We start from the raw sequence: 70385 nt of genomic DNA on the forward strand, positions 1-70385 counted from the left end.
GGGAAAGACTGCAGGCATTTGTACTGTAGTACTCTTGATTGGAGAGGAGAGAGTCTTGGTAATTCCCACTGCCCCCAAGTGCTGCTTTAGCTATTTATTAAATTTTGATAATTTGGGGAGTTAAATCATGAAATGGCTCTTATTTTGGATTGTAATTTACTGTTGTTCTTTTTCTTCTGTGGGTCTCTCTTCCCTTACCTAGTGGGGTCAGGGGTCCAGACAACTGGGACCGTGTCTTGTATTTTTCTTGAGGGCAGAGATTATGCCTGCCTACCCTCTTCTGCTGTGCTTTCCCAGAATCTTAGTACAGTGGTCTACACACAAGTGTTCAATAAATACCAGTGAATAAATGCCAAGGCTTAGTATGAGGTAAGTGCTCAAGAATAACACTAATAGAATCCTGAAAATGGCTGTTACGATGTGATTGCTGCTTTTAAATCCTGTAGAAACCCTTGATGACAGGTAAGCATATCCTCCTCTTCTCCCTGTTCTAGCAGGAATACCCACCTAATTAACCCCTCCAAGGTCCAGGCAGTAAACTCTCCCCCATCCCTGAATCCATTGTTAAGCCTAGGCATTTCCCGGGTTTAAACACTGCAGGTTGAAATCCGTGTCAGCGAGTATGAAGTAGTTCTAGTTGGCTCAGTGGGATTCTAGGTGATTGGAGCTATGAAACTCTGTTAGGTGGTTCTGGTCCATCTTGGCTGATCCATGCTGATCATACCCCCAGCCCACCTTTCTCCAGCCCCGCAGTCCTGAGAGCCAGCCATTCTTCTGGAGCAATCCTAGTATCCAGCAGTCTTCACCTGTGATAGCCCTTGACCAGTTATGTCTTCCAAGCCATCCTGTCACTTCAAACCTGTCCAACCCCACTTCTCCTGCAGATCCTCACCTTGCTTTGCCCCTGACTCTTTTTTTAAAAGTGGTATTTGTTAAGTTCTTACTATTTTCCTGGCACCGTACTGAGCCCTGGGGTAGATGCATGGCAATCAGGTTGACACTTTCCATGTCCCACATGGGGCTCACAGTCATAGTTCACATTTTACAGACGAGGTAAGTGAGGCATGGAGAAGTTCTATGACTTGCCCAAGGTCACAGAGCAGACAAGTGGCAGAGCTGGGAATAGAAACCAGGTCCTGTTTATTCCCAGGCCCGAGTTCTCTCTACTGGGCCAAGCTGCTTCTCTAGATAAAAATTTGTCATCCATGATCTCATCTGGGACACCAGCCATCTACTTCCCTCAACCCAAGTGGATGGGCCATTTTTATGGTATCTGTTATGCACTTCATATGTGCCAGACGCACTGTACTAAGCAGCGTGGCTCAATGGAAAGAGCACAGGCTTGACTGTCAGAGATCTTGGGTTCTAATCACGGCTCTGCCACTTGCCAGCTGTGTGACTTTGGGCAAGTTCCTTAACTTCTCCGCGCCTCAGTTCCCTCATCTGTAAAATGGTCATCAAGACAGCGAGCTCCACGTGGTACAGCCTCATTACCTTGTATCCCCCCAGAGCTTAGAACAGTGGTTAGCACGTAGTAAGTGCTTAACAAATACCATCATCATCATCGTCACTGCAATAGATCCAAGTTAATCAGGTTGGACGCAGTCCATGTCTCCTATGGCACTCTCAGTCAATCCCCATTTTACAGGGAAGGCACATGGAAGTGAAGTGACTTGGCCAATGTTACACAGCAGAAAAGTGGCAGGAGCTGGGAATAGAACCCAGTCCTTCTGACTCCCAGGTCCATGCTCTGTCCACTAGGCCACACTGCTTCTCAAGATCTTGCCCAGGAATGGTCGGTCTTAGATTCTTGTCTTATTGGATGACTTAAAGGGTAAATTAGGGATATTAGATTAGTTATCCATAACCATTTACATGATATTAAGGAGAGTAACTGTTACCAGTTGGCCAGTGGTCCATTGGGTATAGGGCCCACAAGCTGCAGGATAAGTGATACCAGCAAGATAGTGTATACAGCCTGCATCCGATGGTCTTGAACAGACTGCTTGGTCATCTCGGGAACTAATTGTTCATTCTTGGAAGAGTCCTCCAGAGACCCACTCTTTGCATCACCCGAAGGAGGAACTTCCCTCTGAAGCTTCCCGCAGACTATCAGCAAGGCTAACTAAGGATCTCTCAAAAATGGTTCAAACCTATGATCATCAAAAGGAGGAGGACCTAGGACTGCAGGCATCACCAGAAAATAGAAATTTCCTCTCCAGGATTCATTAAAATGAGGGAGGGGCTTCCTCTTTGTGCAGGGCAGCAACTGGGAAGACTTTTAGAGGGGGTGCTTTAGAATATAAAAGGCACAACTAGTTGCCACAAAAGTATGTATCTGTTTGTATCGGGATGGTGCACCTTGTTATCTGGGATCCAGTGGGATGTTTTAATAAAGAGGACCTGTTACGCATTGAGATCTTGGAGTATAGTGTCTTCAGTAATGGCTATGGAATGAGACAGACCGTCTCCTGTTCCCTGAAAGGGTCAGTGAAAATAGTAATGATTCATTCATTCAATCAGATTTATTAAGCGCTTACTGTATGCAGAGCACTGTACTAAGCATTTGGAAAGTAAATTCGGCAATAGATAGAGAGGTTCCCTACCCAAAAACGGGCTCACAGCCTGAAAGCAGGAGACAGACAACAAAACAAAAAAAGTAGACAGGCATCAATACCATCAATATAGATAAATAGAACTATAGATAATATTTCACATTATTATTATTAATAAAATAAATAAAGTAATAATTATATACAAATATAAACAAGTGCTGTGGGGAGGAGAAGGGGGTAGAGCAGAGGGATGGAGTAGGGGCGGTGGGGAGGGGAGGAGGAGCAGAGGAAAAGGGGTCTCAGTCTGGGAAGGCATCCTGGAGGAGGTGAGCTCACCATAGGTCCTTGAAGAGGGGAAGAGTTCTAGTTTGATTAATGAATTATTAATAATTAATAATGGCATTTGTTAAGTGCTATGTGCAAAGCAATGTTCTAAGTGCTGAGCACTGTTCTAAGTGCTGTTGTAAGTTAGATGTTAGTAGGGAGGTCATATCTCACTTTCAGAATGCCCCGATATTGTGGCTTTTAGACTCCTGCGGGACCCCCTAGGGCAGGGGGCTGGGATATACTTGTAGCCTCAATATTGGATCAGAGTGAAGGCTAAAGTTCTCCCATCGTGACTGGGAAGAGGCATGGGTGCTCCTGTGTGCTGGGACGGGGGAGGGGGGGCGGGGTCGTTCCCTACCTGTGCAGGCCGTCTTTGGAATAGTTGGGCAATGAAGGCTGTCTGCACCCTCCGCCTACTTTGTCCCTTCGGTCATGGGCCTTGTGGTGAAGAACTCGTCCTGGAACAATCAGTGTAGCTGAGGGGGAAGAGGGATGGGGGGCTGTGGAGCTCCAAGCAGAAGCACTGGGTCCTCAACCACAGGTGCAGTGGTGTTGTGAGTGGGGCTTACAGCAGGATTATTTGCAGGAGTCTCTGGTCCCTCAGGCCCCACAGGTTATGGCCCCCCCAGGTCTGTGTGAGAGACACACAAACTCTCAGTGCCTGGTCTCCCTGCTGGGCTTTGCTTAGGGAGATGTCCCGGGAGATTTTCTTTTTTAAGTGGTATTTAAGTGCTTACCATGCGCCAGGCACTGTATTAAGTGTGGGGTAGATACAAGTCTCACAATGGACTCACAATCCTGATCTCCATTTCATAAATGAGGTAAATGAGGCCCAGAAAAGTGAAGTGACTTGCCCATGGCTACACAGCAGAGAAGTGTCAGAAGCAGGATTAGAACCCTGGTCATCCAACTCCCAATCCCACACTAGGTCCACCAGGCCATGCTGCTTCCCTAATAATAATGGCATAGGTTATGTGCCAAGCATTGTACTAAGGGCTGGGGCAGATATAAGATGATTAGGTCTCACGTAGGACTCACAACCTCAGTAGGAGGGGGAACAGGTACTGAATCCCCATTTTACAGATAAGGACCTGAAGCACAGAAACGTTAAGTGGCATGTGCAAAGTCACACAGCAGACAAGTGATGAGCTGGGATAAGAGCCCAGTTTCTCTGACTCCCATGTCCCTGATCTTTCCACTAGGCCACACTGCTTCTCTGGTCAACAGAATATTGTTGACCATAAAGGAGACTGGTAAACTCTCACTAGGAATGTAGTCTGTTCCTCTCCTATGAAAAACAAACAAAACCAAATTGTACATGACAAAAAGTCTGTGATATTTGAGAGCTGGCTAAACTTTCTGAGAAAAATAAGCTTCAGGTGAATCAGCATGTCAGAGTCCTCGAGAGAAGACACTTTTCCTGTTGAATGCGTTTCTCAGGGCCATTTTCATGTTCTTGTTCCTCAGGCTGTAGATGAAGGGATTTATTGTGGGGATGACCACTGTGTACAGCACAGATGCTATCGAGCCCTTACTGAATGTTTGGGTAGATGCTGGACAAAGGTAGGTCCCAAGGGTGGTGCTATAGAATAAAGAGACCACAGACAGGTGAGAAGCACAAGTGCTGAAAGCTTTCCACCTACCCCCTGCAGATGGGATTCTCAATATGGTCGAGATGATGCGAACGTAAGAGAACAGAAGGCCGGTGATTGGACCTACCCCAATCACTACTGCAGAAACAAACACGATTACTTCATTGATGAAAATGCTAGAACAGGAAAGCTTTAGGATCTGGTAAAATTCACAGAAGAAGTGAAGAATTTCCCGATTGGTACAAAAGGATAAGTGAACCACCAAAAGGGTGTGTGTCAGGGCATGGAGGGAACTGAAGATCCAGGATCCAGCAACCACCAGGGTACAGAGCCTTGGGCTCATGATGGTGGTGTAGTGGAGGGGGTGACATATGGCCTCGTAACGATCATATGCCATCCCTGTGAGGAGAAAGTGGTCCAGAGTTCCAAACAGAAGGAAGAAGTACATTTGTGCCAGGCAGCCAGCGTAGGATATGGATTTGTCTTGGGTCTGAATGTTGACCAGCATCTTCGGGACCGTGGTGGACAGGAGGCAGATGTCAGCCAGGGAGAGGTTGGTGAGGAAGAAGTACATGGGGGTGTGCAGGTGTGGGTCAGAGCTGACAGCCAGGACGATGAGTAGGCTCCCCAGAACCCCAAGGAGGTACAACCAGAGGAACAGCACGAAGAGGAGCTGCCGCTGCTCTGCCCGGTCAGACAGTCCCAGGAGGAGGAATTCCGTGATGCTGGTTTGGTTTCCCTTCTCCATAGGGCTGGAGGATCTGCTGGGGGAGATATAGCATGCGATTGGCATGGTGGAGCAATCACATCCTGATTCAGACTCAGTCTAGATTTTATGCAGTTTAATGTGTGTGTGTGTAGGGGCAGGGCAGGGCAATCAGTGGAGAGACCACTGCTGCTCGGTTTCAGACATCTCCCCAGCTTTATTGGAAATGTGTTTGGGAGGGCTGGGGTCTGCCTTGAGTATCTGTTCATCTGAGATTCTCCCGCTCACACTCTCCAGCCTTCCTGGGGTACTGGGTCCACCCTTCCCGGGCCCGTGTGTGTGTCCACACAAGGTGCAGCGGGTTCTATTTCCACCCCACCCCCAGGCACAGCACTGGGCTCTCCCGGTCTGGCTACTCTTCATTCTTCATGGAACACCCTATCAGAGACTCGGAGCCCATCATCAGTGGCCCCTCAGGCTCTCTCCTGAGCCTTCTCCAAGGAATCTCATGCCAATTCTCAGGCCAAGCCAACTTAATATTAAGGAGAAAAACTTGGGCCTAGCTCATTTTGGTGCCGAAAAATATTGCTTCCCCCTTCTAGACTGTGAGCCCACTGTTGGGTAGGGACCGTCTCTATATGTTGCCAAGTATATGTTGCACTTCCCAAGCGCTTAGTACAGTGCTCTGCACACAGTAAGCGCTCAATAAATACAATTGAATGAATGAATGAATGAATTGCTGGGTACTGTTGATGGGCTTTACGGTGCTCACAGCTGCCCTGCACCCTACTAGTGGCAAATGCCCCCCACCAACTCCTTCCTTATGAATTCTCAATGTTTACTTTTGCTCTCTTTTTAAGCTCATCACACTTATTTCTGCAACGCTCAGCCCAATCCTCGCTCCCAGCCTTGTTTGTCTTCCTCGTGTGTGGAGTTCCCATAAGAATGAGGGTTCTGGCGTCTGCAGGGGGTGGTCCAATCGCTACAGTAGTTTCCCCTCCACCCACCCAACCATTTCAGGAGTGAAGCTAGATCTCTTTCAAGAGTGGACATGTTGAGTTTTGGGTGGCGGGCGGACATCCAGATAGAGATGTCCTGAAGGCAGGAGGAGATACGAGCCTGGAGGGAGGGAGAGAGAACAGGGGAGGAGATGTAGATTTGGGTGTCGTCTGCGTAGAGATGATAGATGAAGCCGTGTGAGCGAATGAGTTCACCAAGGCAGTGAGTAGAGATGGAGTACAGAAAGGGACCAAGAACTGACCCTTGAGGAACCCCTAAAGATAGGGGATGGGAAGGGGGAGGAGGAGCCCATGAAGGAGACTGAGAATGAATGGCTAGAGAGACGAGCAGAACCAGGAGAGGATGGAGTCCGTGTAGCCAAGGTTGGATAATGTGTTGAGGAGAAAGGGATGGTCCACAGAATCAAAGGCAGCTGGGAGGTCGAGAAGGATTAGGATAGAGTAGGAGCCATTGGATTTGGCAAGAAGGAGGTCATTGGTGACATTTGAGAGCGCAGTTTCAGTGGAGTGGAGGGGACAGAAGCCCGATTGGAGGGGGTCCAGGAGATTGTTCGAGTTGAGAAATTCGAGGCAGCAAGTGTAGACAACTTGCTCTAGGAGTTTATAAAGGAAGGGTAGGAGAGAAAGGGCGATAACTGGAAGGGGAAGTGGGGTCAAGAGAGGGTTTTTTAGGATGGTGGAGACGTGGGCAGAGGGAGGGGAGTCGTTGGAGAGTGAGCAATTGAAGATGGAAATTAAGGAGGGGAGGAATGAAAGGCTGAGAGTTTTTATAAAATGAGAGGGAATGGGGTCCGAAGCACAGATGTAGGGGGTGGCACTTAAGAGGAGGGAGGAGATCTCCTCTGAAGATCCTGCTGGAAAGGATGGAAGAGGAGAGGAGAGGGTTGAGAGCCAGGGGGGATGGCGAAGGTGGAGATGTGACTTTGGGGAGCTCAGACCTGAGGTATTAATTTTTGTAATGACGTAGGTGGACAGATTGTTGGGGGAGAGGGATGGAGGAGGGGGAGGAACAGCAGGCTTGAGGAGGGAGTTAAATGTCCAGAACAGCTGACAGGGGTGAAGGGCATGGGTGTCCATAATTGAAGAAAAATAGCTTTGCCTGGCAGAGGAGAGGCAGGAAACAATAAAGTTTAAGTGAACAAAGTTGCCGTGGTGACCTCCACTTTTGGTGGTGAAACATCGTGGTTCGGGCAGGTTGTTATTAGGCCTGGTAGGGATCAGGGGAGACTTGTTGGATTTTAGCCAAGAAACTCCCAGGGCAATACCCCAAACTCGCAGAGGGCACCACCAGCATAACCCCCTTCAGATGGCATCCAGTCTGATAGACAAAAGTGCCATGGAAACCCAGCCCAGGCATCATTTGTCACACTGTAGCCAGCAGATACCGCTAGAACAGAGCTCCCCTGTGTATCCAATCTCTGGCGCACTGGTCCCTGACTCCTGCTGCATGGCTCAAGCTGCTGACCTCCAACGACCTCTGGCCCTCCCTGAACTTTCTCCATCCTTTGCAGCAGGGGCCGCAGGAGAAGATACACTGCACACTATTGGCTTGTTCTGCTAACTCCGTTATATTGTATTCTCCCAAGTGTTCAGTACAGTACTCTGCACCTAGTAAACCCTCAATAAATACAGTTGATGATGATGATGATGATGATGATGATGATGATGATTATAATGCAGAAACACAATCAGGTGAGCCAGTTGGCTTTTGTAGAAAAAAGGTCATTGTGACAGACACAATCCCACACTTGGAAGCCTTATCTTCTCTTTCAGTGATCTGAAAGCAAGGGTGGCTGGAATGTGTATCTTAGAACAGTGCTTTGTATATAGTGAGCGCTTAACCAATACCATCATCCTTATTATTATTATCTATTTATATTAATGTCTGTCTCCCCCAGTAGACTGTAAGCTCATTGTGGGCAGGGAATATATGTGTTATATTGCTGGGCTGTACTCTCCCAAGTGCTTAGTACAGTGCCCTGCACACAGTAAGCGGTCAATAAATAATAATAATGATAATGATAGAATTTATTAAGCACTTACTATGTGCAAAGTACTGTTCTAAGCGCTGGGGGGGGAGGTTACAAGGTGATCAGGTTGTTGCATGGGGGGCTCACAGTCTTAATCCCCATTTTACAGATGAGGTAACTGAGGCCCAGAGAAGTTAAGTGACTTACCCAAAGTCACACAGCTGGCAATTGGCAGAGCTGGGATTTGAACCAATGACCTCTGACTCCAAAGCCCGGGCTCTTTCCACTGAGCCACGCTGCTTCTCTAATTGGTTGATAGATTGGTGATGGGTTGAAGTTTCCTTCATTTAGAACCCCCAGGCAACAAGTCCCGGGGTGTTCTATGACTTCAGCTGAGCAGGCTGTGAGGGTGTTCCAACCTGAACATGGAAGGCTTGGCATTTCAAGTGAGGAAGAGCAGCTCCTCATACCCAGACTGGAGTGCCCAGCCCAGACATGTGGCTGTTGGCTTCTCTCCTAAATGTGGTCAGTAACATATAACAGAGAGGAAGAGCCTGTGGAGGATCGAGGTGAGGACCCACACTCCAGTGGAAAGTTAATGGGGGTCTTTGCCTCCCCCAGAGACATGCCCTTCTCCCAGCCCCCTCCCCAGGCCCTGGCTGTCAGGGACAGGGGTCCGGGCTCCACTTCCCACCCGGGCGACCTGGCCACTATGGCCGTCACCGGAATGATGAGGCCACATACCCCACTCTCAGGATGCCCAAACCCCGTGTCTTACCAACGAGGAGTGGATTTGAGATATGCTGTAGTCCCGATATCGGAGTAACATGAAGGCTGAAGTTCTCCTGTCAGGGGTGGGTAACAGGCACGGGTTCCTCCCGTGGGTGGCTAGTGGAGAGGTACCTTACCTGTGCAGGTTGTCTTGAGGTCGGTTGGGCAATGTACTTTGCATACGCTGTCCACATCCTCTGTACCCTCGGGGGATAAACTCTGTGGTAGGGAACTCCTAGAACAATTGATGTGGCTGAGTGGGAAGAGGGACACAGGACTGCAGGGTCCCAGGCAGGAGCACTGCTTCCTCACTCACGAGGGCAGTGCGGACAGGAAAGGGGCTCATGGCAGGACTATTTGCAAGAGTCTCTGGGCCCTTGGGACCCACACTCCATGGTTCCCTGAGCTCCTTGTTAGAGACAAACAAACACTCAGCTTATGGTTTCTGTCCTGGCCCCTCTTGGCTCTGCTGAGGGAGATATCTGGAGATGATAATGTAATCTTATTGGGGACAGTTTAGCATGGCTGAGTGGAAAGAGCAATGGCATAGCAGAAAGAGGTCATGGGTTCTAATCCCAGCTCCGCCACTTATTGACTGTGAGACTTTGGGCAAGTCACTTAACTTCTGTGTGCCTCAGTTACTTCATCTGTAAAATGGGGATTAAGACTGTGAGTCCCATGTGGGACAGCCTGATTACCTTATATCTACATCAGGGCTTAGAACAGTGCTTGGCACATAGCAAGGACATAGCAAATACCATTTTTCCTTCTAGACTGTAACCTTGGTGTGGGCAGGGATTGACTCTTTCGCCAAATTGTACTTTCCAAGCTGTTAGTACAGTGCTCTGCACACAGTAAGCACTCAATAAATATGGTTCAATGAATGAAAGAATGAATGAATAAATCTCCTAGGCTCTCCTGGACAGCCGTCCCTGAAGCTCAGTGATTATATCCCTCAGGCCAACTCTTGAGAATCTCTCAGCACAGACCAAGGGACAACAATGACCAGTCTCCTCACCTCTCTGAAAAGAGGTAGAATAAGCCAGGAATCTACCCAGAATCCTCCACTGCACTACCACTGTAACCTCTGCCCAGGAGAGAGTGAGCCTTGGGCAGCATTCTTATCTAACAACCTGAGAAATACCATTATTGTTTCAGGACAATGGTGCCCAGATCCCAAAATTCTGTCTCTGACAGTGCCTCCCTCCCCCTGTGCCAAAAGTACACTCTGCAGAGAAGCAGCATGGCTCAGTGGAAAGAGCCCGGGTTTGGGAGTCAGAGGTCATGGGTTCTAGTTCTGGCGGTGCCACTTGTCAGCTGGGTGACTTTGGGCAAGTCACTTCATTTCTCTGTGCCTCAGTTACCTCATCTGTAAAATGGGGATTAAGATTGTGAGCCCCACGTGGGGCAACCTGATCACCTTGTATCCCTCCAGTGCTTAGAACTGTGCATTGCATATAGTAAGTGCTTAACAAATACCATTATTATTATTATTATTATTATTATTATTTGCTTTCCTGGGATGTACCATCTATCATCACTAGTGTGCTCCCTCCAATGACCTTCCATGAATGGGTGCCTTCTTAATCCTTTCCTGAACCTTCCACTATCCCTCTTATCTTGCCTTATGCCTTTGAGTCGTTTCCGAACCATAGCAGCACCATAGGAACGTGTCTTCCAGAATGGCCCGCTCTGCATCTGCAATCATTCTGGTAGTGTATCCAGAGTTTTCTTGGTAAAAATGCAGAAGTGGTTTACCATTGCCGCCTTCTGCACAGTAAAATCTATTTTCTGCCCTCAACTCTATCCCACGTCGCTGCTGCCCAGCATGGGTGAGTTTTGACTTGTAGCAGATAGTCTTCCACTCGCTAGCCACTGCCCAAGCTAGGAATGGAATGGATAGGTCTTTGCTTGACTCTCCCTCCAACAGCTGAAACTGGTAGAGTACTGGAAACTCTCCAGGTTCGATCCTGAGAGGGGCCACTATCTCTCACCTTTCCATAAATCCATAACATCCATAAATTTAGTAAAAATCCCATTTGAACCTGTTTGATTTCTGCTGGAATTTCTTACATTTCCTTTTGTTTGGCTTGACTCTTCCATCATCGAGTGTCATTAGGTGTCCCCTCCTCAGTGGTGTGGGATTTGGTCAACAATGAGTCTTTATTGTCGCTATCTCTACCCTTCATGAACAATGACACTTCAACCATAACCCAGCTAAGTATTCATCCTTTTTGTCAATTTCCAGCATTTTTCACTGTTTCTCCCTTTGAGAAAAGTTAACTGATGGGTTTTTCAGAGTTTCACTTTCTACAAATTCTGCAATTTGTCATCTCACCTGTAGGCTGCTCCTCCCCAACTCCTATGATGGTTTTTTATTTTTATCACTTATTGTAGCAAATACTTTCAAATCATAACTTTGATGTTTAGTTGTTATGGATAAGAAAACGCCATGACATCATTTTTTTTAAACAATTCTACCCTTTTCCATTTCTTTCACAGTTTGTATCAATGGTAGGGATTTGTTTTATAAGTACCCCATTTTTATTTGTGCAAAATCATTTGCAGAAAGGGAGCTGAGTTACTTTGTTCCAATAAAAGTGAAAATTCTACCTCTTACCAAAACTATTTCACAACAGTTGTAGTGCTTATTAAATGCTTATTATGTTCTAAGCTCCGGGGTAGCTACAAGGTTACCCACACACCTTCAATTATACATTCCTAATCCAATTTTGTTTCACTAAGCAATTGAACCCCATCTAATTCCAGTGCTGGACGTGGGATTCTGACCCTGCCAGACCCCACTGTACCCAGAGCCGTGCTACTGGGAAAGAGCAGAGAAATTCTTCAGGACATAGCTCTTTGTTGGCCATTGTGTCTGACTAGACCCTTGCACCCTGGATTGGGGATTCTTTTTTTAGGACATTGTATGGTGGCAGAGGTTACCACGAAGGCTCGGGAAGCTGGGAAGTAGCCGGTGAAGAGAGAGGACACGTAAGATGGTGCAGAGCTTTGAAGCTAATGGCAAGGAGTTTCCATTTATTGCAGAAGGAGAAGGATGACCACTGGAGATTTTTGAGGTGTGAAGAGGTGTTCATTCATTCATTCAATCATATTTATTGAGCACTTAGTGTGTGCAGAGCACTGTACTAAGCACTTGGGATGTACAAGTTGGCAACATATAGAGATGGTCCCTACCTAACAATGGGCTCACAGTCTAGAAGGGGGAGGCAGACAACAAAACAAAACATGTAGGCAGGTGTCAAAACTGTCAGAATAAATAGAATTGTAGGTATAAGCAAATCATTGATAAGATAAATAGAGCAGTAAATATGTACAAGTAAAATAAATAGATTAACAAATATCTACAAATATATACAAGTGCCTTGGGGAGGGGAAAGAGGTAGGGTGGGGGAGGAGGAGATGAAAAAGGGAGCTCAGTCTGGAAGGCCTCCTGGAGAAGGTTAGCTTTCACTAGGGCTTTGAAGGGAGGAAGAGAGCTAGTTTGGTGGATGTGTGGAGGGAGGGCATTCCAGGCCAGGGGAAGGATGTGGGCCAGGGGTCGATGGTGGGACAAGCAAGAACAAGGCACAGTGAGGCGGTTAGCGGCAGAGGAACGGAGGGTGTGGGCTGGGCTGTAGAAGGAGAGAAGGGAGGTGAGGTAGGAGGGGGCGAGGTGATGGACAGCCTTGAAGCCAAGAGTGAGGAGTTTTTGCTTGATTCGTAGGTCAACAGGCAACCACTGGAGATTTTTGAGGAGGGGAGTGACATGCCCAGATCATTTCTGAAGAAAGATAATCCAGGTAGCAGAGTGAAATATAGACTGAAGTGGGGAGAGACAGGAGGATGGGAGAACAGAGAGGAGGCTGGTGCAGTATTCCAGTCGGAATAGAATGAGAGATTGAACCAACAAGGTAGCGGTTTGGATGGAGAGGAAAGGGCAGATTTTGGTGATGTTGTGGAGGTGAGACTGGCAGGTTTTTGTGACGGAGTGGATGTGTGGGGTGAATGGCTGAGTGGAGTCGAGGATGACACCAAGTTTGCGGGTTTGTGAGACAGGAAGGATGGTAGTGCCATCTACAGTGATGGGAATGTCAGGGAGAGGACAGAGTTTGCAAGGGAAGATAAGGAGCTCAGTCTTGGACATGTTGAGTTTTAGATGACGGGCAGAATCCAGATGGAGATGTCCTGAAGGCAGGAGGAGATATGAGCCTGGAGGGAGGGAGAGAGAGCAGGGGTGGACATGTAGATTTGGGTGTCATCAGCGTAGAGATGATAGTTGAAGCTCTGGGAGCGAATGAGTTCACCAAGGGAGTGAGTGTAGATAAAGAACAGAAGGGGGCCAAGATCTGATCCTTGAGGAATCCCTACAGTAAGGGGATGGGAGAAGGAGGAGGAGCCTGCAAAGGAGATTAAGAATGAATGGCCAGAGAGAGAAGAGGAGAACCAGGAGAGGATGGAATCTGTGAAGCCAAGATTGGATAGCGTGATGAGGAGAAGGGGGTGGTCCACAGTGTCCAAGGCAGCTGAGAGGTCGAGGAGGATTAGGATAGAGTAGGAGCCATTGGATTTGGCAAGAAGGAGGTCATTGGTGACCTTTGAGAGGGAAGTTTTGGTGGAGTGTAGGGGACAGAAGCCAGATGGGAGGGGACCCAGGTAAGAGTTGGAATTGAGGAATTCGAGGCAGTGAATATAGACGACTCATTCTAGGAGTTTGGAAAGGAAGTGTAGGAGGGAGATAGGGCAATAACTAGAAGGGGCAGTAGGGTCAATAGAGGGCTTCTTTAGGATGGGGGAGATGTGGGCATGTTTGAAGGCAGAGGGGAAGGAACCAGTGGAGATTGAGTGGTTGAAGATGGAAGTTAAGGAGGGGAGGAGGGAAGGGGTGAGAGTTTCCATAAGATGAGATGGAATTAGGTCTGAAGCACAGGTAAATGGAGTGGCACTTGAGAGGAGGGAGGAGATCTCATCTGAAGATACTGCTGGGAAGGATGGGAGAGTAGCAGAGAAGGTTGAGAGCAGGGGGTATGGAGAAGGGGTAGGGTGACTTCGGGGAGCTCAGACCTGATGGTTTTAATTTTACTAATGAAGTAGGTGGGCAGATTGTTGGGGGTGAGGGATGGAGGAGCGGGAGGAACAGGGGGCCTGAGGAGGGAGGTAAATGTACGGAAGAGCTGACGGGGGTGATGGGCATGGGTGTCAATAATGGAGGAAAAATAGTTCTGCCTGGCAGAGGAGAGGGCTGAGTTAAGACAGGAACGGATAAATTTAAAGTGAACAAGGTTGGCTTGGTGTGCTGTGTGGTGCTGAAAAAAGATGATCCATGTAGCAGTGTAGAGAATGGGCTGGAGAAGGGGAGAGCTTGAATCAGGAAGAGCAGTGATGAGGCTGATACCTTATGTAGTCTTGCTGGGCTAGGATTAGCAGGCTTGGACCAGCATTGATGGAGAGGATAGGGTGGATTCAGGAAATCTGGAGGAAGAACTGACAGGATTTAGAAAGAGAATGGTGTGAGAATTGAAATGGAATGATGAAGTCAAGGATCATGGCAAAGCAGCCAGCTTCTGGGAACAGGGAGGGGGCGGTGAAGTTACTGGCAGAGAGAGGAACATTTGGAGGAGGAGAATTAGGAGGAGATGGAGAAGGAGGGGCTTTATGAAGGAAGATGAGGCATTCAGTTTTGAACGCGTTGAACTTAAGGTGCAGGTGGGACATTCAAGTGGAGCTGTCTTAGGGGCGAGAGGAATTTTGGGATTAGAACCCAGGAACAGAACCAAGATTAGAATGCTGCTCTGGGGGAGGTATCGTGGCTTAGGGGAAAAACCATGGGCCTGGAAGTCAGAAGTGGGAGGTCAGGATTAGAGAGATAGAACAGGGAATCATCCACATAGGGGCCTCCCTGATTAAGCCTTATTTTCCCTGACTTCCTCTCTCTTCTGTATCGTCTGTGCACTTGGATTTGTTACCTTTGGGAAATTGATATTGACCTCACCCTCAACCCTACATCACTTATATGCATATCCATAATTGACATTCCCTGCAAAGTCCAGCATCACATCCTAATAACGATTAGGAAATGGATTGAAGGAAGTGTAGTTTACACCTTTCAGCACATTTCACCTTGAAATAGGTTTAGGGTGTCAGTAAATTTGTCTCGACAGCTGACTTAAAGAGCAGTGGCCAACCTTGCCCATTCAGCAATAAGGATAAAGATGGCATTTAAGTGCTCACTATGTGCCAAGCACTGTTCTAGGAGCTGGGATAGATACAGGGTAATCAGGTTGTCCCTCATGGGACTCACAGCCTTGATCCCCATTTTGCAGATAAGGTAACTGAGGCACAGAGAGGTCAAGTGACTTGCCTAAAGTCACACAGCTGATCAGTGGCGGAGCCTGGATTAGAACCCACGACCTCTAACTTCCAAGCCCGTGCTCTGACACAGAGATCTCTACTGTGAGGGGTCATTCACTCAATCATATTTACTGAGCTCTTACTGTGTGTAGAGCACTGTAGTAAACGCTTGGAAAGTACAGTTTGGCAATAGATAGAGACAATCCCTACCCAACAACGGGCTCACAGTCTTGACACGGGCTCACAGTGTAGAAACCCTTTTGTCATTAACTTTTTTGTGTAGAAGAGTCAAAAAGGATGACATCTTTAAGTAGTTGGTGCGCAAAAGGGCAATTATACAGTGTAAACACCCTGTAATGTCCCTTCATTGTGAATCTGCTTTAAATAATGACTACTGTGGTATTTCAGTGTACTAGATGTTAGGGTAGATAGAAGATAATCAGGTCAGACACAGTCCTTGTCCCACATGGGACTGCCCATCTGTTATCTGATTCTGATTATCTTATATTTACCCCGAGTTCTTAGTATAATGTTTGGCACATAGTATGCATCTAATGATGCTTAAGTGCTGAGAAGCAGCATGGCCTAGTGGATAGAGCATGAGTTTGGGAGTCAGAGGATCTGGGTTCTAATCCTGACTCAGCCACTTGCTTGCTGCATGACTTTGGGCAAGTCACTTGACTTCTGTGCCTCAGTTTCCTCATCCGGAAGGTGGGGATTAAGCCTGTGAGCCCCACGTGGGCCAACCTGATTGCCTTGTGTCTACCCAAGTGCTTAGAACAGTGCTTGGCTCATAGTAAGCGCTTAACAAATACCACCATCATCAACATCACCTTGGGCAAGTCACTTCACTTCTGTGGTCCTCAGTTTCTTCATCTATAAAATGAGGATTAATTCCTACTCCCTCTTACTTAGACTGTGTCCAACTTGATTATTTTGTATCTGTTGCAGAGTTTAGTACAGTGCTTAGCACACAGTAAGCTCTTACATGGTAAACTGAAGATTCTGGGCCTTCCTAGACTGAGCCCCCTTTTTCCTCTCCTCCTCCCCATTCCCCCCTGCCCTACCTCCTTCCCCTCCCCACAACACCTGTATATATGTTTGTACAGATTTATTACTCTATTCATTTTACTTGTACATATTTACTATTCTATTTATTTTGTTAATGATGTGCATCTAGTTTTAATTCCGTTTGTTCTGATGACTTGACACCTGTCCATATGTTTTGTTTTGTTGTCTGTCTCCCCCTTCTAGACTGTGAGCCCATTGTTGGGTAGGGACCATCTCTATATGTTGCCAACTTGTACTTCCCAAGCACTTAGTACAGTGCTCTGCACACAGTAAGTGCTCAATAAATACGATTGAATGAATAAAGATCTATCTTCCCCTCTCAACTGTAAACCTGTTGTGGGCAGAGAATGTGTCCACGAACTCTGTTGTATTGTACTCTACCCAGCGCTTTATACAGGTCCCTGCACACAGTAAGTACTCAATAAATACTGATGATTGATTTATTGATTGATCAAGGTGGTAAATAAAGTAAATAAGTGTCTCAAGAGAGTGAGTGCAGAATCTGCAAAGTAGGGGTCCAGAACAAAGGCTGTGGGACACTGACAATTAGCGGATGACAGGGGAAAGAGTTGCTAACAAACAAGATGAAGGGATTACAGTCTCTGGAAGAAGCCAGATTTCTTACTGATGAATTTTCTCAGGGCCACTTTCATATCCTTGTTCCTCAGGCTGTAGATGAAAGGGTTCAGCATGGGGGTCACCACCGAGTACATCACCGACACTATAGATTCTTTCCTGGCCATGTGGGGGGACCGGGGGACAAAGTAGACCCCAATGCCAGTACCATAGAACAAAGAGACCATGGACAGATGAGAGCCACAGGTGGAGAAAGCTTTATACCTTCCCCTGGCAGATGGGATTCTCAAAATAGTGGAGAAAATACGATTGTAAGAGAACAGAAGGCCCGTGAGGGGACCTAGCCCTAACAGAGCTCCAAGAACAAAGAGCAATACTTCATTGATGAGTGGATCAGTGCAGGAAAGTTTTATGATCTGAGTAGGTTCACAGAAGAAGTGATGGATTTTATTGTCTGCACAGAAGGATAGTCGAAGCACCATTAAAGTATGTGTCAGAGCATAGAGACTGCTGATGATCCAAGAGCCAGAAACCATCAGGACACAGAGCCATGGACTCATGATGGTGGTGTAGTGGAGTGGGTGGCATATGGCCACGTAGCGGTCATAAGCCATCCCGGTGAGGAGAAAGTGGTCCAGGCTTATGAACAGAAAGAAGAAATATATTTGCACCAGGCACCCTGCGTAGGATATGGATTTGCTGTGGGTCTGAATGTTGACCAGCATGTTGGGGACCGTGGTGGACAGGAGACAGACGTCGGCCAGGGAGAGGTTGGTGAGGAAGAAGTACATGGGGGTGTGCAGGTGCGGGTCGGAGCCAATAGCCAGGATGATGAACAGGCTCCCCAGGAACCCGAGCAGGTACATCCAGAGAAACAGTATGAAGAGCAGCTCCTGCTGCTCTGCCCGGTCAGACAGTCCCAGGAGGAGGAATTCTGAGATGCCGGTTTGGTTTCCCCTCTCCATGGGGCCAGAGGATCTGCTGGGGGAAACGTGGCAGGAGAATGGGATGTTGAAGCAATCATATCCTGTTTCTGCCTGTTCCTAGGCCTGTGCAGTTGCCGGGGAAAGAACTGGCAGAATAAGTAGTAAAGGTGAACAGCGTGGCCTAGTGGAAAGAGCACAGGCCTTGGATTCATACAATCTGGGTTCTAATAATGGCTCTGCCACTTGCATGCTGTTTGTCCTTGGGCAGTCACTTACCTTCTCTAGGCCTCAGTTTCCTTAACTGTAAAATGTGGATTCCCTATGTGTTCTCCTTCCTATTTAGACTGTGTGCCCCATATATATAGACAGAGACTGTGTCCAACCTGATTAGCTTGTATCTACTCCAGTGTTTAGATCAGTGCTTGGAACATAGTAAGCATTTAACAAATAGTATCATTATTATTAGTAGTAGTAGTATCATTATTATTCTTGTTATTGTTGTTACGGAAGAGACTCCCTAAGCTTGATATCAGACATATTCCCACATTTTCCATTCAGAAGGTAAGATGCCTGGCTGGGCTGGGATTAGAGGCTGGCGAACTTGTTCATTTGAGAGTCTCTGGTTTATATTCTCGGACCTTCCTGTCTCCTGCATTGCTCCCCTCTCCCAAACACATTCAAATGAGTTGTCCCCTGCTTTAGGAGTTAATCATTCTATTTAATCTACTTCTCATCTATCCAGTCACAGACCTCTTGTGCACTGGATTCCTTTGGGCCTGAAACTGTCTCCCCATTCATATCTGCAGTATAATCACTCTCCCCTCCTTTGAAACCCTCCTCAAATCATATCTCCTCCAAGAGGTCTTTCCTGACTATGCCCTGTATTTCCCCTATCTGCCCTTGCTTCTGCATCGACTGCACACTTGATTGTGTACTCCTTAAGCCGTTTAACACTCATCCCAATGACAAAGCACTCATGCATATATCATTATACTCTATTTCAATCAATCATGTTTAATGAGTGCTTATGTCGTGTAGTGTACTGTGCTAAATGTTTGGGAGACAAGTTCACTGTTCACAAGGGTCTCGAGGGGGAGACAGACATTAACATAAATAAATGAATTATGAATAAGTATATAAGTGCTGTGGGGCTGAGGGAAGGGTGAATAAAGGGTGCAAATCCAAGTGCAAAGATGATATAGAAGGGAGTGGAAGAAGAGAAAATAAGGGTTTAATCAGGAATGGCCTCCTGGAGGAGATGTGCTTTCAGTGAGGCTTTGGAGGCGGCAAGAGTGATCGTCTGTCGGATACGAAGAGGGAGGGTGTTCCAGGCCAGAGGCAGGATGTGGGCGAGAGGTTGGCAGTGAGATAGAAAAGATTGAGGTTCAGTGAGTAGGTGGGCATTAGAGGAGAGAAATGTGTGGACTGGGTTGTAGTAGGAAATCAGGGAGGTAAGGTAGGAGAGGGCAAATTTATTGAGTGCTTTCAAGCCTATGGTAAGGAGTTTCTGTTTGATGTGGAGGTGGATGAGCAACCAATAGAGGTTTTTGATGAGTGAGGAAACATGGACTGAATGGTTTCGTCGAAAAGTGATCTGGGCAGCAGGCTGAAGTATGAATCAAAGTGGGGAGAGACAGGAGGCAGGGAGATCAACAAGAATGCTGATGCAGTAATCAAGGTGGGTTAGGATAAGTACTTGGATTAATATGGTAGCAGTATGGATAGGGAAGGGCAGATTTTTGTCAATGTTGTGAAGGTTGAACCGACAGGATTTGGTGACAGGTCGAATATGTAGGTTGAATGAGAGAGTTGATTTGAGGATACCACCAAGGTATGGACTTGTGAGACAGAGAGGATGGTGGTGCTGTCTATAGTGATGGGACAGTCAGGGAGAGGACAAGGTTTGGAAGGGAAGATAAGGAGTTTTGTTTTGGACGTGTTAGTGAATGAACACCCAGGGAGTGGGTATAGATAAATAATAGAAGGAAACCCAGAGCTGAACCTTGAGGGACTCCCACAGTTGAGAGTGGGAGACAGAGGAGGCATCCACAAAAGAGACAGAGAAGGACTGACTATTAACTATTTACTATTTCCCCTATCTGTAGCTTATTTTAATGTCTGTCTTCCCCGGTACACTGTAAGCTCTCTGTGGACAGAGAACATATCTACCAACTCTATTATACTATACTTTCCAAAGCACTTAGTACAGTGCTGTGCACACAGTAAGCATTCAATAAATACCATTGATTGATTGATTATGCACCTTAAGATTGGAACTGAAGCAGGGATTGAACTGCTCAGGGGAAGAAGGAAAATGAAAACCCATTTGCATAGTCTCAGCCTTCAAACTGTCTCCTAACTCAAAATGTTTTTCAAACGCAAGACCATTGAACAGAGCAGTTGGAATAAAGCCAAGGCGTCCTTGCACGCGGTGACATCACCGTAGACTGAGTCAATGCCAGCTTAGGAATCCGGCAGGAGCTGGGAGGACTTGTCAGCTGTGTGACTTTGGGCAAGTCACTTAACTTCTCTGTGCCTCAGTTACCTCATCTGTAAAATGGGGATTAAGACTGTGAGCCCCCCATGGAACAACCTGATCAACTTGTAACCTCCCCAGTGCTTAGAACAGTGCTTTGCACATAGTAAGCGCTTAATAAATGCCACTTAAAAAAACCCAGGGGGGAGGAAGGTGTTTAAAGGCTTTAGATGAGAATGGAAAAGTGAGGGCCACCTCAGCAGGAAACTGCCATGCTGGTAGGTGCCTGCATGGCAGAGAAAGCATCCCTGCCTCTGAGTCCATGGGCAGCTGGGTAACCTTTGACACCCTTGAGACTAGAGATCTCTGGTCGGGGGAGAAGTCCCCATTTTGTTGGTCCCTATTTTGCAGATGATGTACCCGTGGCCCAGAGAAGGGAAATGACTTTCCCAAGGCCCAACAGCACACAGGTCCCTCTAGACTGTGATCTCGTCCTGGCGGGGAACGTGTTTGATGTTGTGTTGTTCTCTCCCGAGCACTTAGTACAGTACTTTGCAAACAGTAAGCACTCAATAATACAAATAATAATAATAATAATGATAATAAGTGGTGGAGCTGGGATTAGAGCACATGAGAAGCAGAGTGGCTTAGAGACAAGAGCACGGGCTTGGAAGTCAGAGGACATGGGTTCTAATCCCAACTCCACAATTTATCTGCTGCGTGACCTTGGGCAAGCCACTTAACTTCTTTGTGCCTCAGTGATCTCATCTGTAAAATGGGGATTAAGACTGAGGTGTCAAAATCAGAGAGGAGAGCCGTAGCAAATGTAGAGTGGCAGCTGCTGGCGGGATGCTGACATGAAATGAATATGCGACTGGAAAGTAAAAGTAAAACCTGTGGACAGCAGCGTGGGAAGCTGTGGGAAGCAGCGTGGCTCAGTGGAAAGAGCACGGGCTTTGGAGTCAGAGGTCAGGGGTTCAAATCCCGGCTCCGCCAACTGTCAGCTGTGTGACTTTGGGCAAGTCACTTAACTTCTCTGTGCCTGTTACCTCATCTGTAAAATGGGGATTAAGACTGTGAGCCCCCTGTGGGACAACCTGATTACCTTGTATCCCCCCAGTGCTTAGAACAGTGCTTTGCACATAGTAAGCGCTTAATAAATACCATTATAAAAAAAATAAAATAAAAGCCCGCGAAGCCGAAAAGGTGGCTTGCGAGAACCAGGAGTCGAAAGAGCTTTATGTGGGACTCCTACAAACAGCAAATAAGACCACCGAAGAAGCAGTCGAGAAGGGGGTGTCATCTTGGAATGCAGACTAGCAATGCTGAAGGGGCGACCGATGGGCCTCCTTAGGGTACAGGCACTTATAAAGGGCACCAACTGGGACCCGAACGTCTGGCACCCAGATGAAGAATTGGGTGATAAAGAAATGTTAAACACCATAGAAGAAGACATCGAGGGAAGGGTATGACCCCCTCATCACTCAGGAAACTAAAACTACCCCGAGCCCTGAAGGGGTAGGGGAACCCTAATCCAAAGACCACATCACTGTACGGGATTATACCCCGGCGGAATTGATGGAGGTCCACAAGCAATACCAGCAGCGCCTCGAGAAATGCTGCTGTCCTGGATGGTCCAACGCTGGGACCAGGGGGGTGATGGGATTATGTTAAGCACACAGCAAGTAGCAGCTACCCCCCAAGTCAGGCAACAGTTGAAGATGGGTCAGGCCAACTGGGGTAACCACTCCCTGATGGATTGGGTAGTGGCCACCATAAAAGACACCTGGGCCACCCCGGATGAGCTACCCTCTGAACCAGAAGATGGGGTGGATATAGAAGGGGTATGCATGTTATTGAGAAGTTTGGGAATGAGACAGCAAATATATGCCATGGGAGATTATAGCCCTGATGCAGCACCCTTGAATTCTGGGATGCGCAGTAAGCGCCTCCAGTTGGTGCCCCGTAACATAGGGGGAGTGTTGCTGTCCCTGGTTGAGGAAATGATGGGCAAGCCTGTCATAGATCTTATACTGGCTTTGGAATCTGTGGGGTCTGATCGCAAAACCTAGGAGGATTCGAGGGGTGGCCCCGACAAAACCCATCGCTCTGGAAGGAGCAATACAGAAGGTATCCTGATCCCAACTGTGGAGAGATTTAATAGTGGCCGGGACCAAATGAGAAAGATAGATAAGCAGTCAAACAGTGTGCTGTTTGCCCTGTGGAAAAAATTACCTAAGGATCAGAGGTAGACCGCAGGGGAAGGCAAACACATAGCTGAAGCATATGAAAATGTCAACAGGAGCAAAAAAGGAGGCCCGTTCACTTGCTGTATCTGGACCTGAGCGAATGGAGAGACCAGCCATTGGGAAGTTTGGCTCAGTGGAAAGAGCACGGGCTTTGGAGTCAGAGGTCATGGGTTCGCATCCTGGCTCTGCCACATGTCTGCTGTGTGACTTTGGGCAAGTCATTTAACTTCTCTGAGCCTCAGTTACCTCATCTGTAAAATGGGGATTAAGACTGTGAGCCCCACGTGGGACAACTTGATCCCATTGTATTCCCCCACTGCTTAGAACAGTGCTTTGCACATAGTAAGCGCTTATCAAATGCCATTATTATTATTATTATTATTATTATAAGTGACCAAGGCCCCTTCCTTCAGGTCAGGTCAGTCAGAGGGGATCGGAGGCCATACTTTACCCTGACCAATTACTGGGGTCCCCTGAATATTCAGTCCACCCTCACCTTGATAGACACTCATGCAGAAGTCACCCCTGTACACAGGGACCCCAGCAAATTTACGGGACTCAGTATGTGCATAGAAGGATTTGGGGGGCACAGCAGCGTGAGAACCACCCTCCGATTGGGTTTGGGCCGTATGGTCCCCGCCACCTATCAGGTTGTCATCATGGCAGTACCCGAGTGTATATTGGGGCTGGTGACATTTGAGGACACGGGACCCCCTCCCTCGATCCCCTTGGTACTAATTTCTGAGAACTGGCCTGTAGAGAAGGGGGAGGGGGTGCCGCCAACTGGCACATGGTACACTGATGGGTCAGCCAAAGGGAACCCAAGTACATGGGCTGTAGTTGTAGTCCACCTCTCATGGATACCACCCTCTGGGAAGAAGGGGTCTGTCAGTCCAGCCAATGAGCTGAACTCAGGGTGGTATGGATGCTCCTATCCACACACCCTGATGTAGACGCCTTGGCAACTGACTCATGGGCCATATACAACGGCCTAGCCACATAGTTGGGGGTGTGGGAAGCCAAGGGGTGGAAGGTAGTACGGGGAGAGGTATGGGGAAAAGAGATGTGGCATAACTTCACCTGAATATTAAGAGCCCGGGAAGCCCTCCTCACTGTTTACCGTGTGCCAGCTCATCGGGGGACCCCCGGGAACGAGGAGGCAGACGTGCTTGCACAAGTGAGGGAGGCAAGACCCACCAACACCATCCAGTGGGTGCATGAGGCACTAGCTCATAGTGGGGTGGATGCCACGTATCGAGCCCTCTGGGGACGGGGGTGGAAGGAACCCACAGGGAGGTACACAAATTCTTGCAAGACTGTGAACATTGTATGCAAAAGAATTTGTGGCCCTATGGTCAACATAGGGCCCCTGCCCCTAAGCCAGGGAAAGAGATATGTGCTCATCACAGTGGATACTCATATGGGAGTGGCGTTCACCTACCCGGTGGCAGCAGCCATGCAGGTTGCCACTATACAAGGGCTTCAGATGATTGGGGCTGGATATGGCTTGCCGGCCTACCTAGACACCCACTTTACGGGGCGCCAGGTCAAGTAGTCAACATGATATTCTGTGGCCCTTACCCGGCTGGAAGGTGACACCACCACTGCAGCACCGTTGACTGGCGGAACGGACATGTGGTGGGACGCCGTCCCTAAAGGATGACAGCTGCCTGCCACTGTAATCACAGCTGGAGAATACAATGGGATGTTGGAGACTGTGACGGCATTCAACACCACTGTGCAGGTGCACTGCCACATGCTGAATACTTCTCCTGATTGGAGGGTGAATGTCATGATGTCAAAGGCAAATGTCACCAATGTCACGGAGGTGGGCACCATGTTGTTGCAGATCACCAATGACATGGGCGCAAAAACAGCCTGGCTGTGCCTCAACCCAATAACTGAGAAATGGGCCGGATATGAGGATCAGAGAGCATTAGAGGCACCCATCACGCTGCCTGGGAGATACCCCTCCTGGATCACCCCTCCATGGCCCAAGTATGGTTATAGGCTGAACTCCCCCACACTGGGCTGGGAAAACTCCACAGATGGTTCCTGGACTTTGGGCACACCCCTGCTGGTTGTCAATGTTATACCAGACATTATGGACAATAGATACCCAGGGACCAGGGCCGCATACCTATGGGAAGCCACCCTGGAAGGGGCTTGCCTGTTCACCCACTCGGTGGACTACTGAGGCAATCTCCTGGTCATTGGAGCCTTGGTGGATAGACGCCCATCACCCGAACTGCTCCACTGCCCTGGTCCAGCTCCGGCAACAATGGACCTGGTGGGTGGGGAGCCGGAAGCCGGCAAGGGCCCCCAAACAACGGAAGAGAGACATCACTGAGTGGGTTGGCAGCACACTGAGAGTATGGAAGCAAGAGAACATACAAGACCTGTGGGATGCGCAAGACCGAAACCTCCAATACGAAAGCCGGATCCAGCAACTAATTAGCGCTGGAATGTTGCAGGATGCCAGAGGTTGGAAAAGAATGGTAAAGTCAGCTGAAGCTCTGAAAACGTGGGCAGGCACATTCATAGGGGAGCTGGCCCGCTGGGCCCAAAACATCACCTGGTTGGAGGCCTGCATCCAGACTCAGTTAGGACTGCTACTATATCTCACCACCCTAATGGAAGAAGTAAGCCAAGCTCTGCGGGCCCCCAACATGGCTCGCCTGTATCCACCTGATGGGCAACTCACTCCTGCGGACCATGGCCCTAGTAGGATTAGGGATAGTGTAAGGATGGCAGATGGGTGGTCCCCCTGGGTGAAAGGTGGGGTTGGTAGAATGGGTCCAGGAATCAATGGAAGCCCTTCTCCCCATTTAGATGTACCCAAGTAAAGAGGGATTTGTTCAGCTCACATGACCCCAGGGGGTGTGGGAGCATGCAGGACAGTCGGCAGGCAGGCAGTGTGAAGCAGCGTGGCTCAGTGGAAAGAACAAGGGCTTGGGAGCCAGAGGTCATGTGTTCTAATCCCGGCTCCACCACTTGTCAGCTGTGTGACTTTGGGCAAGTCACTTAACTTCTCTGTGCCTCAGTTACCTCATCTATAAAGTGGGGATTAAGACTGTGAGCCCCACGTAGGACAACCTGATAACCTTGTATCCCCCCAGCGCTTAGAATAGTGCTTCGCACATAGTAAGTGCTTAACAAATGCTATTACTATTGGCCGATTTCCATTGCCAGGGTAGAAGAGAGAAACTACTGGTGTTTGGATAAAGGGAAATTCGGTTAGGTATGCGGAGAACAGATAAACATAACCATGATCACCTTTAATTATAATGTTAGTGCTGCTTGTGCTAATCTAATGCTTGTTTGTAGTAATATGTCTTTAGTAGGGTTGCGCATTGGTAATCGCACCGACCTCTCCAGGTGGGAGTATCATGAACACCACATCCTCCTCTGGGATGTTCCAACAGATCTAGTGGACTCAGTAGCTTGGCCGGAGCAGGTTCACAGCAAGATTGGGACCGCACTGTGCTCTGCCTAACCAAAGCCAGACTTCAGATACGAACACTGAACCAAAAGATGGTGACAGACTGCGGGTGTTTCTCATGGCTGCTGGGGTGCGGGAGTATAGGAATGGGATATTGGTCCCAGTGGATCGTGCTAGGGTGCGTCATGCTCTGTGCAGCTTTGGTGCTAGGATGCTATTACTTGCACAGGCCGTCCATCAAGACTATTGTGGACCCCAGCTCCAGGTTGCTCCAGGCATACGGGGGGGGGCGAAGGGGTGGAGTGTGGGAAGAGTGCCCTATCTGTGAATTCACCCCCTCCCTCCACCTGAGCAACCCACAGCAAGGACACGGAATGACTACACTGCAAGGTTGCGGAATGGGAACAGGGGGAGGGGTAACTGGTATGAGGGGGCTTCATATATAAGAGACATTGCTGCTACTATTAGTTGTAGGCATTAAACTGAGCCCTGCAGAGCTTGCCTGCTGAATAGGGCTTGGGCCCCCCCTACCCCCCCCCCCCAACATTCGCTTGCTTGCTGCGCTACAGCTACATAAGTACACCCAATAAAGAGGCAGAACTGATCACTCTGGCTCAGTATCTGGTCTTTGGCTCATCGTCGCTCAATCCAAAGTACCCGGAGCCGCCCTCTGGTAGGCGACCCCAGCTGACTTGGGGGGCATCTCCCCAAAACTTCTCTGATTAAGCCCTCATTTCTCCTGTTCCCCCTCCCTCTCTGCATCACTCTTGCACTAGGATTTTCACCGTTTATTCACCCCACCTTCAGCCCCACAGTACTTTTGTTCATATCCATAATTTATTTTCATGTCCATCTTACCCTCTAGACTGTAAGCTCCTTGGAGGCAGGGAACATGTCTGTCAGCTCTGTAATATTGTACTCTCCTAAATGCTTAATACAGTGTTTCACACACAGTACATGCTCAATGGATACCATCAATTGATCAAAATCATTTTTCTCACTTATCTCATTTAAACTATAAAGCCTGTTTGCCTTGTGTTCTGGGGACACACAGGGTCCACTCAGGGACCACAGTAGCCACAGGGTCTCATACGGGGCCCACACTAGCGAGGGACCTACATTCTGGGCCATAGCATAGCATGCTATAGCTTAGCCTAGCCACTTCTATTACTTCCCTATGCATTTGTACCCTTCCTCTACACTTGAGTATATTTGTGTGATCAATTGAACATTCAGCTCATTATCCTGTTGTCTCTATTGGCAAATATTTTTATGCCTGCCTCCTCCATTAGAGTGTAAGCTCCTTGAGTGCTCTTTGTGTTGTGGGCTCTTTGTGTTTCTGTTGTTCTTTCCCAAGACCTTAATACAATGCATTGTTTCCAGTGGGTGCTCAGTAAATATTCTTTAGACTATGACTACTACAAAATACCTCGGAGGACAGCTCCCATTCCAGGCACAGTGCAGGGCTTGAGGGTAACCCCACTGATTTCTGTGCCAGCTGAGAGTTCAAGTACAAGGCCCGAGGTGAAAATTGCCTGGTGCAGGGCACCACCTGTAACAGGGTGCAATGCTGGGAACCAGGAAGGGTCAGTGGTGCTCAGGGCTTCACTGGACCTCAGTGTTTCAGGTCTCATGATCCCCCCATTTCTTTCAGCTCAGTGGCTCCTTAGGCAATCAGCAGATTAGATAATTGATTATATTTATTGTACGCTAACTGTGCAGAGCACTGTACTAAGAGCCTGGGAAATTACAATGGAGTTGGTCCAACGTGATTCCTGCCTACAAGGAGTTTACAGTCTAGTTGAGGAAACAGACATAAAATAAATGACAGATGGAGGAAATTGCAGAGAATAAGTACAGGTACTTAAGGCTGTGGAGCTGGGGGTGGGGTGAGCAACAAAAATGTTTAAGGAGTACAGACTCAAGGGCACAGGTGATGTAGAAGAAAGAGTGAATACGTTGGGGAGGAGAAGGTTGTCAGGGAAGGCTTCTTACTATAAATATGATTTTCAAAGGACTTTGAAGATGGGATAGCGGTGGTCTGTTGGATAGGAAGGTGGGGGCTGGGGCGGGGGAATTCCAGGAAGAAGAGAGGATGTGAGCAAGGGGTTGGTGGTAGGAAAAATGAGATCAAGGCACAGGGAGTAGGTGGATTCTAGAGGAGTAGAGTGTGCTGACTGAGTTATAGTAGATTAGTGCAATTAGGTAGGATGGGGAGAGCTGATTGAATGCTTTAAAGCCAATGGTAAGGAATTTCTCTTGGATGTGGAGGTGGAGAAGCAACCATTTGATAGTTCTGAGGAGGGGGGAAATGTGCACAGAACAGTTTCTAAGAAAAATTAAGTCTGGACTTGAGTAGGGAGAGACTGGAAGGCAGAGAAATCAGCCCGGGGGCTGATTCAATAGTTGAGGTAGGAAATGATAAATGATATGATCCATTTGGTAGGAGTTTAGATGGGGCAGATTCTATTAATGTTGTGAAGGTAGAACCAACAGGATTTGGTGGCAGACCGAATATGGGGGTTAACTGAGAGAGATGAGTCGAGGATAGTTCTAAGTTTGTAGGCTTGTGAGACAGGGAGGATGGTGGTGTTATTTACAGTGCTCAGAAAGTCAAGGAGAGGAGAGGGTTTGGGGAGGAAGACAAGGAGTTCTGTTTTGACATGTTAAGTTTGAGGTGAAGAGAGGCCATCAAAGTAGGGATGCCTTGAAGGCAGGAGGAAATGTGAGATTACAGAGAAGGAGAGAGATCAGGGCTGGAGAGGCAGATTTGGGAATCATCCATGTAGAGATGGTAACTGAAGCTGTGGGAATGAATGAGTTCTCCAGGGCAGTGGGTGTAAGATGGAGAAAAGAAGGGGACTCAGAACTGAGTCTTGAGTGACTGGCACAGTTAGGGCATGGGAGCAGAGGAGTAGCCGGCAAAACACACCGAGAAGAAGCAGCCAAAGAAATGGGAGAAGAAGCAGGAAAGGGCAATATCAATGAAGCCAAATTTAGGGTCCACAGTGTAAAAGACAGCTGAGAGGTCTAGGAGAATTAAGATGGAGTGGAGGCTGTTGGATTTGATGACAATGAGGTCATTGGTGACCTTTGAGAAAAGAGTTGTGGTGGGGTGAAGGAGATGGAAGCCAGATTTCAGGAGAGAATTAGAAGAGTGGAATTGAAGATAGCAACTGTAGGCAGGTCACTCAGGGAGTTTTGAGAGGAATGATAGCAGGGAGAAGGAGCATAACTGGAGGGAGCCATGTGATGAAGGGAAGTTTTTTTTTTAAGATACAGGATACATGAGCATGTTTGAAAGCAGCAGGGAAGGAGTCATTGGAGAGTGAGTGGTTGAAGATGGCAGTCAGAGGGAAGATAGGAGGGTGCAAGTGTTTGGACAAAGTACCTTTGTATCGATGGCACTGGAGGTGCAGGTGGAGGGGGTGGATTTTGAGAGGAGGTGGGAGATCTCTTGAAGTAATGTTGGAAAGGATGGGAGAATCAAAAAGGGAGCAGGAAGAGAAAGGGACTGGAGCGGTGCAGGGGAGATTTTGGGGAAATCACTCTTGATGGTTTCAATTTTTTCAACAAAGTACATTAATAATAATTATAATAATGTTATTATTATACGCTGGGAAAGGGGGCTGAGATGTGCTTGTAGCCCCAATATTGGACCAGAGTGAATGCTAAAGTTCTCCCACCGTGATTGGGAAGAGGCATGGGTGCTCCTGTGTGCTGGGACAGGAGGACCTTCCCTACCTGTGCAGGTTGTCTTTGGGTCAGTCGGGCAACGAAGGCTGCCTGCACCGTCCTCCTCCTTTGTCCCTTCGGTTGATGGGCCTCGTGGTTTGGAACTTGTCCTGGAACAATCAATGCAGCTGAGGAGGAAGAGGAATGGGGGACTGTGGGGCTCCGGCTAGGAGCACTGCCTCCTCAACCACAGGGGCAGTGCTGGTGTGAGTGGAGCTTACGGCAGGACTATTTGCAGGAGTCTCTGGTCCCTCAGGTCCCACAGGTTATGGCTCCCCCAGCTCCTTGTTAGATACAAACAAACTCTCAGTGCCTGGTCTCCCTACAGGGTTTTGCTTAGGGAGATGTCCCAGAAGATTTTCTTTTTTAAGTGGTATCTGTTAAGTGCTGACCATGTGTCAGGCACTGTACTAAGTGTGGGGTAGATACAAGATAACAGGGATGGACACAATCCCCTTCTCATAAGAGACTCGCAGTCCTAATCTCCATTTCATAGATGAGGTAAATGAGGCCCAGAAAAGTTAAGTGACTTGCCCAAAGTCACACAGCAGACAAATGATCACCTGGGATTAGAATCCAGGTTCTCTGACTCCCACATCCCTGATCTTTCCACTGGGCCACACTGCTTCTCTGTTCAACAGAATATTGTTGACTATAATGGAGGATGGTAAACTCTCACTAGGAATGGACTCCTTACAAAAAACAAACAAAGCAAAATTGTACGTAATAAAAAGTATGTGATCTATGAGAGCTGGCTAAACTTTCTCAGAAAATAAGCTTCAGGTTAATCCACAAGTCAGAATCCTCGAGAGAAGACACTTTTCCTGTTGAATGTATTTCTCAGGGCCTCTTTCATGTTCTTGTTCCTCAGGCTGTAGATGAAGGGATTCATTGTAGGGATGACCACTGTGTACAGCACAGACACTATCAAGCCCTTACTGAATGCTTGGGTAGATGTTGGACAAAGGTAGGTTCCAAGAACAGTGCTGTAGAATAAGGAGACCACGGTCAGGTGAGAGCCACAGGTGCTGAAAGCTTTCCACCTTCCCCCTGCAGATGGGATTCTCAATATGGTGGAGATGATGCGAATGTAAGAGAACAGGAGGCCAAATATTGGTCCTACCCCAATCAGTCCTGTAAAGACAAACACCATTAGTTTATTGATGACGACGCTAGAACAGGAAAGCTCTAGGATCTGGTAAAGTTCACAGAAGAAGTGAAGAATTTCACGATTCGAGCAGAAGGATAAGCGAACCACTAATAGGGTGTGTATCAGGGCATGGAGGGAACTGAAGATCCAGGATCCAGCAATCAGCAGGCTACAGAGCCGGGGGCTCATGATGGTGGTGTAGTGGAGGGGGTGGCATATGGCCTCGTAACGGTCATTTGCCATCCCAGTGAGGAGAAAGTGGTCCAGACCTCCAAACAGAATGAAGAAGTACATTTGCGCCAGGCAGCCAGCGTAGGATATGGATTTGTCATGGGTCTGAATGTTGACCAGCATCTTGGGGACCGTGGTGGATAGGAAGCAGATGTCGGCTAGGGAGAGGTTGGTGAGGAAGAAGTACATGGGGGTGTGCAGGTGCGGGTCAGAGCTGATGGCCAGGACAATGAGCAGGCTCCCCACAACGCCGAGAAGGTACAACCAGAGGAACAGGACGAAGAGGAGCTGCCACTGCTCTGCCCAGTCGGACAGTCCCAGGAGGAGGAATTCCGTGATGCTGGTTTGGTTTCCCTTCTCCATGGGGCTGGAGGATCTGCTGGGGGAGATATAGCATGCGATTGGCATGGTGGAGCAATCACATCCTGATTCAGACTCAGTCTAGATTTTATGCAGTTTAATGTGTGTGTGCTGGGGCAGGGCAGGGCAATCAGTGGAGAGACCCCTCCTGCTCGATTTCAGACATCTCCCCAGCTTTATTGGAAATGTGGTTGGGAGGCTGGGGTCTGGCTGGAATATTTGTTCACCTGAGATTCTCCTGCTCACACTCTCCAGCCTTCCTGGGGTCCTGGGTCCACCCTTCCTGGGCCCGTGTGTGTGTCCACACAAGGTGCAGTGGGTTCTATTTCCACCCCACCCCCAGGCACAGCACTGGGCTCTCCCAGTCCGGCTACTCTTCATTCTCCATGGAACACCCCATTAGAGACTCGGAGCCCATCATCAGTGGCCCCTCAGGCTCTCTCCTGAGCCTTCTCCAAGGAATCTGATCCCAATTCTCAGGCCAAGCCAACTCAGTACTAAGAAGAAAAACATGGGCCTCGCTCATTTTGGTGCCAAAAGAATATTGTTGGGTCCTGTTGATGGACTTTACAGTACTCACAGCTGCTCTGCACCCTACCCTTAGAAAATGCCCCCCAACTCCTTCCTTATGCCTTCTCAGTAAGTTTACTTTTGCTTTCTTTTTAAGCTCAACACACTTATTTCTGCAATGCTCAGCCCAATCCTCACTCCCAGCCTTGTTTGTCTTCCTCGTGTCTGGAGTTCCCATAAGAATGAGGGTTCTGGTGTCTGCAGGGGGTGGTCCAACTGCTACAGTAGTTTCCCCTCCACCCACCCAACCATTTCAGGAGTGAAGCCAGATCTCTTTCAAGAGTGGAGGGTGGGTCATCCAAGCAGCTGGGGTCCCCATAAGAGGAAAGCCCCGATCTGGGACGAGCCGCTGGCTGGTCAGAGGAGTCTTCTTTCTCTCCCCCACGGTATGAAAGTAAAGCCTGAAACCACCTAGGAAACACTGGGAAAGACTACAGCCATTTGTACTCTAGTATTCTTGATTGGAGAGGAGAGAATCTTAGTAATTACCCCCTCCAAGTGCTGATTTAACTATTTGTTTTAATGTTGATAATTGGGGCCGTTAAATCTTCTAATGGCTCTTATTTTGGACTGTAATTTGTTGTTGTTCTTTTTCTTCTATTGGTCTCTCTTCCCTTACTTAGTGGGGTCAGGGTCCAGAGAACTGAGACCATGTCTTATGTTTTTCTTGAGGGCAGAGATTATGCCTGCCTACTCTCTTCTGCTGTGCTTTCCCAGGAGATTAGTATAGTGCTCTACACACAAGTGTTCAATGAATGCCAGTGATTAAATACCAGGGCTTAGTATGAGGTAAGTGCTCAACAGTAACACTAATAACATAATGAAAATGGCTATTATGATGTGATTTCTGCTTTTAAATCCTCTAGAAACCCTTGATGACAGGTAAACATATCCCCCTCTTCTCCCTGCTCTGGCAGGAAATCCCATCTAATTAACTCCTTCAAGGTCCAATCAGTAAACTCTTCCCCATCCCTGAATCCACCATTAAGCCCAGGCATATCCCAGGTTTAAACACTGCAGGTTGAAGTCTGTGTCAGCGGGTATGAATGAGTTCTAGTTGGCTAGGAGGGATTCTAGGTGATTTGAGCCATGGAATTCTGTTGGGAGGTTCTGGTTCACGTTCACTGATCCATGCTGATTATACCCTCAGCCCAACTTTCTCCAGCCAGCGCTTCTTCTAGAGCAATCCTAGCATCCAGTAGTCTTCACCTGTGATGGCCCTTGACCAGTTAGGTCTTCAAAGACATCCTATCACTCCCAAGACCTGTCCTACCCCACTTCCCCTGCAAATCCTCACCTTGTTTTGCCCCTGACTCTTTTTTTAATGGTATTTGTTAAGTTCTTACTATTTGCCAGGCACTGTACTAAGTCCTTGGGTAGATGCAGGGCAATCAGGTTGACACTGTCCATGTCCCACATGGGGCTCACAGTCATAATTCCCATTTTACAGATGAGGTCAGTGAGGCACAGAGAAGTTCAATGACTTGCCCAAGGTCACAGGGCAGACAAGTGTCAGAGCTGGGGCTAGAACCCAGGTCTTTCTCACTCTCAGGCCCGTGTTCTATCCACTAGGCCAAGCTGCTTCTCAAGTTGAAAATTTGGCATCCATGATCTCATCTGGGACACCAGCCATCTACTTCACGCTACACAGGTGGATGGACCATTATTTATGGTATCTGTTAAGCACTTAATATGTGCCAGGTGCACTGTATTAAGCAGCGTGACTCAATTGATATAGCACGGGCTTGGGAGTCACAGGTCATGGGTTCTAATCACAGCTCTGCCACTTAGCTATGTGACTTTGGGAAAGTCCCTTAACTTCTCTGTGCCACAGTTCCCTCATCTGTAAAATGGGGATTAAGACTGTGAGCCCCACGTGGGATAACCTGAATACCTTGTATCCCCCCAGTGCTTAGAACAGTGCTTGGTACATAGTAGGCACTTAACAAATACCATCATCATCATCACTGCAATAGATCCAAGTTAATCAGGTTGGACGCAGTACATGTCTCACATGGTGCTTTCAGTCAATCCATATTTTACAGGAAAGGCACAGGGAAGTGAAGTGACTTCCCCAATGTCACACAGCAGGGCTGGGATTAGAACTCAGGTCCTTTTGATTCCCAGGTCCGTGCTCTATCCACTCCAATAGACAACTCTGCTTCTCAAGATCTCTCCCAGGAATGGTTGGTCTTAGATTCTTGTCTTCCTGGATGACTTTGAGGGAAAATTAGGGAAGTTAGATGATGCATCCCTAACCATTAAGGTGATATCAAGGAGAGTAACTGTTACCAGAGGGCCTGTGGTCCACTGGGTACATGGCCCACGACCTGCAGGATAAGTGATACCAGCAAAATAGTGCATAGAGCCTGCACTGGATGGTTTAGGACAGACTGCTTGGTCATCTTGGGAACTAATTGTTCATTCTAGGATGAGTCCTCCAGAGACCCACTCTTTTGAGTCACCCAAAGGAGGAACTTCTCCTTAAAGGTTCCCACATAGCATCATCACGGCTAACTGAGGATCCTCTCCTCTTCCTCGCCTGCCCCCCATCCCCCTGCCCCCCGTGCCCTACCCCCTTTCCCTCCCCAAAGCACTTGTATATATTTGTACATATTTATTACTCTATTTATTTTATTAATGATGTTTATATAGCTATAATTCTATTTATTCTGATGGTATTGACACCTGTCTATTTGTTGAAGTATATATATCCATACTTCCTTTTACCTATTTTGATGGTATTGATGCCTGTCTACTTGTTTTCCTTTGTCATCTGTCTCCCCCTTCTAGACTGCTAGCCCATTGTTGAGTAGGGACTGTCTATATAAGTTGCTGATTTGTACTTCCCAATGACTTAGTGCAGTACTCTGCACACAGTAAGCGCTCAATAAATATGATTGAGTGAATGAATGAATCTCTCAAAAATGGTTCACACCTATGATAATCAAAAGAAGGAGGAACTAGGACTGTATGCATCACCAGAAATAAGTATTTCATCTCCAGAATTCATTAAAAGGTGGGAGGGACTTCCTCAGCAGGCAGGTCTGCAACTGGGAAGACTTTCAGAGGGGGTGTCTTAGAATATAAAAGATACAACATGTTGCTGCAAAAGTCTGTGTCAATCATTTTGTGCTGGGATGGTGCTCCTTGTTATGTGGGATCAGTGGGATGTTTTAATAAAGAGGACCTGTTATGCACTGAGATCTTGGGGTATGATGTCTTCAATAATGGCTAAATAATGAGACAGACAATCTCCTCTTCCCTTAACGGGTCAATGATAATAGTAGTGATTCATTCATTCATTCAATCGTATCAATTGAGCACTTACTGTATGCAGAGCACTGTACTAAGCACTTGGAAAGTACAATTCGGTAACAGAGACAATCTTTACTGTATGCAGAGCACTGTACTAAGCACTTGGAAAGTACAATTCGGTAACAGAGACAATCTCTACCCAACAACAGGCTCACAGAATAGAAGGGGGAGACAGACAACAAAACAAAGCAAGTAGACAGGCATCAATACCATCACAATAGATAAGTAGAATTTTAGATATATACACATCATTAATAAAATGAATAGATTAACAAATATGTACAAATATACACAAGTGCTGTAGGGCAGGTAAGGGAATAGAGCAGTGGGAGGGAATAGGGGCGATGGGGAAGGGAGGAGGAGTGGAGGAAAAGGGGGGGCTCAGTCTGGGAAGGCCTCCTGGAGGAGGTGAGCTCTCAGTAGGGCTTTGAAGAGGGGAAGAGAGTTAAGTTGGTGGATATGAGGAGGGAGGGCATTCCAGGCCAGAGGTAGGACGAGGGCCAAGGGTCGACGGCGGGACAGGTGAGAACAAGGCATAGTGAGGAGGTTGGGACAGAGGAGCGGAGTGTGCGGGCTGGGCTGTAGAAGGAGAGAAGGGAGGTGAGGTAGTAGGGGGCAAGGTGATGGAGAGCTTTGAAGCCAATAGTGAAGAGTTTTTGCTTCATGTGAAGGTTGATAGGTAACCATTGGAGGTTTTTGAGGAGGAGGGTGACATGCCTAGAGAGTTTCTGTAGAAAGATAATCTGGGCAGCAGAGTGAAGTATAGACTGAAGCTCGAGAGACCGGAGGATGGGAGATCAGAAAGGAGGCTGATGCAGGAATCCAGTCGGGCTATGATGAGAGATTGTACCAGCAAGGTAGCAGTTTGGATGGAGAGGAAAGGGCGGATCTTGGCGATGTTGTGAAGGTGAGACTGGCAGGTTTTGGTGATGGATTGGTTGTGTGGGGTGAATGAGAGAGCAGAATCAAGGATGACACCAAAGCTGTGGGCTTGTGAGATGACATGGATGGTATTGCCATCCAGAGTGATGGGAAAATCAAGGAGAGGACAGGGTTTGAGAGGGAAGATAAGGAGCTCAGCCTTGGACATGTTGAGTTTTAGGTGGCGAGCAGACATCCAGATGGAGATGTCCTGAAGGCAGGAGGAGATTCGAGCTTGGAGGGAGGGAGAGAGAACAGGGGAGGAGATGTAGATTTGGGTGTCATCTGCATAGAGATGATAGTTGAAGCCATGGGAGCGAATGAGTTCACCAAGGAAGTGAGTATAGTTGGAGAACAGAAGGAGACCAAGAACTAACCCTTGAGGAACCCCTACAATTAGGGGATGAGAGGGGGATGAGGAGCCTGCAAAGGAGACTGAGAATGAATGGCCAGAGAGATAAGAGGAGACCCAGGAGAGGACGGAGCCTGTGAAGCCAAGGTTGAGGAGAAGGGGATGGTCCACAGTGTCGAAGGCAGCTGAGTGGTTGAGGAGGATTAGGATAGAGTAGGAGCCATTGTATTTGGCAAGAAGGAGGTCATTGGTGATGTTTGAGAGGGCAGTTTCAGTGGAATGGATTGGACAGAAGCCAGATTGTAGGGGCTCCAGGAGAGAGTTGGAATTGAGGAATTCGAGGCAGCGAGTGTGGATGACTTGCTCTAGGAGTTTGGAAAGGAAGGGTCGGAGGGAGATAGAGCGATAACTGGAAGGGGCAGTGGGGTCAAGAGAGGGTTTTTTTAGGATGGGGAAGATGTGGGCAGAGGGAAAGAAGCCATTGAAGAGTGAGCGGTTGAAGATGGAAGTTAAGGAGGGGAGAAGAAAAGGGGTGAGAGTTTTATAAGATTGAGAGGGAATGGGGTCCGAAGCGCGGGTGGACAGAGTGGCACTTGAGAGGACGGAGGAGATCTCTTCTGAAAGAACTACTTGGAAGGATGGGAAAGTAGTGGAGAGGGTTGGGAGCGGAGGGGATGAAGAAGGGGGAGTGGTGACTTCAGGGACCTCAGACTTGATGGTTTTAATTTTATTAATGAAGTAGGTGGCCAGATCGTTGGGGGTGAGGGACGGAGGAGGGGGAGGAACAGGGGACCTGAGGAGGGAGTTAAATGTCCGGAACAGCTGATGGGGGTGATGGGCATAAGTGTCAGTAAGGGAAGAATATAATTTTGCCTGGCAGAGGAGAGGGCAGAGTTAAGTCAGGAAAGGAAAAATTTAAAGTGATCAAGGTTGGCTTGGTGACCTTCACCAATTCTGGTGGTGAAACATCCTGGTTTGGGCAGGTTGCTATTAGGCCTGGTGGGGACCAGGGGAGACTTGTTGGATTTTAGCCAAGAAACTCCCAGGGCAATACGCTGAACTTGCAGAGGACAACACCAGCATAACCCCCCTTCAGATCGCATCCAGGATGATAGACAACGTTATGGAAACCCAGCCCAGGCATCATTTTTCACACTGTGACCAGCAGATACCGCTTAGAACAGAGCTCCCCTGGGTACCCAGTCTCTGGCACACTGGTCCCTGACTCCTGCTGCGTGGCTCAAGCTGCTGACGTCCACCGACCTCTGACCCTCCCTGTCCTTTCTCCACTCCTTGCGGCATGGGCCGCAGGAGAAGAAGCACTGCACACTACAGGCTTGTTCTGCTAACTCTGTTGTATTCTCCCAAGCGTTCAGTACAGTACTCTGCTCATAGTAAACAATAAATACAGTTGATGATGATGACGATGCGGACACAAGATCAGGTGGCTTCTGTAGAAAAAAGGTTATTTTGACAGACACCATCCCACCCTTGGAAGCCTTTCCCTTCTCTGTCAGTGACCTGAAAGCAACCATGGCTAGAATGTTTTAGAACAGTGCTTTGCATATATTAAGCACATAACAAATACCATTGTCATTATTATTATTATCAATTCATATTAATGTCTGTCTCCCCCTCTAGACTGTAAGCTCATTGTGGGCAGGGAATATGTGTTTTATGGGTTGACGTTTCCCGCAATTAGAACCCCCAGACTACAAGTCCTTGGGTGTCCTGTGACTTCAACTGAGCAGGCTCTGAGGGTGTTCTAACCCCAGCATGGAAGCCTTGGCATTTCAAGTGAGGAAGAACAGCTGCTCAAACCCAGACTGGAGTGCCCAGCCCAGACATGTGGCTGTTGGTTTCTCTCCTAAATGTGGTCACTAACATGCAACAGAGAGGAAGATCCTGTGGGGGATTGGGGTCAGGACCCACATTCCAGTGGAAAGTTAATAATAATGATGGCATTTATTAAGCGCTTACTATGTGCAAAGCACTGTTCAAAGTACTGGGGAGGTTACAAGGTAATCAGGTTGTCCTACAGAGGGCTCACAGTCTTAATCCCCATTTTATAGATGAGGTAACTGAGGCACAGAGAGGTTAAGTGACTTGCCCAAAGTCACACAGCTGACAATTGGCAGAGCTGGGATTTGAACCCATGATCTCTGACTCCAAACCCCTTGCTCTTTCCACTGAGCCATGCTGCTTCATCTAATGGGGGTCTGTGCCTCCCCCAGAGACATGCCCTTCTCACAGCCCCCTCCCCAGCCTCTGGCTGTCAGGGGTGGAGGTCATGGCTCATGGCAGGGTTGAGTTATGCTGTAGTTCTGATAACGGAGTAACGTGTAGGCTGAAGTTCTCCTGTCAGGGGTGGGTAACAGGTGCGGGTGCTCCCGTGGGCTGGCTCCGGGGGATGTACCTTACCTGTTCAGGCTGTCTTGGGGTCAGTCAACCAATGTACTTTGCATACACCGACCACCTCCTCTGTACCCTCGGGGGATGAGCCTTGTGGTGGGGAACTCCTCCTAGGACAATTGATGTGGCTGAGTGGGAAGACGGACGCAGGATTGTAGGGTCCCAGGCAGGAACACTGCATCCTCACTCACACGGGCAGTGCGGGTGGGAAAGAGGCTCATGGCAGGACTATTTGCAAGAGTCTCTGGGCCCTTGGGACTCACACTCCATGGCTCCCGGAGCTCCTTGTTAGAGACAAACAAACACTCAGCTTCTGATTTCTATGCTGGCCCCTCTTGGCTCTGCTGAGGGAGATATCTGGAGATGGTAATGTAATCTTATTGGGGACAGTTTAGCGTGGCTTAGTGGAAGGAGCACAGACTTAGTGGAAAGAGTTCATGGGTTATAATCCCAGCTCTGCCACTTAACAGCTGTGCGACTCTGGGCAAGTCACTTAACCTCTGTGTGCCTCAGTTACCTCATCTGTAAAATGGGGATTAAGACTGTGAGCCCCATGTGGGATAACCCTATTACCATGTATCTACCCCAGTGCTTAGAACAGTGCTTGGCACATAGTAACCACTTAACAAATGTCATTATTCCATCTAGACTGTAAAGCTTGGTATGGGCAGAGATTGACTCTATTGCCACATTGTACTTTCCAAGTGCTTAGTACAGTGCTCTGCACACAGTAAGCGCTCAATGAATAAGATTGATTGAATGAATGAATCTCTTGGGCTCCCCTGGACATACATCCCTGTAGTGATTATATTCCCCAGGCTGACTCATGAGAATCTCTCAGCAAAGACCAAGGGACAATCATGACCAGTCTCCTAATCCCTCTGAGGAGAGGTAGAATAACCCAGGAATCTACCCGGAATCGTCTACTGCACTACCACTGTAACCTCTGCCCAGGAGTGAGTGAGCCTTGGGCAGCATTCTTATCTAACAACCTGAGAAATGCCATTGCTATTTCAGGGCAATGGGGCCCAGATCCCAGAATTCTGTCTTTGACAGTGTCTCCCTCCCCCTGTCCCAGAAGCACACTGTTGGCTTTCCTGGGATGTACCTTCTGTCATCACTAGTGCTCCCTCCAATGAATGGATGCCTTTCTAATCCTTTCCTGAACCTTCCACTATCCCCCTGGTCTTGTCTAACGCCTTTGAGTCGTTTCCGACCCATAGCGAAATCACGGGCTCATCTCTACCAGAACATCCTGCTCTCCATCTCCAATTGTTCTGGTAGTGTATCCAGAGTTTTCTTGGTTAAAGTCAGGAAGTGGTTTACCATTGCCAGAAGCAGCATGGCTCAGTGGAAAGAACCCGGGCTTGGGAGTCAGAGGTCATGGGTTCTAATCCCGCTTCTGCCACTTGTCTGCTCTTTGACCATGGGCAAGTCACTTCACTTCTCTGTGCCTCAGTTGCCACATCTGCAAAATGGGGAATAAGACTGTGATCCCCATGTGGGACAACCTGATCAACTTGAATGCCCTCAGCGCTTAGAACAGTGCTTTGCACATAGCACAAATACCAACATTATTGTTATTGCCACCTTCTGTGCAGTAAACTCTAATCTCTGCCCTTGTCTCTCTCCCATGCGGCTGCAGCTCAGCATGGGTGAATTTTGACTTGTAGCAGATTGCCTTCCACTCACTAGCCATCAGCAATCCAGGAATGGAATGGATAGGCCTCTGCTTGACTCTCCCTCCTGTAGCTGAGACTGGTGGAGTACTGGAAACTCTCCAGGTCCGACCCTGAGAGGGGCCACTATCTCTCACCTTTCCATAAATCCATAACATCCATAAATTTAGTAAAAATCTCATTTGAACCTGTTTGATTTCTGCCAGAATTTCTTACATTTCTTTTAGTTTGGCTTGACTCCTCCACCAGCGAGTGTCATTAGGTGTCCCCTTCTCCCAGTGGTGTGTGATTTGGTCAGTAATGAGTCCTTATTTCCACTGTCTCTGCCTTTCATGAATACTGACACTTCAACCATAAACCGACTAAGTATTCATCTTTTTGGTCAATTTCCAGCCTTTTTCACTGTTTCCCCCTTTGACAAAAGTTAATTGATGGGTTTTTCAGAATTTCACTTTCTACAAATTCTGCAATTTGTCATCACACCTGTAGGCTGCGCCTCCCCAACTCCTTTTACAGTTATTTCTTATTATCACTTGCTGTAGCAAGCATTTTCAAATCATGTCTCTAATGTTCAGTTATTACGGATAAAAAAACACCATGGTGTCATTTTTACAAAACAGTTCTACACTTTTCAATTTCTTTCACAGTTCAGATCAATGGTAGGGATTTGCTTTAGAAATACCCCATTTTTTATTTGTCCAAAAACATTCGCAGAAAGGGAGCTGGGTTGCTTTGTTCCAATAAAAGTGAAAATTCCACCTCCATCAATCAATCAATCAATCAATCACATTTATTGAGCGCTTACTGTGTGCAAGAGCACTGTACTTAGTGCTTGGGAAGTACAAGTTGGCAACATATAGAGACAGTCCCTACCCAACAGTGGGCTCACAGTCTAGAAGGGGGAGACAGAGAACAAAGCCAAACATTAACAAAATAAAATAAATAGAATAGATATGTACAAGTAAAATAAATAAATAGAGTAATAAATAGGTACAAACATATATACATATATACAGGTGCTGTGGGGAAGGGAAGGAGGTAAGCGCTGGGGGGATACCAGGTGATCAGCCTGTCCCGCGTGGGGCTCCCAGTCATCACCCCCATTTTACAGATGAAGTAAGTGAGGCTCCGAGAAGTTAAGTGACTTTCCTAAGGTCACACAGCAGACAAGTGGCGGAGCCAGAATGCAAACTCACGACCTCTGACTCCAAAGCCCGTGCTCTTTCCACTGAGCCACGTGCTTTGCACATAGTAAGCGCTTAATAAATGTCATTATTATTATTAAATGCCATAATTATATTCTATACATGATATTAATAATAATTATTACTTAAGGGGCCCGACTCCGGTCAGGCCTTAGCCGGGTTTCCAAGGGCGACGGCGCCACCTGGTGGCCAGCGGCCGCCAGCCCCAGCGGAGGCTCCCTTGCTCCCGCAGCCCCTGGCACGATGTGAGCCCACTGCTGGGTAGGGGCCGCCTCTATATGTTGCCAACTTGTACTTCCCAAGCGCTTAGTACAGTGCTCTGCACACAGTAAGCGCTCAATAAATACGATTGATTGATTGATTGATCCCGGCCCCGGCCTCTGCCCACCGCACCCCCTGCCCCAGCCACTGCCCGGGACCTCATACCAAAGTCATTTAACAATCATTGTCGTGTTTATTAAATGCTTACTATGTTCTAAAATATGGGGTAGCTACAAGGTTACTCACACACCTTCAATTATACGTTCCTAACCCAATTTTTTTTCACTAGATAATTGAACCCCAACTGATTCCAGGGCTGGACTGGGGATTCTGACCATGCCAGAACACACTGCACCCAGAGCCGTGCTACTGGGAAAAAGCAGTGAAATCCTTCACGAGATAGCGCTTTTTTAGCCATTGTGTTTGACTAGACCCTTGCACCCTGGATTGGGGATTCTTTTTTTAGGATATTGTATGGTGGCAGAGGTTGCCACGAAGGCTTGGGAAGCTGGGGAGTAGCCGGTGAAGAGAGATGGCATGTAAGATGGGGGGAGATGGTGCAGAGCTTTGAAGCTAATGGCAAGGAGTTTCCGTTTATTGCAGAAGGAGAAGGAAAACCATTGAAGATTTTTGAGATGTGAGGAGATGTGTGCTGAGTGTTGCTGAAAAAATATGTTCCATATAGCAGTGTAGAGAATGGGCTGGAGAGGGGAAGAGCTTGAATCAGGAAGAGCAGTGATGAGGCCGTTACCTTATGTAGTCTTGCTGGGCTAGGATTGCAGGCTTGGACCAGCGTGGATGGAGAGGAAAGGGTGGAATCTGGAAATGTGGAAGAAGAACTGACAGAATATAGTAAGAGAATGAGGTGAGAAATGAAATGGAACGAGGAAGCCAAGGATCATGCCAAAGAATCCAGCTTCTGGGAACAGGGAGAGGGTGTGGAGTTGCTGGCAGAGAGAGGAACGTTTGAAGCAGGAGAATTAGGAGGAGATGGAGAAGGAGGGGCTTTACAAAGGAAGGTGAGGTGTTCAGTTTTGAACACGTTGAACTTGAGATGCAGGTGGGACATGCAAGTAGAGCTGTTTTAGGGGCAAGAGGAAATGTAGGATTAGAACCCAGGAATGGAACCAAGATTAGAATGGTGCTTGGGGAAAAACCAAGGGCTGGGAAGTCAGAGGTGGGAGGTCAGGGTTAGAGAGCTAGAACTGGGAGTCACCCGCATAGGGGCCTTCCCTGATTAAGCCTTCTTTTCCCTGACTCCCTCTCTCTTCTGCATCATCTGTGCACTTGGATTTGTTACCTATGGGAACTTGATATTGACCCCACCCTCAACACTACAACACTTATATGCATATCCATAATTGTTTCATTTATATAAAGATCTATCTTCCCCTCTCGACTGTAAACTTGTTGTGGGCAGAGAATGTGCCCATGAACTCTGTTGTACTGTACTCTACCCAGCGTTTTGTACAGGTCCCTACACACATTAAGTGCTCGATAAATACCGATGATTGATTTATTGATTGATCGAGGTGGTAAATAAAGTAAATAAATGCCTCAAGCGAGTGAGTGCAGAATCTGCTAAGTAGGGGCCCAGAACAGAGGCTGTGGGACACTGACAATTAGCGGATGATAGGGGAAAGAATTGCTAAAAAACAAGACGAAGGGATTACAATCTCTGGAAGAAGGCAGATTTCCTATTGAGGAATTTTCTCAGGGCCCCTTTCATGTCTTTGTTCCTCAGGCTGTAGATGAAAGGGTTCAGCATGGGGGTCACCACCGAGTACATCACCGACGCTATAGAGTCTTTCCTGGTCGTGTGGGTGGACCGGGGGCCAAAGTAGACCCCAATGGCAGTACCATAGAACAAAGAGACCACGGACAGATGAGAGCCACAGGTGGAGAAAGCTTTATACCTTCCCCCGGCAGATGGGATTCTCAAGATAGTGGAGAAAATACGATTGTAAGAGAACAGAAGGCCCGTGAGGGGACCTAGCCCTAACAGAGCTCCAAGAACAAAGAGCAGTATTTCATTGATGAGTGGATCAGTACAGGAAAGTTTTATGATCTGGATAGGTTCACAGAAGAAGTGATGGATTTTATTGTCTGCACAGAAGGTTATTCGAAGCACCATTGAAGTATGTGTCAGAGCATGGAGACTGCTGAGTATCCAGGACCCAGCAACCATCAGGGCACAGAGCCGTGGGCTCATGATGGTGGTATAGTGGAGGGGGTGGCATATGGCTACATAGCGGTCATAAGCCATCCCGGTGAGGAGAAAATGGTCCAGATTTACGAACAGACTGAAGAAATATATTTGTACCATGCAGCCTGAGTATGATATGGATTTGCTGTGGGTCTCAATGTTGATCAGCATCTTGGGGACCGTGGTGGACAGGAAGCAGATGTCGGCCAGGGAGAGGTTGGTGAGGAAGAAGTACATGGGGGTGTGCAGATGTGGGTCGGATCCGATGGCCAGGACGATGGTAAGGCTCCCCAGGACCCCGAGTAGGTACATCCAGAGAAACAGAATGAAGAGGAGCTGCTGCTGCTCCTCTCGGTCGGACAGTCCCAGGAGGAGGAATTCTGAGACGCCTGTTCGGTTTCCCCTCTCCATGGGGCCAGAGGATCTGCTGGAGGAGACCTGGCAGGAGAATGGGATGGTTTAGCAGTCATATTCTGTTTCTGCCTGTTCCTAGGCCTGTGCAGGTGCTGGGGAAAGAGCTGGCAGAATAAGTAGTAAAGGGAAACAGTGTGGCCTAGTGGAAAGAGCACAGGCCTTGGATATAGAGAAACTGGGTTCTAATACTGGCTCTGCCACTTGCATGCTGTTTGTCCTTGGGCAGTCACTTACCTTCTCTGGACATCAGTTTCCTTAACTGTAAAATGGGGATTCCATATCTGTTCTCCTTACTACTTACAGTGTGGCTCAATGGAAAGAGCACGGGCTTTGGAGTCAGAGGTCACAGGTTCGAATCCCAGCTCCACCAATTTTCAGCTGTGTGACTTTGGGCAAATCACTTAACTTCTCTGTGCCTCAGTTACCTCATCTGTAAAATAGGGATTAAGACTATGAGCCTCCTGTGGGGCAACCTGATCACCTTGCAGCCTCCCCAGTGCTTAGAACAGTGCTTTGCACATAGTAAGTGCTTAATAAATGCCATTATTATTATTACTTAGACTGTGTGCCCCATATATAGACAGAGACTGTGTCCAACCTGATTAGCTTGTATCTACTCCAGTGTTTAGAACAGTACTTAGAACATAGTAAGCATTTAACAAATACTATCATTATTATTGTTATTATTATTAGTAGTAGTATCATTATTATGCTTGTTACTGTTATTACTGTAGGGACTCCCTAAGCTTAATATCAGACGTAGCCCCACACTTTCCATCCAGAAGGTAAAATGTCTGGCTCGGCTGGGATTAGAGGCTGGGGAACTTGTTCATTTGAGCATATCTGGTTTATATTTTTGGCCTTCCTGTCTCCTGCATTGGTCCTCTCCCCCAAACTCATTCAAATGAGTTGTCCCCTGCTTTAGGAGTTAATCATCTATTTATCTGCATCTCACCTATCCAGTCACAGACCTCTTGCCCATTGGATTTCTTTGGACCTGAAACTGCCTCCCCATTCATATCTGCAGTATAATCACTCTCCCCTTCTTTGAAACCCTCCTCTAATCATATATCCTCCAAGAGGCCTTTCCTGACTATGCCCTGTATTTCCCCTATCTGCCCTTGCCTCTCCATCGACTGCACACTTGGTTGTGTACTCCTTAAGCCTTTTGACACTCATCCCAAACCCAAATCACTCATGCATATAGAAGCAGCATGGCTCAGTGGGAAGAACCTGGGCTTGGGAGTCAGAGGTCGTGGGTTCTAATCCTGGCTCTGCCACTTGTCAGCAGAGTGACTTTGGGCAAGTCACTTCACTTCTCTGTGTCAGTTCCCTCATCTGTAAAATGGGGATTAAGACTGTGGAGCCCCATGTGGGACATCCTTGATTACCTTTTATCCCCCCCAGCACTTAGAACAGTGCTTGGCAAATAGTAAGTGCTTAACAAATACCAACATTATTATTATTATACTCTATTTCAATCAATCATGTTTAATGAGTGCTTACATCATGTAGTGCACTGTACTAAGTGTTTAGGAGAGTATAATATAACAGAGTTGGTAGACAGGTTCCCTGTTCACAAGGGGTCTAGAGGGGGAGACATATTAATATAAAAAAATTATGAATGAATATATAAGTGCTGTGGGGCTGAGGGAGGGGTGAATAAAGGGTGCCAATTCAAGTGCAAAGATGATATAGAAGGGAGTGGGGGAAGAAAATAAGGGTTTAGTAATGGATGGCCTCTTGGAGGAGATGTGCTTTCAATGAGGCTTTGAAGGTGGCAAGACTGATTGTCTGTCAGATATGAAGAAGGAGGGAGTTCCAGGCCAGAGGTAGGATGCGGATGAGAGGTCAGCAGTGAGACAGAAGAGATCGAGGTTTAGCGAGTAGGTGGGCATTAGAGGAGAAAAACGTGTGGACTGGGTTGTAGTAGGAAATCAGGGAGGTAAGGTAGGAGGGGGCAAATTTATTGAGTGCTTTTAAGCCTATGGTAAGGAATTTCTGTTTGATGTGGAGGTGGATGAGCAACCAATAGAGGTTTATGATGAGTGAGGAAACATGGTCTGAATGGTTTTGTAGAAAAATGATCCAGGCAACAGACTGAAGTTTGAATCAGAGTTGGGAGAGAAAGGAGGCAGGAAGATCAACACAGATGCTGATGCAGTAATCAAGATGGGTTAGGATAAGTGCTTGGATTAACGTGGTAGCAGTTTGGTTGGATAGGGAAGGGCAGATTTTATCATTGTTATGAAGGTTGAACCGACAGGACTTGGTGACAGGTTGAATATGTGGGTTGAATGAGAGAGATGATTTGAGGATACCACCAAGGTATGGGCTTGTCAGGCAGGGAAGGTGGTGGTGCTGTCTGTAGTGATGGGACAGTTGGGGGAGGTCAGGGTTTGGGTGGGAAGATAAGGAGTTTTGTTTTGGACGTGTTAAGTATGAGGTGTCCATGAGACATTCTCCTAGCAATGTCTTGAAAGCAGGACTAAATGTGAGACTTCAAAGAAAGAGATTATTCAGGGTTAGAGATGTAGATTTGGGAATCATCCACATAGTGATGGTAGCTGAAGCCATGGAAGTGAATGAGTTCTCCAAGGGAGTGTGTGTAGATACAAAATAGAAGGAGACCCAAAGCTGAGCCTTGTGAGACTCCCACAGTTAAGGGTGGGAGACAGAGAAGGAGTCCACAAAAGAGACTGAGAAGGAGTGGCTATTTACTACTTACTATTTCCCCTATCTGTAGTTTATTTTAATGTCTGCCTTCCCCTGTAGACTGTACGCTCCCTGTTAACAGGGAACATGTCTACCAGCTCTATTATATTTTACTTTCCAAAGGGCCTAGTACAGTGCTGTGCACACAGTAAGCATTCAACAAAAATCTCCAGTGGCTACCAATCAACCTACGCATCAGGCAAAAACTCCTCACCCTTGGCTTCAAGGGTCTCCATCACCTCGCCCCCTCCTACCTCACCTCCTTTCTCTCCTTCTACAGCCCAGCCCACACCCTTCGCTCCTCTGACGCTAACCTCCTCACTGTGCCTCGTTCTCGCCTGTCCCGCCATCGACCCCCGGCCCACGTACTCCCCCAGCCCGGAATGCCATCCCTCCGCACATCCACCAATCTAGCTCTCTTCCGCCTTTCAAAGCCCTACTGAGAGCTCACCTCCTCCAGGAGGCCTTCGCAGACTGAGCCCCCTCCTTCCTCTCCCCCTCCTCCCCCTCCCCACCCCCCTGCCTTACCTCCTTCCCCTCCCCACAGAACCTGTATATATGCATATATGTTTGTACGTATTTATTACTCCATTTATTTATTTATTTATTTATTTATTTATTTATTTTATTTGTTCATATTAATTCTATTTATTTTATTTTGTTAATATGCTTTGTTTTGCTGTCTGTCTCCCCCTTCTAGACTGTGAGCCCACTGTTGGGTAGGGACCGTCTCTATATGTTGCCAACTTGTACTTCCCAAGCGCTTAGTACAGTGTTCTGCACACAGTAAGTGCTCAATAAATACAATTGAATGAATGAATGAATGAATGAAGCAGGGATTACACTACTCATGGGAAGAAGGAAAATGAAAATTCATTTACATATACTCAGCCTTCAAACTGTCTCCTATCTGAAAATGGTTTTCAAACGCAAGACCATTGAACAGAGTGGTTGGAATAAAGCCAAGGGGGCCTTGCACCCAATGACATCACCGTAGGCTGAGTCATTGCCAGATCAAGAATCAGGTAGTAGCTGGGAGGAAGGAGCAGGAGGAAAGCCCTTAAAGGCTTAGATAAGAATGAAAAGGTGAGGGCCACCTCAGCTGAGCAGAAAATGGCCATGCTGCTGGGTGCCTGCATGGCAGAGAAAGCAGCCCTGCCTCTGAGTCCATGGGCAGCTGGGTAACCTATGACACCCTTGAGACTAGAGATCTCTGGTATGGGGAGAAGTCTAGAGCAGGGCATAGGTGTGCTTTGTGCCTGGCTTTCTTTTATGCTGTTCTGACTGAGAATAGGGCCAGTCCTATTGTCTAGTATAAGTTTGAATCTAACCTTGGTGAGAGCTAAGTGAAATTGTAGTAAAACTAGTTAATGACCCTTGAGCAAGTCTTATTAAAATCACATCTCCAAGAGGCCTTCTCTGATGAAGCCCTCATTTCTCCTGTTCCCCCTCCCTCTGTGTCACCCTTGCACTAGGACTTTCACCCTTTATTCACCCCCTCTTCAGCCTCACAGTACTTTTGTTCATATCCATAATTTATTTTCATGTCAATCTTCCCCTCTAGACTGTAAGCTCCTTGGAGGCAGGGAACGTGTCTACCAGCTCTGTTATATTGTACTCTCCTAAGTGCTTAGTACAATGTTCCACACACAGTAAGCACTCAATGGATACCATCAATTGATCAAAATCATTTTTCTCTCTTTTCTCATTTAAAATATATAGCCTGTTTGCCTTGTGTTCTGGGGACACACAGGGTCCACTGAGGGACCACAGTAGCCACAGGGTCTCATACAGGGCCCTCACTAGCGAGGGATCTAAACTGTGAGCCATAGCATAGCATAGTGCAGCATAGCATAGCAACTTCTATTACTTCCCTATGCATCCTCTATACTTGAGTATATTTGCATAGTCAATTGAACATTCAGCTCTTTATTCTGTTGTCTCTATTGGTAAATATTTTATGCCTCCCTCCTCCATTAGAGTGTAAGCTCCTTGTGTGCTCTTTGTGTTGTGGGCTCTTTCTGTTTCTGTTGTTCTTTCCCCAGAGCTTAATACAATGCATTGTTTCCAGTGGGTGCTCAGTAAATATTCTTTAGACTACAACTACTACAAACTGCCTCAGAGGATAGCTCCCGTCCCAGGCTCAGGGTAGTGCTTGACAGTAACCCCACTGATTTCTGTGCCATCTTAGAGTTCAAATACAAGGCCTGAGGTGAGAATTCCCTGGTGCAGGGCACCACCTGCAATAGGATGCGATGCTGGGAGCCAGGAAGGGTCAGTGGTGCTCAGGGTTTCACTGGGCCTCAGTGTTTCAGGTATCATTATCCCCCCATTTCTTGCAGCTCAGTGGCTCCTTAGTCAATCAAAAGATTAGACAATTGCTTATATTTATTGTATGCTTACTGTATGCAGAGCACTCTACTAAGAGCTTGGGAAATTACAGTGGAGTTGGTCCAATATGATTCCTGCCTACAAGGAGCTTACAGTCTAGTTGGGGAGACAGATATAAAATAAATCACAGATAGAGGAAATGGCAGAGTATAAGAACAGGTACATAAGGTACATAAGTGCTATGGGGATTGGGGTAGGGTGAGCAACAAAAATGTTTAAGGAATACAGACTCAAGTTCATAGGTGATGTATAATGGAGGGTGAATAGGTTGGAGAGGAGAGGTTAGTCAGGGAAGACTTCTTAGTATAAATGTGATTTTCAAAGGGCTTTGAAGATGGGTTAGTGGTGGTCTGTTGGATAGGAAGATGGGGGGTGGAGTGGGGGGTTCCAGGAAGGATAGATGTGAGCACGGGGTTGGTGGTAAGAAAGATGAGATCAAGGCACAGCAAGTAGGTGGATGCTAGAGGAGTGGAGTGAGCTGACAGAGTTATAGTAGATTAGTGCAATTAGGTAGGGTGGGGAATGCTTTAAAGCGAATGGTAAGGAGTTTCTCTTGGATGTGGAGGTGGAGGTGGAGGGGCAACCATTCGATAGTTCTGAGCAGTGGGGAAATGTGCACAGAGCAGTTTTTTTAAAAAAGTAAGTATAGCCTTGAGTGGGGAGAGACTGGAAGGCAGAGAAATCGGCATGGGGGCTGATGCAATAGTTTAGGTGGGAAATGATAAGTGATATGATTGGTGTGGTAGCAGTTTAGATGGGGCAGATTCTACTAATGTTGTGAAGGTAGAACCAACAGGATTTGGTGACAGATTGAATGTGGGGGTTAAATGAAAGAGACGAGTGGAGGATAGTGCTAGGTTTGTAGGCTTGTGAGACAGGGAGGATGGTGGTGTTGTTTACAGTGCTGGGAAAGTCAAGGAGAGGAGAGGGTTTGGGGAGGAAGACAAGGAATTCAGTTTTGGACATGTTAACTTTGAGGTGACAAGGGCAACCAAGTAGGGATGTCTTGAAGGCAGGAGGAAATGCGAGATTGCAGAGGAGAGAGATCAGGGCTGGAGAGGTAGATTTGGGAATCATCCATGTAGAGATGGTAATTGAAGCTGTGGGAATGAATGAGTTCTCTGAGGGAGTGGGTGTAAGATGGAGAAAGGAAGAAGACTCAGAACTGAGCCTTGAGCAACTGGCACAGTTAGGGTGGGGGGAGCAGAGGAGGAGCAGGCAGAACACACTGAGAAGGAGCAGCCAAAGAAAAGGGAGAAGAACCAGGAAAGAACAATGTTAAGGAAGCCAAATTTAGTGTCCACAGTGTCAGAGACAAATAAGAGGTTTAGGAGAATTAAGATGGAATGGAGGCTGTTGGATGTGATGACAATGAGGTCATTGGTGACCTTTGAGAAAAGAGTTGTGGTGGAGTGAAGGAGATGGAAGCCAGTTTTATGGAGAGAATTAGAAGAGTGGAATTGAAGATAGCAAACATAGGCCAGTCACTCAGGGAGTTTGGAGAGGAAATATAGGAAGGAGATTGGGCAATAACTGGAGGGAGCCATGGCTTCAAGGGAGGTTTTTTTTAAGAATACAGGGTACATGAGATGTTTGAAAGCAGCAGGGAAGAAGTCATTGGAGAGTGAGTGGTTGAAGATGGCAGTTACAGGGAAGAAAGGAGGGTGCAAGTGTTTGGACAAAGTACCTTCATATCGATGATGTTGGAGGTGCAGGTGGAGGGGTGGATTTTTAGAGGAGGTGAGAGATCTCTTGAAATGCTGTTGGAAAGGATGGGAGAATAAAAAAGGGAGCAGGAAGAGAAAGAGACTGGAGGGGTTCAGAGGAGACTTTAGGGAGATCACTCTTGATGGTTTCAATTTTTTCAACACAGTACATGGCCAGGTCATTAGGGGCCAAGGATGGGGGGAGGGGGACAGGGGACAGAGGTTTGGGGAAGGAGTTCCAAATCTGAAATAGTCGGTGCTTGTGATGGGTGTGGTAGGAAATAAAGGTGGAGAGATATTGTTCCTGGGCCCAGGAGAGGGCAAAGTTCTATACAGCAGGTGAGGATGGGTTTGAGATGGGTGAGGCCAGCCTGGTGTCTGGATTTCCAGTAGTGGAGCTCCACAGCTCAGGCACGGGAGTGAGGAAGCATTACTGTGGAGGTTATCTGGGGCTGTGGGTTACTAGTAGGAGATTGATGGGGAGTGAGGGAGTTGAGTTCAGTGGAGAAGGCAGAGTCGAGGGCATGGATTTGGGTGCCTGAGAAGATAGTTTGAGTATGGAGACCAAATAGACCTACTGCTCACACCCAGACTGGCCCCATGAACCCAAGACACTTGGCTGAGAGTTTCTCCAGTAGATGGGGACAGTGACATACAATGGAAAGGGTCCAGGAATGGAAGAGCCAGTGGCTGTTTGGGGTCAGTAGTCGTGCTCCAATGGAAAGATAATGGGGATCTGCTCCTCCCCCAGGGACATGTCCTCCACCAGCCCCCACACAAACCCCCACCCAGCAGGGATGGGGGTCATGACTCCACCTCCCACGCGGCAGGCCTGGCCACTGTGGCCAACACCGGGACCCTGAGGTCACCAATTTCACTCTCAGGATGCCGGGATATTGTGGGTTTAAGTCTCCTGCAGACCCCCGTGTAAGGGGGCTGGGATGTACTTGTAGCCCCAAAATTGGACCAGAATGAAGGCCAAAGTTCTCCCATCATGACTGGAAAGAGGCATGGGTAATCCTATGTGCTGGGACGGGGGGACATTCCCTATGTGTGCAGGTCATCTTGGGGTCAGTCGGGCAATGAAGCCTACCTGTACTGTCCACCTCCTTTGCCCCTTCGGGTGATGAGCCTTGTGGTGGGGAACTCGTTCTGGAACAATCAGTGCAGCTGAGGGGGAAGAGGGACAGGGGGCCTGGGAGCTCCAAGCAAGAGCGTTGCATCCACAACCACAGGTGCAGGGCTGGTGTTAGATGAGCTTACGGCAGGACTATTTGCAGGAGCCTCTGGTCCCACAGGCTCTCCAGGTTATGGCTCCCCCAGCTCCTTGTTAGAGACACACAAACTCTCAGTGCCTGGTCTCCCTACTGGCCTTTGCTTAGGGAGATGTCCCAGAAGATTTTCTTTTTTAAGGGATATTTAAGTGCTTACTATGCTACAGGCACTGTACTAAGTGTGGGGGTAGATACAAGATAATCAGGATGGACACAATCCTGTCTCACAAGGGACTAACAATCCTAATCTCCATTTCATAGATGAGGTCAATGAGGCCCAGAAAAGTTAAGTGACTTGCCCATGGTCACACAGCTGAGAAGTGGCAGAAGCAAGATTAGAACCCTGGTCTTCCAACTCGAAGGCCCAACTTAGTTCCACCAGGACATGCTGCCTCCCTAATAATAATGGTATAGGTTAAGTTATGTGCCAAGCATTGTACTAAGGGCTGGGGTAGATATAAGATGATTAGGTCTTACATAGGGTTCACAGTCTCAGTAGGAGGGGGAGCAGGTACTGAATCCCCATTTTACAGATAAGGGACCTGAAGCATAGAATAGAGCCCAGTTTCTCTGATGCCCACGTCCCGGATCTCTCCACTAGGCAACAGTGCTTCTCTGGTCAACAGAATATTGTTGACCATAATGGAGGATGGTAAACTCTCACTAGGAATGGACTCTGCTCCTCTCCTACAAAAAACAAACAAAACAAAATTGTACGTAACAAAAAGTATTTGTTCTTTGAAAGCTGGCTAAACTTTCTCAGAAAAATAAGCTTCAGGTGAATCCGCAATTCAGAATCCTGGAGAGAAGACACTTTTCCTGTTGAATGCATTTCTCAGGGCCATTTTCATGTTCTTGTTCCTCAGGCTGTAGATGAAGGGATTCATTGTAGGGATGACCACTGTGTACAGCACAGACACTATTGAGCCCTTATTGAATGTTTGGGTAGGTGTTGGACAAAGGTAGGTCCCAAGAGTGGTGCTGTAGAATAGGGAGACCACGGACAGGTGAGAACCACAGGTGCTGAAAGCTTTCCACCTACCCCCTGCAGATGGGATTCTCAATATGGTGGAGATGATGTGAACGTAAGAGAACAGGAGGCCTGTGATTGGACCTACCCCAAACACTCCTGTAAAGACAAACACCATTACTTCATTGATGACAATGCTAGAACAGGAAAGCTTTAGGATCTGGTAAAACTCACAGAAGAAGTGAAGAATTTCACGATTGGTACAGAAGGATAGGCGAACCACCAATAGGGTGTGTGTCAGGGCATGGAGGGAACTGAAGATCCAGGATCCAGCAACCAGCAGGGCACAGAGCCGTGGGCTCATGATGGTGGTGTAGTGGAGGGGGCAGCATATGGCCTTGTAGCGGTCATATGCCATCCCAGTGAGGAGAAAGTGGTCCAGACTTGAGAACAGAATGAAGAAGTACATTTGTGCCAGGCAGCCAGCGTAGGATATGGATTTGTCGTGGGTCTGAATGTTGACCAGCATCTTGGGGACCGTGGTGGACAGGAAGCAGATGTCAGCCAGGGAGAAGTTGGCGAGGAAGAAGTACATGGGCGTGTGCAGTTGCGGGTCAGAGCTGACGGCCAGGACGATTAGCAAGCCCCCCAGAACCCCAAGCAGGTACAAGCAGAGGAACAGCACAAAGAGGAGCTGCTGCTGCTCTGCCCGGTTGGACAGTCCCAGGAGGAGGAATTCCGAGATGCCAGTTTGGTTTCCCCTCTCCATGGGGCTGGAGGATCTGCTGGGGGAGATGTGGCAGGAGAATGGGATGGTGGAGCAATCACATCCTGGTACAGACTCATTCTAGGCTTCATGCAGTTTAATGTGCGTGTGCCGGGGCAGGGCAGGGTAAACGGTGGAGAGACCCTTGCTACTCAATTTCAGACATCTCCCCAGCTTAATAGAAATGTGGTTGTAAGGGCTGGGGTCTGGCTGGAGTATTTGTTCATCTGATATTCTCACGCTCACACTCTCCAGCCTTTCTGGGTTCCTGGTTCCACCCTTCCCGGGCACATGTATGTCTCAGCACAAGGTGCAGCGGGTTCTATTTCTGCCTCACCCCCAGGCACAGCACTGGGCTCTCCCAGTCTGGCTACTCCTCATTCTCCATGGAACACCCCATCAGAGACTCACAGCCCGACATCAATGGTCCCTTAGGCTTCTCCTCACCGGATTCAACAATCCCAGTTTCTTCAGATACCCCATTCCCAGACACTTCTTCTTCATCACTGCTCTCTCCTGAGCCTTCTCCATGGAATCTCATTCCACTTCTCAGGCCAAGGCTACTCAGTACTAAGGAGAAAAATTGTGCTTTGCTCATTTTGGTGCCAAAAGAATATTGCTGGGTCCTGTTGATGGACTTTACGGTGCTGGTAGCTGCCCTGCACCTTACCCTTAGCAAATGCCCCCCAACTTCTTCCTTCTGCCTTCTTCATAAGTTTATTTTTGCTTTCTTTTTAAGCCCAACACACTTTTTTCTGCAAGGCTCAGCCCACTCCTTGCTCCCAGTCTTTTTAGCCTTCCTCCTGTCAGGAGTTCCCATAAGAATGAGGGTTTTGGTGTCTGCAGGGGGTGGTCCAATGGCTAGAGTAATCTCCCCTCCACCCACCTAAAAATTTCAGGAGTGAAGCCAGATCTCTTTCAAGAGTGGAGGGTGGGCCATCCATGCAGCTGGGGTCCCCAAAAGAGGGAAGTGCTGGTCTGGGATGAGCCACTGGTTGGCCAAGTGAGTCTTCTTCCTCTCCCCCCACCCCACCCCAGTATGAAAGTAAAGCCCATAACCTCCTAGGAAACACTGGGAAAGACTGCAGGCATTTGTACTCTAGTACTCTTGATTGGAGAGGAGAGAATCTTGATAATTACCCCCTCCAAATGCTGTTGTAGCCATTTGTTTTAATGTCGATAATTTGGGGAATTTAATCTTCAAATGGTGCTTATTTTGGATTGTAATTTACTGTTGTTCTTTTTCTTTTATAGGGCTCTCTTCCCTTACTTAGTGGGGTCAGGGTCCGGAGAACTGTGACCGTGTCTTGTGTTTTTCTTGAGGGCAGAGATTATGCCTGCCTACCCTCTTCTGCTGTGCTTTCCCAGGAGCTCAGTACAGTGCTCTACACACAAGTGTTCAATAAATACCAGTGACTAAATACCAGGGCTTAGTATGAGGAAAGTACTCAACAATAACACTAATATAATCATGAAAATGGCAGTTATGTTGTGATTGCTGTCTTTAAATCCTCTAGAAACCCTTGATGACAGGTAAACATATCCCCCACTTCTCCCTGCTCTGGCAGCAAACCCCACCTAATTAACCTTTCCAAGGTCCAGGCACTAAACTCTTCCACATCCCTGAATCCACTGTTAAGCCAAAGTATTTCCCAGGTTTGAAAACTGCAGGTTGAAATCCGTGTCAGGGGGTATGAAGGAGTTCTAGTTGGTTGGGAGGGATTCTAGGTGATTGGAGCCATGGAACTCTGCTGGGTGGTTCTGGTCCAAATTGGCTGATCCATGCTGATCATACCCCCTTTCTCCCGCCCCACAGTCCTGAGGGCCAGGCCTTCTTCTGGAGCAATCCTAGTATCCAGCAGTCTTCACCTGTGATGGCCCTTGACCAGTTAGGTCTTCAAAGCCGTCCTGTCACTCCAAGACCTGTCCCACCCCACTTCCCCTGCAAATCCTTACCTTGCTTTGCCCCTGACTCTTTTTTTTAAATAGTATTTGTTAAGTTCATACTATTTGTCAAACACTGTACTAAGCCCTTGGGTAGATGCAAGGCAATCAGGGTGACACAGTCCATGTCCCACATGGGCTCACAGTCATAACTCCCATTTTACAGATGAGGTAAGTGAGGCACGGAGAAGTTCAATGACTTGCTGAAGGTCACGCGGCAGACAAGTGGCAGGGCTGGGACTAGAACCCAGGTCCTATTTACTCCCAGGCCCATGCTCTATCCACTGGGGCAAGTTGCTTCTCAAGATGAAAATTTGGCATCCATGATCTCATCTGGGACACCATCCATCTGTTTCACTCAACCCAGGCGGATGGACCATTTTTTATGGTTTTTGTTAATCAATCAATCAATCAATCAATCGTATTTATTGAGCGCTTACTATGTGCAGAGCACTGTACTAAGCGCTTGGGAAGTACAAATTGGCATCACATAGAGACAGTCCCTACCCAACAGTGGGCTCACAGTCTAAAAGGGGGAGACAGAGAACAGAACCAAACATACCAACAAAATAAAATAAGTAGGATAGAAATGTACAAGTAAAATAAATAAATAAATAAATAAATAGAGTAATAAATATGTACAACCATATATACATATATACAGGTGCTGTGGGGAAGGGAAGGAGGTAAGACGGGGGGATGGAGAGGGGGACGAGGGGGAGAGGAAAGAAGGGGCATTGAGTTAAGGGGCATTGAGTTAAGGGGCATTGAGTTAAGCACTCAATATGTGTCAGGCACACTGTACTAAGCAGCATGGCCCAATGGAAAGAGCACGGGTTTGGGAGTCAGAGGTCATGGGTTCTAATCATGGCTGCACCACTTGCCAGTTGTGTGACTTTGGTCAAGTCACTTCACTTCTCCGTGCCTCAGTTCCCCCATCTGTAAAATGGTGATTAAGACTGTGAGCCCCACGTGGGACAACCTGATTACCTTGTATCCCCCCAGTGCTCAGAACAGTGCTTGTCACATAGTAAGCACTTAACAAATACCATCATCATCATCACTGCAATAGATCCAATTTAATCAGGTTGGACACAGTCCGTGTCCCACATGGCACTCTCAGTTGATCCCCATTTTACAGGGAAGGCACAGGGAAGTGACGTGACCTGCCCGATGTCACACAGCAGACAAGTGGAGGGAGCTGGGATTAGAACCCAGGTCCTTTTGACTCCCAGATCCACTCTCTATCCACTAGACCACACTGCTTCTCAAGATCTCGCCCAGGAATGGTTAGTATTCTATTCTTACCTTACTGGGTGACTTAGAGGGAAAATTAGGGATGTTAGATGATGCATCCCTAACGATTAAGATGATATTAAGGAGAGTAACTGTTACCAGTGGCCCAGTGGTCCACTTGGTACCTGGCCCACGAGCTGCAGGATAAGTGATACCAGCGAGATAGTGCATAGAGCCTGAATCAGGTGGTCTAGGACAGAATGCTTGGTCACCTCAGGAACTAACTGTTCATTCTTGAAAGAGTCTTCCAGAGACCCACACTTTGCATCACCCAAAGGAGGAACTTCCCCTTGAGGGTTACCGCATACCATCATCAAGGCTAACTAAGGATCTCTCAAAAACAATTCACAGCTATGATCATCAAAACAAGGAGGAAGTAGAACCGTATGCATCACCAGAAAATAGATACTTCCTCTCCAGGATTCATTAAAAGGTGGGAGGGACTTCCTCGATGTGCAGGGCAGCAACTGGGAAGACTTTTAGAGGAGGTGCCTTCGAATATAAAAGGCACAACTCGCTGCTGCAAAAATGTGTGTCTATCTGTTTGTGCCGGGATGGTGTACCTTGTTATGTGGGATCAGTGGGATGTTTTATTAAAGACGACCTGTTATACACTGAGATCTTGGAGCATAGTGTCTTAAGTAATGGCTATGGAATGAGACAGACAGACGATCTCCTGTTCCCTGAACAGGTCAATGAAAATAGTGATGATTCATTCATTCATTCATTCATCCAGTCATTCATTCAGTCATATTTATTGAGCGCTTACTGTGTGCTGAACACTGTACCAAGTGCTTGGAAGGTACAATTTGGCAACTGATAGAGACAATCCCTACCCAACAACGGGTTCACAGTCTAGACGGGGGAGACAGACTACAAAACAAAACAAGTAGACAGGCATCAATGTCATCAAAATAGACAAATAGAATTATAAACATATACCCATCATTAGTAAAATAAATAGAGTAAATAGTATGTACAAATATACACAAGTTCTGTGGGGAGGAGAAAGGGGTAGAGCAGAGCGACGGAGTAGGGAAAATGGGGAGGGGAGGAGGAGCAGAGGAAATGGGAGTGCTCGGTCTTGTAAGGCCTCCTGGAGGAGGTGAGCTCTCAGTAGGGCTTTGAAGAGGGGAAGAGAGCTAGTTTGGCAGGTGGGGGGAGAGGGGGCATTCCAGGGCAGAGGTAGGATGTGGTCCAGGGGTCGATGGCAGGATAGGTGAGAATGAGGCACAGTGAGGAGGTTAGCGTCAGAGGAGCAGAGTGTGTGGATTGGGCTGTAGAAGGAGAGAAGGGAGGTGAGGTAGGAGGGGGCAAGGTAATGGAGAGCTTTGAAGCCAATAGTGAGGAGTTTTTCCTTCATGCGAAGGTTGATAGGCAACCACTGGAGATTTTTGAGGAAGGGAGTGACATGCCCAGAGAGTTTCTGTAGAATTATAATTCAGGCAGCAGATTGAAGTATAGACTGAAGCGGGGAGAGATGGGAGCATGGGAGATCAGAAAGGAGGCTGATGCAGGAATCCTGTCGGGCTCTAATGAGAGATTGTACCAGCAAGGTAGCAGTTTGGATGGAGCGGATCTTGGTGATGTTGTGAAGGTGAGACAGGCAGGTTTTGGTGATGAATTGGATGTGTGGGGTGAATGAGAGAGCGGAGTCAAGGATGACACCATGGTTGTGGGCTTGTGAGACGGCATGGATGGTAGTGCCATCCGCAGTGGTGGGAAAGTCAAGGAGAGGACAGGGTTTGGGAGGGAAGATAAGGAGCTCAGTCTTGGACAAGTTGAGTTTTAGGTGGCGGGCAGACAGCCAGGTGGAGATGTCCTGAAGACAGAAGGAGATACGAGCTTGGAGGGAGGGAGAGGGAACAGGGGAGGAGATGTAGATTTGGGTGCCATCTGCATAGAGATGATAGTTGAAGCCATGGGAGCAAATGAGTTCACCAAGGGAGTGAGTATAGATGGAGAACAGAAGGGGACCAAGAACTGACCCTTGAGGAACCCCTGCAATTAGGGGATGGGAGAGGGAGGAGGAGCCCACAATGGAGACTTAGAATGAATGGCAAGAGAGATAAGAGGAGACCCAGGAGAGGACGGAGCCTATGAAGCCAAGGTTGGATAATGTGTTGAGGAGAAGGGGATGGTCTACAGTGTCAAAGGCAGCTGAGTGGATGAGGAGGATTAGGATAGAGTCGGAGCCATTGGATTTGGCAAGAAGGAGACGTTTGAGAGGGCAGTTTTGGAGGAGTGGATGGGACGGAATCCAGATTGGAGGGGGTCCAGGAGAGAATTGGAATTGAGGAAATCGAGTCAGCGAGTGTAGATTACTCGCTCTAGAAGTTTAGAAAGGAAGGGTAGGAGGGAGATAGGGTGATAAGTGGTAGGGGCAGTGGGGTCAAGAGAGGCTTTTCTTAGGATGGGGGAGATGTGGGCAGAGGGAAAGAAGCCAATGGAGACTGAGTGGTTGAAGATGGAAGTTAAGGAGGGGAGGAGGGAAGGAGGGAAGGAGTGAGAGTTTTTATAAGATTCATTCATTCATTCAATCATATTTATTGAGCACTTACTGTCTGCAGAGCCCTGTACTAAGTGCTTGGGAAGTACAAGTCGGCAACATATAGAGATGTTCACTACCCAATAATGGGCTCATAGTCTAGAAGATGAGAGGGAACGGGGTCCGAAGACAGGTGGAGGGGGTGGCACTTGAGAGGAGGGAGGAGATCTCTTCTGAAGATACTGCTGGGAAGGATGGGAAAGTAGTGGAGAGGGTTGGGAGCGGGGGGCATGGAGAAGGGGGAGGGGTGACTTTGGGGAGCTCAGCCATGATGGTTTTAATTTTCCTAATGAAGTAGGTGGCCATATCGTTGGGGGTGAGGGACAGAGGAGGGGGAGGAACAGGGGTCCTGAGGAGGGAGTTAAATGCCCGGAACAGCTGATGGGGGTGATGGGCATAAGTGTCGATAAGGGAAGATAAATAGTTTGCCTGGCAGAGGAGAGGGCAGAGTGAAGTCAGGAAAGGAAAAATTTAAAGTGAACAAGGTTGGTTTGGTGACCTTCACCAATTCTGGTGGTGAAACTTTCTGATTTGGGCAGGTTGTTATTAGGCCTGGTGGGGACCAGGGGAGACTTGTTGGATTTTAGCCAAGAAACTTCCAGGGCAATATGCCAAACTCGCAGAGGGCACCACCAGCATAACCCCCCTTCAGATCGCATCCAGGATGATAGACAAAAACGCTATGGAAACCCAGCCCAGGCATCATTTGTCACACTGTGACTAGCAGATACCGCTTAGAATGGAGCTCCCCTGGGTACCCAGTCTCTGGCACACTGGTCCCTGACTCCTGCTGTGTGGCTCAAGCTGCTGGCCTCCAACGACCTCTGGCCCTCCCTGTCCTTTCTCCACCCCTTACAGCATGGGCCTCAGGAGAAGATGCAATGCACAGTATAGGCTTGTTCTGCTAACTCTGTTGTATTCTCCCAAGGGTTCAGTACAGTACTCTACACATAGTAAACACTCAATCAGTACAGTTGATGATGATGATGATGATGCGGACACAAGATCAGGTGAGCCAGTGGCTTTTGTAGATAAAAGATCATTGTGGCAGACACCATTCCACCCTTGGAAGCCTTTCCCTTCTCTGTCAGTGATCTGAAAGCAACCATGGCTGGAACGTTTCTTGGAACAGTGCCTTGCACATAGTAAGCACTTAACAAATACCATCGTCATTATTATTATTATCAATTTATATTAATGTCTGTCTCCCTCACTAGACTGCAAGCTCACTGTGGGCAGGGAATATGTGCTTTATGGGTTGAAGTTTCCTGCATTTAGAACCCCCCGACTACAAGTCCCCGGGTGTTCTGTGACTTCAACTGAGCAGGCTCTGAGGGTGTTCTAACCCAAGCATGGAAGGCTTGGCATTTCAACTGAGGAAGAAGAGCTGCTCAAACCCAGACTGGAGCGCCCAGCCCAAACATGTGGCTGTTGGTTTCTCTCCTAAATGTGGTCAGTAACATGCAACAGAGAGGAAGAGCCTGTGGAGGATCGGGGTCAGGACCCACACTCCAGTGGAAAGTTAATGGGGGTCTGTGCCTCCCCCAGAGACATGCCATTCTCACAGCCCCCTCCCCAGCTTCTGGACATCAGTGATGGGGGTCATGACTCATGGTTGGGAGGGGGTGGTGAGATATGCTGTAGTCCTGATAACGGAGTAACATGTAGCCTGAAGTTCTCTTGTCCGGGGTGGGTAACAGGTGTGGGTGTTTCTGTGGGCTGGCTCTGGGGGAATGTACCTTACCTCTTCAGGCTGTCTCAGGGTCGGTCAGGCAATGTACTTTGTATACACCCTCCACTTCCTCTGTACCCTCGGGGGATGAGCCTTGTGGTGGAGAACTCCTCCTAGGACATTTGATGTGGCTGAGTGGGAAGAGGGACACAGGATTGTAGGGTCCCAGGCAGGAGCACTGCATCCTCACTCACGCGGGCAGTGCGGACAGGAAAGGGGCTCATGGCAGGACTATTTGCAAGAGTCTCTGGGCCCTTGGGACCCACACTCCATGGCTCCCTGAGCTCCTTGTTAGAGACAAACAAACACTCTGTTTCTGGTTTCTGTCCTGGCCCCTCTTGGCTCTGCTGAGGGAGATATCTGGAGATGATAATGTAATCTTACTGGGAACAGTTTAGTGTGGCTTAGTGGAAGGAGCATAGACTTAGTGGAAAGAGTTCATGGGTTAAAATCCCAGCTCTGCCAATTGCCAGCTGTGCGACTCGGGGCAAGCCACTTAACCTCTGTGTGCCTCAGTTACCTCATCTGTAAAATGGGGATTAAGACTGTGAGCCCCACATGGGACAACCTGATTACCTTTTATATACCCCAGTGCTTAGAACAGTGCTTAGCACATAGTAAGCACTTAACAAATATCATTATTCCTTCTAGACTGTAGGCCTGGTGTGTGCAGGGATTGACTCTATTGCCGAATTGTACTTTCCAAGCGCTTAGTACAGTGCTCTGCACACAGTAAGTACTCAATAAATGATTGAATGAATGAATGAATAAATCTCCTGGGCTCCCCTGGATAGCCATCCCTGAAGCTCAGTGATTATATTCCCCAGGCCGTCTCATGAGAATCTCTCAGCAAAGACCAAGGGACAATCATGATCAAACTCCTCATGACCTCTGAAGAAAGGGAGAATAACCCAGGAATCTACCCGGAATCCTCCACTGCACTACCACTGCCCAGGAGAGAGTGAGGCTTGGGCAGCATTTTTATCTAACAACCTGAGAAATGCCATTGCTGTTTCAGGACAGTGGGGCCCAGATCCCAGAATTCTGTCTGTGACAGTGTCTCCCTCCCCCTGTCCCAGAAGCACACTGTGGGCTTTCCTGGGATGTACCTTCTATAATCACTAGTGCTCCCTCCAATGACCTTCCATGAATGGATGCCTTCCTAATCCTTTCCTGTTCCTTCCACTATCCCTCTTGTCTAGTATTATGCCTTTGAGTCATTTCCGACCCATAGCGACACCACGGGCACATCACTAACAGAACGTCCTGCTCTCCATCTGCAATCATCCTGGTAGTGTATCCAGAGTTTTCTTGGTAAAAGTACAGGAGTGGCTTACCAATGACGGAAGCAGCATGACTCAGTGGAAAGAGCCCAGGCTTGGGAGTCAGAGGTCATGGGTTCTAATCCCTCCTCCTCCACTTGTCTGCTGTTTGACCTTGGGCAAGTCACTTCACTTCTCTGTGCCTCAGGTACCTCATCTGTAAAATGGGGAATAAGACTGTGATTCCCACGTGGGACAACCTGATCACCTTGTATGCCCCCAGTGCTTAGAACAGTGCTTTGCACATAGCACAAATACCAACATTACTGTTAATGCCGCCTTCTGTGCAGTAAACTCTAATCTCTGCCCTCGTCTCTCTCCCATGCGGCTGCAGCTCAGCATGGGTGAATTTTAACTTGTAGCAGATTGCCTTCCACTCGCTAGCCACCAGCAAGCTAGGAATGGAATGGATGGGCCTCTGCTTGACTCTCCCTCCTGTAGCTGAGACTGGTAGAGTACTGGAAACTCTCCAGGTCCGGCCCTGAGAGGGGCCACTATCCCTCATCTTTCCATAAATCCATAACATCCATCAATTTAGTAAAAATCTCATTTGAACCTGTTTGATTTCTGCCAGAATTTCTTACATTTCCTTTTGTATCCAGCGAGTGTCATTAGGTGTCCCCTCCTCCCAGTGGTATTTGATTTGGTCAGTAATGAGTCCTTATTTCCGCTGTCTTCGCCCTTCATGAACACTGACACTTCAACCATAACCGACTAAGTTTTCATCTTTTTGGTCAATTTCCAGCCTTTTTCACTGTTTCCCCCTTTGACAAAAGTTAATTGACAGGTTTTTCAGAATTTCACTTTCTACAAATTCTGCAATTTGTCATCACACCTGTAGGCTGCTCTTCCCCAACTCTTATGATGGTTACTTCTTATTATCAGTTACTGTAGCAAGTATATTCAAATCATGTCTCTAATGTTCAGTTGTTACGGACAAAAAAACACCATGGTGTCATTTTTACAAAACAGTTCTACACTTTTCAATTTCTTTCACAGTTCAGATCAATGGTAGGGATTTGCTTTAGAAATACCCCGTTTTTTATTTGTCCAAAAACACTTGCAGAAAGAGAGCTGGGTTCCTTTGTTCCAATAAAAGTGAAAATTCCACCTCGTACTGAAACCGTTTAACAACCATTGTCGTGTTTATTAAATGCTTATTGTGTTCTATGATGTGGGGTAGCTACAAGGTTACTCACACACCTTTAATTATACATTCCTAGTGCAATATTTTTTCAGTAGATAATTGAACCCCAACTGATTCCAGGGCTGGACTGGGGATTCTGACCATGCCAGAACCCACTGCACCCAGAGCCGTGCTACTGGGAAAAAGCAGAGAAATCCTTCACGAGATAGCTCTTTTTTAGCCACTGTGTTTGACTAGACCCTTGCACCCTGGATTGGGGATACTTTTTTTAGGACATTGTCTGGTGGCAGAGGTTACTACGAAGGCTCGAGGAGCTGGGGAGTAGCCGGTGGAGAGAGAGGACATGTAAGCTGGGGGGAGATGGTGCAGAGCTTTGAAGCTAATGGCAAGGAGTTTCCATTTATTGCAGAAGGAGAAGGATAACCATTGGAGATTTTTGAGGTGTGAGGAGATGTGTGCTGAGTGTGCTGTGCTGAAAAAAGATAATCCATGTAGCATTGTAGAGAATGGGCTGGAGACGGAGAGAGCTAGAGGCAGGGAGAGCAGGGATGAGGCTGATACCATATGTAGTCTTGCTGGGCAAGGATTGCAGGCTTGGACCAGTGTGGATGGAGAGGAAAGGATGGAATCTGGAAATCTGGAAGAAGAACTGACAGGATTTAGTAAGAGAATGAGGTGAGACTTGAAAGAGAACTATGAAGTCAAGGATCATGCCAAAGAAGCCAGCTTCTGGGAACAGGGAGGGGGCGTGGAGTTGGTGGCAGAGAGTGGAATATTAGGAGGCGAATTAGGAGGAGATTGTGAAGGAGGGGCTTTATGAAGGAAGGTGCGGTGTTCAGTTTTGAACACGCTGAACTTGAGGTGAAGGTGGGACATTCAAGTGGAGCTGTCTTAGGGGCAAGAGGAAATGTAGGATTAGAACCCAGGAATAGAATCAAGATTAGAATGTTGCTTGGGGAAAAACCAAGGGCTGGGAAGTCAGAGGTGGGAGGTCAGGGTTAGAGAGCTAGAACTGGGAGTCATCCACATAGGGGCCTTCCCTGATTAAGCCTTCTTTTCCCTGACTCCCTTTCTCTTCTGCATTGTCTGTGCACTTGGATTTGTTAGCTTTGGGAACTTGATATTGACCCCACCCTCAACACTACAGCACTTATATGCATATCCATAATTGTTTCATTCATATAAAGATCTATCTTCCCCTCTCGACTGTAAACTTGTTGTGGGCAGAGAATGTGCCCACAAACTCTGTTGTACTGTACTCTACCCAGCGCTTTGTACAGGTCATTGCACATAGTAAGTGCTCAGTAAATACCGATGATTGATTTATTGATTGATTGAGGTGGTAAATAAAGCCACATGAGTGCATAAATGCCTCAAGTGAGTGTGTGCAGAATGTGCAAAGTAGGGGCCCAAAACAGAGCCTGTGGGACACTGACAAGTAGCTGATGAGAGGGGAAAGAGTTGCCAACAAACGTGACGAAGGGATTACAATCTCTGGAAGAAGCCAGATTTCTTACTCATGAATTTTCTCAGGGCTCCTTTCATGTCCTTGTTCCTCAGGCTGTAGATGAAAGGGTTCAGCATGGGGGTCACCACCGAGTACATCACCGACGCTATAGAGTCTTCCCTGGCCATGTGGGTGGACCGGAGGCTGAAGTAGACCCCAATGGCAGTGCCATAGAACAAAGTGACCACGGACAGATGAGAGCCACAGGTGGAGAAAGCTTTATACCTTCCCCCGGCAGAAGGGATTCTCAAAATAGTGCAGAAAATATGATTGTAAGAGAACAGAAGGCCCGTGAGGGGACCTAGCCCTAACAGAGCTCCAAGAACACAGAGCAATATTTCATTGATGAGTGGATCCGTGCAGGAAAGTTTTAGGATCTGGATAGGTTCACAGAAGAAGTGATGGATTTTATTGTCTGCACAGAAGGATATTTGAAGCCCAATTAACGTATGCGTCAGAGCATGGAGACTGCTGAGTATCCAGGATCCAGCAACCGTCAGGGCACAGAGCCGTGGGCTCATAATGGTGGTGTAGTGGAGGGGGTGGCATATGGCCACATAGCAGTCACATGCCATCCCGGTGAGGAGAAAATGGTCCAGACTTACGAACAGAATGAAGAAATACATTTGCACCAGGCAGCCAATGTATGATATGGATTTGCTGTGGGTCTGGATGTTGATCAGCATCTTGAGAACCGTGGTGGACAGGAAGCAGATGTCAGCCAGGGAGAGGTTGGTGAGGAAGAAGTACATGGGGGTGTGCAGATGCTGGTCGGATCCGATGGCCAGGACGATGGTCAGGCTCCCCAGGACCCCGAGCAGATACATCCAGAGAAACAGAATGAAGAGGAGCTGCTGCAGCTCCTCTCGGTCGGACAGTCCCAGGAGGAGGAATTCTGAGATGCCGGTTTGGTTTCCCCTCTCCGTGGGGCCAGAGGATCTGGTGGAGGAGACCTGGCAGGAGAATGGGATGGTGTAGCAGTTGTATTCTGTTTCTGCCTGTTCCTAGGCCTGTGCAGTTGCTGGGGAAAGAACTGGCAGAATAAGTAGTAAAGGGAAACAGTGTGGCCTAGTGGAAAGAGCACAGGCCTTGGATATAGAGAAACTGGGTTCTAATAATGGCTCTGCTACTTGCATGCTGTTTGTCCTTGGGCAGTCACTTACCTTCTCTGGGCCTCAGTTTCCTTAACTGTAAAATGGGGATTCCATATTCATTTATTTATTCAATCATATTTATTGAGCGCTTACTGTGTGCAAAGCACTGTACTAAGCACTTGGGAAGTACAAGTTGGCAACATATAGAGAGGGTCCCTACCCAACAGTGGGTTCACAGTCTAGATCTGTTCTCCTTACCAATTAGACTGTGTGCCCCATATATAGACAGAGATTGTGTCCAACCTGATTAGCTTGTATCTACCCCAGTGTTTAGAACAATGCTTGAAACATAGTAAACATTTAAAAAATACTATCATTATTATTATTATCATTAGTAGTAGTAGTATCATTATTACGCTTGTTACTGTTATTATTGAAGGGACTCCCTAAGCTTGATATCAGATGTATCCCCATACTTTCCATCCAGAAGGTATAATGTCTGGCTCGGCTGGGATTAGAGGTGGGAGAACTTGTTCATTTGAGAGTCTCTGGTTTATATTCTTGGGCCTTCCTGTTTCCTGCATTGCTCCTCTCTCCCAAACACATTCAAATGAGTTGTCCCCTACTTTAGGAGTTAATCATTCTATTTATTTACATCTCATCTATACAGTCACATACCTCTTGCCCATTGGATTCCTTTGGACCTGAAACTGCCTCCACTTTCATATCTGCAATATAATCACTCTCCCCTTCTTTGAAACCCTTCTCAAATCGTATCTCCTCCAAGAGGCCTTTCCTGACTATGCCCTGTATTTCCCCTATCTGCCCTTGCCTCTCCATCGACTTCACACTTGGTTGTGTACTCCTTAAGCCTTTTGACACTCATCCCAACCCCAAATCGCTCATGCATGTAGAGAAGCAGCCTGGCTCAGTGGGAAGAGCCTGGGCTTGGGAGTCAGAGGTCGTGGGTTCTAATCCTGGCTCTGCCACTTGTCAGCGGAGTGACTTTGGGCAAGTCACTTCACTTCTCGGTGTCAGTTCTCTCATCTGTAAAATGGGGATTAAGACTGTGGAGCCCCACATGGGACATCCTTGATTACTTTGTATCCCCCCCCAGTGCTTAGAACAGTGCTTGGCAAATAGTAAGTGCTTAACAAATATCAACATTATGAGTTCTTATGTCATATAGTGCACTGTACTAAATGTTTGGGAGAGTATAATATAACAGAGTTGGCAGACAGGTTCTGTGTTCAAAGGGGTCTAGAGGGGGAGACAGATATTAATATAAAAAAATCAATTATGAATAAATATATAAGTGCTGGGGGGCTGAGGGAGGGGTGAATAAAGGGTGTCAATTCAAATGCAACGATGATATAGAAGGGAGTGGGGGAAGAAAATCAGGGTTTAGTCAGGGACGGCCTCTTGGAAGAGATGTGCTTTCAATGAGGCTTTGAAGGTGGAAAGACTGATTGTCTGTCAGATATGAAGAGGAAGGGTGTTCTAGGCCAGAGGCAGGATGTGGGTGAGAGGTCTGCAGTGAGATAGAAGAGATCGAGGTTCAGTGAGTAGGTGGGCATTAGAGGAGAGAAATGTGTGGACTGGGTTGTAGTAGGAAATCAAGGAAGTAAGGTAGGAGAGGGCAAATTTATTGAATGCTTTTTAGCCTATGGTAAGGATTTTCTGTTTAACGTGGAGGTCGAGGAAACAAGGACTGAATAGTTTTGTAGAAAAATGATCTGGGCAACAGACTGAAGTTTGAATCAGACTGGGGAGAGACAGGAGGCAGGGAGATCAACACGGATGCTGATGCAGTAATCAAGGTGGGTTAGGATAAATGCTTGGATTAATGTGGTAGCAGTTTGGTTGGATAGGGAAGGGCAGATTTTATCAATGTTATGAAGGTTGAACCGACAGGATTTGGTGACAGGTCGAATATGTGGGTTGAATGAGAGAGATGATTTGAGAATACCACCAAGGTATGGGCTTGTGAGATAGGGAGGATGGTGGTGCTGTCTGTAGTGATGGGCTAGTCAGGGGGAGTCAGGGTTTGGATGGGAAGATAAGGAGTTTTGTTTTGGATGTGTTAAGTATGAGGTGTCTGTGAGACATCCACCTAGCAATGTCTTGAAAGCAGGGCAAAATGTGAGAGTTCGAAGAAATTGATTATTTAGGGATAGAGATGTAGATTTGGGAAGCATCCACATAGAGATGGTAGTTGAAGCCATGGAAGTGAATGAGTTCTCCAAGGGAGTGTGTAGATACAAAATAAAAGGAGACCCAAAGCTGAGCCTTGTGGGACTCCCACAGTTAAGGGTGAGAGACAGAGAAGGAGTCCACAAAAGAGACTGAGAAGGAGTGGCTATTTACTACTTACTATTTCCCCTATCTGTAGTTTATTTTAATGTCTGCCTTCCCCTGTAGACTGTAAGCTCCCTGTCGACAGGGAACGTCTACAAACTCTATTATATTATACTTTCCAAAGGGCCTAGTACAGTGCTGTGCACACAGTAAGCATTCAGTAAATACCATTGATTGATTGATTGATTGATTATGCACCTTAAGATTGGAACTGAAGCAGGGATTACACTGGTCATGGGAAGAAGGAAATGAAAATTCATTTGCATATACTCAGCCTTCAAACTGTCTCCTAACTTAAAATGTTTTTCAAACGCAAGACCATTGAACAGAGTGGTTGGAATAAAGCCAAGGGGGCCTTGCACCCAGTGACATCACTGGTAGGCTGAGTCATTGCCAGATCAGGAATCAGGCAGTAGCTGGGAGGAAGGAGGGGGAGGAAACCCTTAAAGGCTTAGATAATAATGTGTTGCCAATTTGTACTTCCCAAGCGCTTAGTACAGTGCTCTGCACATAGTAAGCGCTCAATAAATATGATTGACGATGATGATGATAAGAATGAAAAGGTGAGGGCCACCTCAGCCGAGCAGGAAATCCCATGCTGGTAGGTGCCTGCATGGCAGAGAAAGCAGCCCTGCCTCTGAGTCCATGGGCAGCTGGGTAACCTTTGACACACTTGAGACTAGAGATCTCCGGTATGGGGAGAAGTCTAGAGCAGGGCATAGGTGTGTTTTGTGCCTGGCTTTCTTTTATGCTGTTCTGACTGAGAATAG

At 47.5% G+C, this 70385-nt stretch overlaps 5 protein-coding genes and 3 non-coding genes across 8 annotated transcripts; all 8 read right to left on the reverse strand.

Moving 5' to 3' along the window:
• Positions 1-4274: 4274 nt before the first annotated feature.
• On the reverse strand, positions 4275-5222 carry LOC119921406 (olfactory receptor 7A10-like). Its single transcript, XM_038741647.1, has 2 exons — positions 4783-5222; positions 4275-4695 (listed from the first exon to the last, which is right to left on the reverse strand). Exons 1-2 carry the CDS (start codon positions 5220-5222, stop codon positions 4275-4277), a joined length of 861 nt encoding a protein of 286 aa, XP_038597575.1.
• A 5560-nt stretch (positions 5223-10782) lies between these two features.
• On the reverse strand, positions 10783-10920 carry LOC119921480. Its single transcript, XR_005448518.1, has one exon. It is a non-coding gene; the product is annotated as a small nucleolar RNA SNORA7 (small nucleolar RNA).
• Positions 10921-16955: 6035 nt separating this feature from the next.
• LOC119921407 (olfactory receptor 1G1-like) lies at positions 16956-17903 on the reverse strand. The gene has a single exon (XM_038741649.1). The coding sequence runs from the start codon at positions 17901-17903 to the stop codon at positions 16956-16958; it is 948 nt and encodes a 315-aa protein (XP_038597577.1).
• Positions 17904-30562: 12659 nt separating this feature from the next.
• On the reverse strand, positions 30563-44842 carry LOC119921408 (olfactory receptor 7A10-like). The gene is made up of 2 exons (XM_038741650.1): positions 44336-44842; positions 30563-31501 (listed from the first exon to the last, which is right to left on the reverse strand). The coding sequence occupies exons 1-2, from the start codon at positions 44840-44842 to the stop codon at positions 30563-30565; spliced, it is 1446 nt and encodes a 481-aa protein (XP_038597578.1).
• On the reverse strand, positions 40746-40882 carry LOC119921514. Its single transcript, XR_005448548.1, has one exon. It is a non-coding gene; the product is annotated as a small nucleolar RNA SNORA7 (small nucleolar RNA).
• Positions 44843-53722: 8880 nt separating the features above from the next.
• On the reverse strand, positions 53723-54670 carry LOC119921409 (olfactory receptor 7A10-like). The gene has a single exon (XM_038741651.1). It carries the CDS (start codon positions 54668-54670, stop codon positions 53723-53725), a length of 948 nt encoding a protein of 315 aa, XP_038597579.1.
• Positions 54671-63863: 9193 nt separating this feature from the next.
• Positions 63864-64000, reverse strand: LOC119921484. Its single transcript, XR_005448521.1, has one exon. It is a non-coding gene; the product is annotated as a small nucleolar RNA SNORA7 (small nucleolar RNA).
• A 2141-nt stretch (positions 64001-66141) lies between these two features.
• Positions 66142-67983, reverse strand: LOC119921410 (olfactory receptor 7D4-like). Its single transcript, XM_038741652.1, has 2 exons — positions 67936-67983; positions 66142-67116 (listed from the first exon to the last, which is right to left on the reverse strand). The coding sequence occupies exons 1-2, from the start codon at positions 67981-67983 to the stop codon at positions 66142-66144; spliced, it is 1023 nt and encodes a 340-aa protein (XP_038597580.1).
• Positions 67984-70385: the final 2402 nt, after the last annotated feature.

This window comes from Tachyglossus aculeatus (genome assembly GCF_015852505.1).
Source record: "Tachyglossus aculeatus isolate mTacAcu1 chromosome 12 unlocalized genomic scaffold, mTacAcu1.pri SUPER_6_unloc_2, whole genome shotgun sequence".
NCBI lineage: Eukaryota > Metazoa > Chordata > Mammalia > Monotremata > Tachyglossidae > Tachyglossus > Tachyglossus aculeatus.

Coding starts and splice junctions, on each gene's coding strand:
- LOC119921406 (XM_038741647.1), bottom strand. CDS start 5,222: ATGGAGAAGGGAAACCAAACCAGCATCACGGAATTCCTCCTCCTGGGA. Junction 4,696..4,782: donor TGTACCCTGGTGGTTGCTGG/ATCCTGGATCTT, acceptor GGAAATTCTTCA/CTTCTTCTGTGAATTTTACC.
- LOC119921407 (XM_038741649.1), bottom strand. CDS start 17,903: ATGGAGAGGGGAAACCAAACCGGCATCTCAGAATTCCTCCTCCTGGGA.
- LOC119921409 (XM_038741651.1), bottom strand. CDS start 54,670: ATGGAGAGGGGAAACCAAACTGGCATCTCGGAATTCCTCCTCCTGGGA.
- LOC119921410 (XM_038741652.1), bottom strand. CDS start 67,983: ATGAAAGTGGAGGCAGTTTCAGGTCCAAAGGAATCCAATGGGCAAGAG. Junction 67,117..67,935: donor AGGAATCCAATGGGCAAGAG/GTATGTGACTGT, acceptor TTCTCCTGCCAG/GTCTCCTCCACCAGATCCTC.
- LOC119921408 (XM_038741650.1), bottom strand. CDS start 44,842: ATGGAGAGGGGAAACCGAACAGGCGTCTCAGAATTCCTCCTCCTGGGA. Junction 31,502..44,335: donor TGCTTCGAATAACCTTCTGT/GCAGACAATAAA, acceptor CCCATGGAGAAG/GGAAACCAAACCAGCATCAC.